Here is a 72089-nt window from a genome sequence, read left to right on the forward strand (position 1 = left end):
AGCCTCCAAACCAGATTGTTGATCTTTCAACTCCGTCGTCTTAGTTTGGAGTTGTATTCTCGAGCTACTCTCCTTTTACATGATTTTTTATGAACCCTTGCGTCATTGTGGACTACCTCGCCCAGGTTCAACTCTACTGCTAAAGATTTTGAGTTGTAGGCCGTGTTGAATATGCTTCTCTAGAGTGAAGGTTCTCTTATCTCCACGAGTATCATAGCTTTGGCATCATAGGTTAACTTGAATGGAGTTTCTTGAGTGGTAGACTATGGAGTACAATGGTACCCCCATAGAACGCTTGAGAGCTCATCCACCTATAGCCCCTTGGGGACTTTCGACAATCTTATGCATAGTTCAGCAAGGATGACCTTGTTCACAGCTTCTGCTTGCCTATTGGTCTAGGGATGCTCTATCGAGGATGTGAGATGCTTGATGTCAAACTGGTTGAGGAATTCTTCGTGGCCTTTTTCAATGAATTGTCTTCCATTGTCTACCACGTTGGCTTGAGGTAAGTCATACTTGCAAATGATGTTCTTCCATGTAAACCTTTAGACCTTTTGAGCCATGATTGTTGTGAGGAGTTTGTCTTCGATCCATTTAGTGAAGTAGTCCATGGTGACGAGGAGGAACTTGATTTGGTCTTTGGCTATGGGGAATGGTCCAAGGATGTCTATTCTGTACATGCCAAAAGGCCAAGGAGAAGTGATGTTGTGGAGCACCTCGGGTGCGTGCGTGGTGGGCATTGCTGAATTCCTGACATTCTTTGCTTTTTTGACATACTGGGCACAATCTGTCCTCTAGGGCAACCAATAGTAATCGACATAGATGACTCTGGTTGCCATGCTCCGACCTCCGGTGTGCATTCTGCATATTCCCTTGTGCACCTCATCCAAGACGTACTCCATGTGTACTTCATCAACGCGCTTCAGCAATGACCTCAAGATGGCTCTCCTGGACATTTCATTGTTTATAATAACACAGTACGAAGCTTGTAGTTTTACCTTTTTGGCCTCTGTTGCGTTCAGGGGCAAGGCCTTGGTGGCCAAGTAGGCCTATATAAGGGATATCCATCCCCTGGGTGCAGTCCGAGTTGAGTAGGACTTGGTAACGTTGGTGGTAGGGGGTGGTATGGGTCTCCTAGATGAATGTTTGGTGTTGATCTGGTCTTTTATTACCTGCTAGGCGGGCTAAAGCATCTGCTCGGTCGTTTTGTTCTCTATTGATGTGGACCAGTTCCTTTTACTTGGAATGCTCCAAGATTTGTTTGATTAAGTGGTAGTATTTCTGCATTTGTGTTTCCCTAGCTTGGAATACCTCATTAACTTGTTTGGTGACTAGCTTGGAGTCACTTCTGCACCTAAATTTCTTTATGCCAACCTTGATTGCTAGCTTTAGGCACACGATGAGAGCTTCATACTCTGCTTGGTTGTTTGAAGCCTTCCAATTGAATTTTACTGATTGCTTGATGAAGATGTTATCAAGTCCTTCAAGGATAACACCCACGTTGCTGCCCTTGCTATTGGAGGCTTCGTCTACATACAACGTTCAACACCCTCTGTTGTTGTCCTCGATAGAGGGGAGCTTGACCTGGAAATCAGCTAGGCACTACCCTTTGATGGGGTCTCGAGGTTTGAATTGTAAGCCGAGCTCGGAGAGCTCTATCGATCATGCTACCATTTGTCCAACAAGGTCCAGTTTTCTGAGTACTTGGTTAAGGGGGTGGTTGGTTTTCACTGTAACCTGCACAAGTGCCAAGGCGAGCTTCTCAATCGTTTGGTAGCATTTTACCATTTCTTAGAGTACTCAGCTGGTGTAGTAAATCAGCATCTACTTTCTTCCTTCTAATCTTTGAAAAGTGGACCAAAAACGTATATTGGTCAAGCTACCTCTGTCTATTAGGACTTCCCTGATGTCCCAATTAGCGATGCCAACTGTGATCACCATTGGGTCATCTTGCTTGGGATTGACTCCTACAAAGTCGGTGTCGGTGAACGTTATCAGTTGGATTGATTTCCTTGAGCTCGCAATGGAAATATGGTTCATGCTTTTGATGGGGCGCAAATGCCTCTTTTCTCTACTATGCCAAACGTACTTGGTTGCGGAAGGCGAATAACTCCTCCATCTGGATGTATCCCGCTGCCTTTGCTCGAAGCTCATTTAGATATTTGGGTTGCTTTCGACAAAGGCTATTAGTGAACGACCCTAGCTTAAGTGTCATGATCTTAGATGGTAGTGTGACACCAGGGTCGAGGTCTCTAATTCTAATGGAGATAGTGGCGTACCTCTCCATAAAAGACTACAATGACTCATCATTAGCTTGGCAGAGGTTGACCAGAGTGGTGAATGTGGTGTGGTGAGGGCGGCTAGTTGTATATTATGCGCCGAAGCATTGGGCTAAGGTGAAGAAAGAGTCAATGGATTGTGGGGGTAGACGTTTGTACCATGTTAGTGCCTGCCCTTTGAGGGAGGTAGGAAAGACCTTGCATATCACGGTGTCATCATTGAAATACAAGTTGACTTGCATGCTGAATGCATCAAGTGTTCAACGGGATCTGAGGTACCGTCATATCATTCAATGTTCAGGGGTTTCCAGGTGATGGGTAGAGGGGTATCCATGATGCCATCCATAAAAAGGTGCCACTGAACTGCATCATTATGGATGTTGAGTGATCTAAGTCGGGAGTGGATTGAAGGTTGCTTGTGGTGATTGCATGAGTAAAGTTGAGTGTGACTTTCCTAGGTATGTGTCTCGGCATAGGTGGGTGGTAGGGACAGGGACCGAGGTAGAGATAGTGGTGGTGGGGGTGGCGGAGGTGAGTGTTGGATTGTAAGTTGAGCTGTAAGGTTTGCGTTCTCCTCCCTTAATTGTCACATGTCCACCTCATGTTGCCTTAAGGCCTCCAAATCGACCTTCGTTTTCTTCTATAGTTGTTCCATTTGTTCTCGAATTTCTCGTATCGTTGATGTCTTGGCTCGTGTGGAGTGCGCAAACGAATTGGGATCGCCTCTCCTTGTTGCTATCATCTTGTGGCTGTAGGAAAAATTATCCCCGGTCCCAAGGCGGGCGCCAAATGTTCCTACTGAGTTCCAACGAGGTCCGACTAATCTGCTTGGTCCTCTTCTTTTGAGTGGAATCTTCGATCTCCGGCGATGAAATGGGGGTAGGTACTTACAAAAGGGACTCCGACAAGCAAGTCAGTGGTTCTTTGAGGTGTCTATATGTGGGATGAGTATAATGTATGGTTCTATAGATACACATTTGACGTTGAGGAGGTTGCATCATACTCAGAGTTTTGTTGTCCAACCGCTCCTCTATATGTCATGCTGGGTTTGTAAGAGATCATTGGGGTCCATCATGTGTCAAATACGTGTTGAGTTCATGATTGCACGATACATTAACTTACAAGAAATGATTGAGACCTATCGCGTGTCAAGTCTATGAGTGATACAATACAATATTTAATTTAATTTTAATTCAATTATGGTTATTGTCATTTTAGATTAGTGTAACTAAAGTAAATATATGAAACATCATATAATAACTGTTCTCATAGATTGCATTTAATAAAAATATATATAATCATAATTTATTATAATAAATAATTAATATACACTAAATTATAAAAATAATATAATAATTTTGAAAATTATTCTAACATAATTTAATATCTTTATATATATATATATAGATTGACCGGACAAACCGAGTGATGTGAGCACATACTCTCTAAGGTTAGAAGCGTCATTTACTGCATTTGCTAGACTCTTGACTCAGCGAGAACCTTCAGCACAAGGGTTGGAGGAGGACTCAAGAACAACACCACACACCATCTCAATCTTTGCCACGTGTGCATTCTTCCACGTGTCTTTGTTTCACTGGCTAAACCCTCCTTCACTCTGTCACACCTTCTTCTCCTCCGTAAAATACACTCGAAGGCTTCAAGAAAAGCAAAACGACACTCGTTTGGTTTCAGTCATTATTATTTAAAATATTTTTATTGTTGATTTCATTTGCTCTTATTAAACTCACCACCACCACCACCACCACCACCACCACCACGCTCTCTTCCATTTTCCCGCAAAACAAACACATTCACATACTTTTCCCTCACTTTCTCGGCGGCCAAACGCCATAAAAATGGCGTCGAAGGTGGCGCTGATGGCGCTGTTCTCCGTCGCGCTCCTGTTCTCTCCGTCGCAATCCGCGGTCTTCAGCGTAGATCTAGGCTCCGAATCGGTGAAGGTGGCGGTGGTGAACCTCAAGCCCGGCCAATCCCCGATCTCCGTCGCGATCAACGAGATGTCCAAACGCAAATCGCCGGCGCTGGTCTCCTTCCATGACGGCGACCGCCTCCTCGGAGAGGAGGCCGCCGGCCTCGCCGCGCGCTACCCGCAGAAGGTCTATTCCCAAATGCGCGACCTCATCGCCAAACCCTACGCCTCCGCGCAGAGGATTCTCGACTCAATGTACTTGCCATTCGATGCAAAGGAAGATTCACGAGGCGGCGTGAGTTTCCAAAGCGAAAACGACGACGCTGTTTATTCCCCCGAGGAGCTGGTTGCCATGGTGTTAGGTTACACGGTGAATTTGGCAGAGTTTCACGCAAAGATTCAGATAAAGGACGCGGTGATCGCGGTGCCGCCGTACATGGGGCAGGCGGAGCGGAGAGGGCTGCTTGCCGCGGCGCAGTTAGCGGGGATTAACGTTTTGTCTCTGATAAACGAGCATTCCGGCGCGGCGCTGCAGTACGGGATCGACAAGGACTTCTCCAACGAGTCTCGGCACGTGATCTTCTACGACATGGGCGCGAGCAGCACCCACGCGGCGCTCGTTTACTTCTCGGCGTACAAGGGGAAGGAGTACGGGAAGAGCGTGTCGGTGAATCAGTTTCAGGTGAAGGACGTGCGCTGGGATCCGGAGCTCGGTGGCCAGCACATGGAGCTGCGGTTGGTGGAGTATTTTGCGGATCAGTTCAATGCGCAGGTTGGAGGTGGAATCGATGTCAGGAAGTTCCCCAAGGCTATGGCTAAGTTGAAGAAACAGGTTAAAAGGACTAAAGAGATACTTAGTGCTAACACAGCAGCTCCTATTTCAGTTGAATCGCTTCATGATGACGTCGACTTCAGGTACGTGGATTTTAAAATTGTATTTCTCATCAGCTTCTTCAGCATTCCTGATTTTTATGAATTTGTATGTTATTTCTCTATTGGACTGAACAAAAGTTGGTAGTTTGTAATGTGTAGATCATGGTGCAACCTTATTGTACAGTGTGTACTTTACCATCCTCTTTAGCTTATTAATACTTTATTAATATTATGAACAAGAACGGCAAGGAAAACAACAACCAATTTTTATCGCATATTATCATGGCAGACTAATATGGGAAATATTTAATCTAAAAGAATTTTGCACTTTTTCTTTTTTTGAAAAAGCCAATTCAACTGATAATTTTTCTAGGAGCACATTTTTTGTATTGGGGGGAGGGATGTTTTGTCTTTTCAAAATGATTTTTGATGGGAGTGAATTAGCATTTAGTCTCCTCATTTAGTAGCATACTAAACCACTCAGTAATAAAACTTACTGTTTTTGTATGGGCTAAGTTTTATGTCAGTGATAAGATTATTGGGTATGTATCTAATAAGTACGGGTGTTGGAAACATATCCAGTATGGGTATTGGAATTGTATAGGAATACCCATGCATCATAGTTTCCCTGTAAAATAATTACAGCAGCAAAGGAAGGTAGCAAGAAGACTGTTGCCTTTGCTTGAACCGACTGCCTGAGAGTTGGTTAAGTGGCATCAGTCTTGAGAAATTGTGATATGACCTGCTCCAACCCTTTAGTAAAAACATGTCCTAGAATTTTCATTGGGTAAAAAATAGTTGGGAGAATTATAGAAAAAGGAATTGTTGATAACTGTATTTTCCATTAAAAAAAAATAGTTTAGCTTTCATATGTCAAACTAGTAGTTTCTTAAGTGGTTAGTTGTTTGCAATTAATTAACAAGAAGGAGCCTTAGGTTTTACTGGCTGGCTGAGAGTTGAGAAAGGGGCATCAGTCTTAGGAGTTGAGTTACATATAACCTAAAAGACAGCGCTGCATATTGGTTAATAGATAGGATTGGCTAGCATCTTAAATCTTATGGTAGAGATCAATCTGAAGGAAGTTGCTGTTTTCAAATGATGAAGAAATCTGAACAGGGGAAGTCAAGAAATACATCTAAAGAATGAAATTCCCTTATATGCTCAATCTTGTCAAGTGAAATGCATTGACTAATCTAAATAAAAATGACAAGGAAAATAAAATTTTACTTGATTATCAAGTTATGATTACTGCATATAATGCTTAAGATTCCTTCACACAAGGCTCCTTTTCTTACAGGAGCACAATAACCCGTGAGAAATTTGAAGAGCTTTGTGAAGACATTTGGGAAAAATCGCTCTTACCTGTGAAAGAGGTGCTTGAGAATTCTGGCCTGTCATTGGAACAAATATATGCAGTGGAGTTGATTGGAGGTGCCACCAGAGTGCCAAAATTACAGGTTTGAATAATCTATTTTCCTTCTTTGACAATTCTTTTGACAATGTGCACTTTGGGAAGTGTGGGATTTGATCTGCAGATATTTGTAAAATATTGAACTCCATGCTTGAGAGTCAGCAACATATGTTTACTGTATATATCATCTGTTATGTACATGATAAGCCTAGTTTCGAAAAATTAATGTTTCTTATTTCAGTATACAACTGTATCTGTATCTGGTAGTTTTATGCTGTCTGTATACTGCAGTTGCTCTGCTAGTATATTGTTAGCTGTTAAATGCAGCTTGTGCACATTCATCTGTTATTTAACAGAAGTATCTAACTGATCAATTCCACTGTTCAGTTAGATATTGGTCAAAATGTTTTGTTACAACTCTGTTCAACTGAACTGATTCAGTTGCAACTGTTTCCTGTACATTTAGAGTTGCACTCAGCATACAAGACTTTGTTTTTTTGCACCAGAAATACAGCTATACTGAGAGCATTTCAGACTGTCTCAGTTTTCTGTCCTTTTTCTCTCATTTTCCGTTCACTTGAACTTCAACAATTCTATAATGTATACTGTCAATCTAAGTTATTCATGCTGTCCAAGCTTGACTTTATTTTATATGAAGTTATGCACATATGTTTGCTACCTTTTTTTTATAATATTGATTTGAATAATGAAGAAAAAGGAAGAGCTCAACTGATTGCTCTAATGTTAGCGTAAAGATTTCAACGAAGAGATTGGCAGCATGAATATAATTAAGTTTCATAACCTCTTTATTTCAAATCTGAATATAACTAAGTTTGAATATCAAGAATCCATGACATAGTTATCAACTTATATTTGGTATCTATTTATTGTTAAATGAAATTGCAGCACTATATTTTGTCTAAGAATTGTTTGATATAGTGTTTGAGCTTTACTTTCACAGATGTATTTTACTCAGCATTAATGTATAGAGGTCTGTTTATTGATACTCTGTTCATATTATTACAGGCTAAGCTTCAAGAATTCCTCAGGAGAAAAGAACTTGATAGGCATCTTGATGCTGATGAAGCAATAGTTCTTGGCGCAGCTCTGCATGCTGCAAATTTAAGTGATGGAATCAAATTGAACCGCAAACTAGGAATGATTGATGGTTCCTTATATGGATTTGTGGTTGAGTTGAATGGTCCTGATCTTTTAAAAGATGAAAGCTCTAGGCAGCTACTTGTGCCACGAATGAAGAAGGTCCCGAGTAAGGTAAATCAATTGATGATTCAATGCTGAATGTGACTACATATTATATGAAGAATGAATTTATCAATTCTATTATGAATTTATCAATTTTATTCTCCAATTTTATTAATCTGTTGTAGCATTGTTTACTCACCAGATGTTTAGATCCATTAATCATAACAAGGATTTTGAAGTTTCACTTGCTTATGAAAGTGAGAATCATTTGCCTCCTGGTGTTACCTCTCCTGAAATTGCTCGATACCAGATATCTGGTTTGACAGATGCAAGTGAGAAGTAAGGATAAAAAACTTGCTGAAGTTTTGTGGGCATATTGCTTCCTTAAGCCCCTTGAAGAATTGCTTTTCATGTAAAATTTAGAAACTCTAATGCCCTCTTATTTATGTTTCTCCTCTGTTATTCTAGATACTCATCTCGGAATCTGTCATCCCCCATCAAGACAAACATACATTTTTCTCTTAGTAGAAGTGGAATTCTTTCACTGGATCGGGCTGATGCTGTTATTGAAATAACAGAGTGGGTGGAAGTTCCTAGAAAGAATTTGACCATAGAGAATTCAACCGTTTCATCAAATGTTTCAGCTGAATCTGCTGCGGGTAATAGTTCTGAAGAAAACAACGAAAGCGTGCAAACTGATAGTGGGATTAATAAGACATCCAACATTAGTTCAGAGGAGCAAGCTGCTGCTGAGCCTGCTACAGAGAAAAAGCTGAAAAAGCGGACCTTTAGGGTACCATTAAAGGTGAAAGCTAACTGGCCACCTTTATTTTGTGACTATTTAAACTGGCTGGTGATTTTTGGGAATGAAACAAGTTCTTCTAATATAATTTTCTTGCTTCTTTGCTGTTTTTGCCTTTTGCTGGTGACAGATTGTAGAGAAGATAACTGGATTTGGAATGTCTCTATCACAAGATTTTCTTGCTGAAGCCAAAAGAAAACTACAAGTACTAGATAAAAAAGATGCAGACAGAAAAAGAACAGCTGAGTTAAAAAATAATTTAGAAGGATATATATATACAACTAAGGAAAAGGTTGGTAGAAAAACTATATGTTTTATGATTTTTGTTATGTTAACAGCCTTAATCTATTATGTGATGGGTAAATATTTATCCTTTAAATATTTCCAATTTTCTTTCAGAGATTCATTTAAAAGATTGACCTTTAATTAGTTGACTATGTCTAACTTTATACTGAGGGATTTTAACTCTTGGTCTTGATTATTGTTTTTGAGAGAAAAATCTATCAGAAGAGAATTAAGAAATGAAAGAATGGGGATGAGCATTTTTTTAAACCCAAAGTTTCCTAGCCTCCTGCCAAATTAACTTGAGATAATAATGCCCCATCCATTGATCTTCCTTTTTATTCTTGTCCTTGCATATAGCTTCATCTGAATTTGGTTGGAGTGTTTTTCTGATTGCCATGTATTTGTATTGGGATTTGGGAGAGTGGGATTTAGGAATGATGCTTCTAAAACTATTTTATAGGTTAACTGGCTGTATAAACATTATGCCTGTTGTTTTTCATTTTGGAATGTTTAAAATGGACTAATTTAACTATTTGTTTTTCTAATTGTTAATATGGCTATTTTATTCAATTTGTTATTTATGCTTCTCATCTTTTTATCAGATTGAAACTCTTGAGGAGTTTGAAAAAGTTTCTACAAGTGAGGAACGCCAGTCCTTCATTGAGAAGCTTGATCAGGTTAACCCTTTTGTTTGGGCAACTGAAAAGAAATGTTATTGATAAGAATATTGACTTAAGCTTTTGCATTCTGTCAGGTGCAAGATTGGTTGTATACAGATGGTGAAGATGCCAATGCCACAGAGTTTCAAGAGCGTCTAGATCAGTTAAAAGCTGTTGGAGATCCAATTTTCTTCAGGTATGTTATATTCAGTATAACTATTAATTTCTTTCTGCATGCATTTTTGTGGTAAAGTTTGTTCTGAATTGGTTAACATTTGTTTCAGGTTAAAAGAGCTTACAGCTCGGCCAGCAGCAGTTGAGCATGCTAATAAATACATTGATGAGTTGAAACAGGTATCATCAACAATCATTACATGTAAAGTGGTGCTTTAGTGTTTTTTATTTTCTTAATGTTCTTTTTGAAGCCGAAAATTGGTTTTTGGTAGGGTTGAATTATGTCGATTGATCCTTGTAGCTAATCACTCCTAGGTTGTGTTTGGATGAAGACTTTTAAGATTTCAAGGAATTTGAGAAATGCCTTAAATTTGAATTGCTTTTATTAAAATTTCCTTGTTTTGTAAATGCTTTGCTTGGATAAAGCAATACATATTTTTTAAATTTCTAATTCTTAGTTTAGATAGGGTAACTCAATTTCCATCATATGCAAAATTTCATTTCAACAAGCAAGGAGGGGGGGGGGGGGGGGGAGATAGATAGAGGAGATAGAGATGGGAAACGGGGAGAAGAGAGGGGAGGAGGGGAGAAGAGATAGATAGAAAGAGAAAGTGAGAATGTATTCAAATTCTTACTTTTTTGGTTGAATTTGAAATTCTATAATTTTATATAAAGAAAATATTTTCACGTTACTAAAATTTTAAATACACTATGCAAGGAATATATTTTAATGCAAAAAAATTTAAATTCTCACTTAAATTGGATTACTAACTTAAATTTCTCTATCTAAACACATTACTAGTGAAATTAGGTTTTGGTGGACATAGTTGTTTTTGCTAATCCCTTTGATAGATGGGTAGTTTATTGTTGTAAACATAAGTTGGATCAATAGGAACTGTAATATGATAACAATACTGTCTCTTTATTATTTCTCGTACATTAATTCAACTTCTTTCATTTGAAAGAATGTAGAGATTGGTCATCTGTTGCCCTTGTTGAGAACTAGAGATATTAGGTATCGACTAGGACAAGGTTCAAATCTGATACAACAGGCAACTTTCATTCAAGTGGTTATCTGTTGTTTATCCTGTTTTCATCATGTCAGCACTCATGTGCCCATTCATAGAAAAACATATGGACACATTCACACCACTTCATGAAATCATATAATCCAAAAACAATGAAAAGGCATTAGTTAGGTGAACCAAACATGTACCACGAGCAATTGATTTGCTGAAAGATGTCTGAAGCAGTATATTGTATATTGTGATTTATAAAATTATCTATTCATCTTCAGCCAGTTATTTTCTAATGTGAAACATTTATGACATTTGCAGATTGTTGAGGAGTGGAAAGCAAAGAAGTCTTGGCTTCCACAAGAACGAGTAGACGAGGTACTTGGTTTAATTTGATTTCAATAGCTTTGAATCTATTAAAGCTGATGTGTTACCTTCAGAAAATTCATTGTCTTTTGGTACCTAACTTGCAAGGTCATAAAAAGTTCTGAAAAATTGAAGAATTGGTTGGATGAGAAAGAAGCTGAGCAAACAAAGTAAGTTCTTATCATAGTAATTTAGTTGTTATTGAAGTTTTTTTTCACCTTGTCTTTTCAATATTGTGTGGACTTTGCTAGAGTCAAAAAAAGTATCTTCATGAGCGGCTGCCTGTATAAACATTTACCTCTATTTTTCTTTAATTGGGTATGATATTCCTTGAAAAGTGCAATCTTAATGGTTATGAATCTAAGTTATCTTTGAAAATGGTTTCCTTTCATCTGCTACTGTTAGCTTGTATAGCACAAAATATGATCAATGACAATGAACTACATAATGGAATATTAGTCTGCATATGAACGTCACTTCTGCCAACAGGACGTGTATGTGATGCACAGCGGATTGTGCTACCCAAGAATCTGTGGAATTCTTGAATAATAAAACCAGTCTATTAAAATATTAAGATAGCCTAGATTCCACTTGTTTTGAGCTTTAATGATTGTTCCCTGCAAGGTTTCATTGTCTAATATATTCATTTTCTAGATAAAAAATTCCTTAAGATGTTTTTTTGAGGGTGAGCCTCCCTGCCTCCCTTTGCTCTCTGTAAGGACTGTGTAAATGATTTCAGGATGACCAATGGATCTGAAGCATAACGTTGATGGCTTCAAAGTTTTAGATTATTTCCCTTTTTTGAGATCATATTTCATTTATGCACTCGTGAATATTTAGAAAATGGACCGTCTAGCTTTGTAAAGTATCACTTTTCCACTCTGCTGACTGCCAACTTGAGTTTGATCACTGAGGAAATTGCTATGTGCATACAACAGTTTTAATGTAACTGCCTAACTGGTTATTAATTTCTTATTCTGTACTTGTTTTGAAGGACTTCTGGATTCAGTAAGCCAGCATTTACATCTGAAGAAGTATATCTGAAGGTGCTTGATCTGCAAACCAAGGTACCCGTCTCTTCTACTTGTCTAATTCAAAAGACTCTGTAATCGCATGTGATTTTACAGGTCTAAGAAAACAGTGCCATTTCTTGTTGACTGTACATTTACAGGTTGCCAGTATTAATAGAATTCCCAAGCCCAAACCTAAGGTTCAGAAGCCCGTAAAAAATGAAACCGAAAGCAGTGAGCAGAATACAGAGAATTCTGATTCTAACTCAGCTGATAGTTCCTCTTCAAGTGATTCATCCGTTAACAGTTCAGAAGGCACAAGCGAAGAGACGGTAACTGAGCAAACTGAAGGTCATGATGAGCTATGATTAACCTGGCATACATGTTAGGCCGGTTTGAATCATCTACCTGCAACGTTTTTATAGTCAGAGATGTAGACTGGTAATGGTAGAATTAATAGGTGAAAAGGAGGCAGTGTCGGTTCTCGGCGAGCAGGAGAATAGAGTTGAGGCAACATTTGCTGGTTGAGTTCTAAAATTTTGAGGTTAGATGGCTACTACTGTAGTAGATGATTTATTACCCTTTTATATTTAAGGGGGCAACTTGTAATTTGCAGTCATATGAAAGCTTGTATTTGCCGAAACACAATGTGATAGGGGAAGAAAAAAAAAGAAAAACTCACGAGATTTGATTTGCTCAGAACATATAGGAATTTTGCTTGAGTGACTCGTAACGATTTTTGTTTTTAATTAATTTAGCAGATACATCTTATCTTATTTTTAATTTTCAAGTTTTCTCATTCTGTCAAAAAAAAAAAATTAAGTTTTCTCATAGTGTTAAGCAGTGCATGATTTTATTTATAACTAGATTAGCACCGAGTATAGTCATGGCCACTTGCAGTACTTGCATACTCGTCTGAGTCAGAACCTGGTCGAACCATCGGCTCTGATACCAGACCTGTAACATTCCAATTTTTCGTAAATAAATTTAAAAAGCTTTTTAGTAATAAATAAATAAATAAATAAATAAATAAATATAGAGCAAATAATAGGCTGAGTACCCTAGGTATAAATAGTTATGTTAAGTCAGCTGTCTCCTTTTGGTCTTATTTTCGTTTTTCCCCTTCTCTCAAAACCCTTTCTTTTTCCCGTAGCCCACCAAACCAGTCTCAGAAAAACGACGATCTCGAACCCGTTCACCGTTGGATCGTCGTGAAATTTGAGTATCATGTTCGCAACACAATTTCAAGCATTCTCACCGTTGGGAATTTCGATATCATGTCTAAACTGAGAGAAAAACCCTTCGCATTGTAGCCTTTTTCTTTCCCGCAGAAACCCAGAGCTGTCTTGGTAAAACTACGATCCCGGTTTCGTTAACCGTTGGATTATTGTGAAATTTGGATATTTTGTTCGAAATTCAATACCGCACGCTTCCACCGTTGGGATTTGCGAGATAATATTCGTGGAGGGAGAAAAAGGAATCGTATGAAGACAGTACAAGTGGAGGTTTCAATCTCTTCTCCGTCTCTCTGACGTTTGGGAATTCTATCCGAGCAGTCGGATGAATAATTGAAAGAATTTCCGGGAACCGCTAGAGATGTTGCTATCGCTGGCTGAAGACACGTGAGCCCGCTTAGAGGTAAGGAATGAGTTATTCACAGTTGGGGATTAGTGAGAACATGTGTAGGGATCCTTAGAGGATTAAATTGGGATTTTATTTTGAGATGTTTGTTAAATTGCAATTTTTCCTTTATGATTATAAATAAAATATTGATGTCCTGATGAAAATTGCTTAATAAATTGTGCTCTTGATATTGTATATTTGGACCTATGATTTGGATATGATTGTGTAATATTATTTGAGGGGTTTTAGTCCTCATGTTGTGATAGTCTTTTATATAAATTGTTATATTGAGGACATGAAATGATAATTCAAATTGTGAGTATGTGATGAATTGTAGAATAACATGTTGCTTTGAGATTATAATATTGTTATTGAGATTGAGTATAAGTGTAAAGTTGAACATGTGTTAATTTGTGAGATACGTGTAAACATGTGATGGTGGATTGTGACACTATGAGATGTGAAATTGTGAATGAGTTCTAGTTGTGGATAAGTGTGTAGTTAACACTTGATGTGAAATTACTTGTGTTGTAAGCTATGAATTGTACAATACCCGACCAGCGTTATCTTGAGAAAAGCGTTGATGCGCAGTGTTAAAGAGAAAAAGTAGGTTTCCTATTTAGGAACCAGTGTTAAATCGTAGCGCAATTGTGTTGAACGTGTTTAAAACACGAGTGTAAGGTCGTGGGTATTGTATAATTCATGAGCAGTGTCTGCATGTAAAAAAAAAATTATTTTAGGGGTTGGACCTGAATCAGGAGGGAGAGGCCCTGACGGACTCTTCGGAGTGTAGGCCTTGGGGGTCACCGGGTTTGAGTGCTCCTTTAAGCCTATGCTGATCTCATATGGTTGGAGCGTTCTCGCAAAACATCGTGACCCTGACTGGTCTCCCTATGATCTTACTTAGTGAGAGTGACCTGACAAACCCATTGTGTGGTGTGTCTTGTTATGTACTCCTAAGCGCCCCAGGGTGGTTTTTCACTGACATGGTACCACATTGCATATAGAATTGAGTCTTAGCATAATTATTGCATATGCTTGCTAATTGATGTGTTATTATATCTTGATCGAAGTGTGGGATTCTTGTGTAATGTGATTGATAATTGAAAAGTGAATTTTGAATGACGAAGTGGTGAAGTTACGTGAGCTATGTTTAAGCAAGTGGTATCTCATTTATATAATATGTATATTTAATTGTCTTGTTTCTCTATTAGCTAGGAATGTGATAACTCACTCCCTGTGTGTTGTTGTGTTTGGATCCTGTGATGATCTTGAACTTGTGTTCGGGGGAGCAGATGAATAGGTGGATGACTATGAAAAACCTCATGCTAGAGGACACGGGAACACCACGCTCTGATAGGATGTGACATTAGGATATAGGTTCTATATAAATTGTATGAGACTTATATGACTTTCTTTGAGTCGAGATGACTTTATTATTTATTTGGACAAGTTTGAATATGATGTAGAAGAAAGTGAATGTGAGCCTTTTACCCATTTGAAAAGCTTGTATTTAAAAATGTTTTAAAAATAGTTTTAATTAATATTTGAATTTTTATTCCTTTATTAATATATATGTGAGGGGTAGAGGGTGTCACAAGACCTGACATCACACTCTAATCCAAAACCTTAAGGTTCAAGTTTATGGGTTTTCTTCTCACTTATATGGTGTTCAATCTTTCTACTTCTACCTGATGTCGGACTTCACCTCACACTTGTAACCTAACACAAGACAATGTAAAATATAATTAATATATGATATATTATATATAAAAAATTGATTTTCATATTTTTTTAAAGATTGTATGATTTGTTCTATGATTTACTACACTGATTTTATTTTATCATTTTTCCTTTTCACCTGATAAGTAAATACAATTTGGAATAATGTGATGAAACTTGGGACTAACAAAGCCTAAATCCTATTTTAAGGTTTGGACATTGGAGAGTTCTACACTTAATCATGTAGTTATTAAGTGATAAGTTATCAAAAAGTAAATATATATTGTTGATATAGGTAATGCTAATGAATTCTTTTAAATTATTTTCAACCGTACAATATTATATTTGCATTTTCTAGATCATTTTCATTCTGGTGTAATTCGATTGGGGTATTAAATGTGTAACGTTTTTCATTACAGTAACAATCCATAGTAAACTATACTAAAAAGAATATGAAAACCCAAAATTATAATAGTTTGAAAATATCTCATGTATAATCAAATAAATGAGTCTTTACATAAAAAAAAATATTATCATCAAAATATAGGCATCTAAACTAAATGAATGCTAAAAATATAACGAAAGTAATCATATTTGGCATCAAGTACTAACCTAACTAAATAAATGTAACTATGGAAAACTATGCCTTCAAGTCTGCTCGATTTCGATAGCTTCTTCCTCGTTCTCTGAAAACAACACTTATAATGAGATGATAATCTCAGTTAATAAACTAATTTCTAAAAGGAGTTCGTAAATAGTGTTGTTATCAGTTGGCATGGTAATTTGAAAAACCAACTATGGTGGTATCCACAGTAAATTTAAAACAAGATATTATATATATATATATATATATATATATATATATATATATATATATATATATATATATATTATGAAGGTTCAATTAATCTAATTAGAGGTAATTCAATCGAATTCATCCTTAATTACATTGAGATCACAAATCAGATTGAAGTATCATCCAATTAATCTGTAATTAGGATTCAAATTAGAAAATAAATCAATTACCTAATTCATTTTCAATCCTAAATGTCTTTAGGATTGGAGAAGAAGATGAACATTTACAACATAATTCGAAATACTTAACCAAAACTCAAATCCATCATTGCTTGAACTGGATTCTTGGATTGATTAGTTGTTTAGTCTTCATCAATGGAAGATTGAACAAGAGAAGAAATGAACAGAGTTGAAGAGATGAAGAAATATGAAGAACAAGTGAGAGAGAAGAGTTTGATCAAAACTTGCATTAGAAGTTTCTAAAAGTGTGTTTTGTGCCAAATGATTCTAACTAACTCTGAAAATACACTAAGTAAACTAATATATACTCTAACTAGTCAGAAGTAATGGATGGCCTCTGATTAGGTCCAACTAATCTCTCTAATAAGTTAATTACATAATGCAAAAGCCCAAAATTTGCAGCCCAAAATCCAAGTACAGAGGCTCTGATTTTCAAACCCAAAATGACCCTCAAAACAGAAAAATTGGCCCATCTCTGACAAATTTGTAGCTTTTTCCCTTGGCTTTCTAGGGACTACTCATATTCTCCATTTTGAGTTATGTAGCATCCTATAGGTTTTGCATAAGACAGATAGGTAAATTAAGCACAAAGTCTGAAAATAAGCAATAATTACCAATTAAGTCTAATTATTTTCCTAAGACCAAAACTGAGCTAATGCGAGAAAATAAGAGTCAAAGAAAAGTCAAATAAGCTCAGAAGAATAGAAAAATAATAAACTAAAAATGCTCTATCAAATTCCCTCACATTTATCTTTTGCACTCCAGGGAAAAACTAAAAGAAAGACTAAGAAATATCAAGCAAAAGTAAAACCACAAACTAAAAGAAAGGTACGAACAAGGCGCACATATTTTTCAATGGATCCTAACAATGCACAATGTAACACCCTAAGATATTACTAATTATAAATTGATGTTTAATTGTATTTATTGTGTTATTTGACTACATGGTTAACTTGAATGAGTTGAGGTATGACTTGAATTAGTCATGTGTGAATTTCTTGATGTGGATGTTGAGTTATGTGGAGTTTTGTTGAACTAAGTTGAAATTATGAGATTTTAAATTTTACCTAAACCTATTTTAGTAAAATCATCATCCTGGATTCGTTAACCGTTGAATAATTTTCAAATTTTGTCTAGAGGTTTCTAAGACAATTCTCCACATTCAGACCGTTGGGATTTGTAATATAACATCCTTAGTATGAGACATGATTTTTTTACCGAAGCAGAAAATTTAAGCTATGGATCAGCTAGCCCAGGCGAGCCAAACTCGTTTGGGCGAGTGTTGCAGGCTACAAATACGTCCAATAGTGTAAAACAACAATCTTCTTCCTCCTTCTCTTCCCCTAAACCCTCCCCCAACACCCCCAAGCTCCTCCTCCACCACCACTGACCACCTGTGACCGCCACGAGCCGCCTTTACTTGTCGTCAGATCACCGCATGGAGAAGAACAGTTTGGTCAGAGCGGAATCTTTAAAACTCAACTCGAGGATTCGGTAGAGAACGAAGCCTCCAATCCTTCCTTCACGGTTTCTTCGAGGTAACCATGATTCTAAGCCTTCTCCTTGTTAGTTTTTACACTTCCTTTGAAAAACTCTTGAAAATGAGACATTGTAAAAGTTATCTTTTTATAAGATTGATGTTATTTTTGTGACCTTCACTAAATCTTGGTCACATTGGTGTGATCGAAAATTTAAAATGATGTCTCCTTTTAGTAGAATCCAAAACACCCCTCAGTCCTTTATGTTTTGACAGAGGTATTTGACCCCGAATGTTGTCATTAACCCTTGTTTCTGAAATCTATACTAAATTTCATTCAATTTGGTATATAGAACCTTGCATTTAGACTGACGAACGTAAATGAGAGAGGTCTCTGGGTGACGCAAAAAGAAACTGACGTAGAGCTCATGATAGGTGAAGGGAATTTATTGTTTGTTTACAACTTTTGATACCATAGTTGGGGCCAGGGAACCCAATTATGGGGATGTATGCTTGTCCCTGTGGATGCTGATTTTCAAGAAAAACTGTGTTTTTAACTAATGGGATGTGATATATTTGTTATTGATGTGCATCCTGGTTTTCAAGAAAAATTGTGTTTTTAACTAATGGGATGTGATATATTTGTTATTGATGTGCATGCTGGTTTTCAAGAAAAACTGTGTTTTTAATTAATGGGATGTGATAGGTTTGTTACTGATATAGAAATCGTCAATGATGTTGTTGTTGTATTGATTGGAATTTTTGGGAAAAGTCTTAAATATAGAGGAGACTCTGTCCAAAATTTTATATTTGTTCTTCTATTTACTTCTTTATTAAATTTTAAATGGGCATAAGAGTTTGTTTTGAATACTATAGTTTTTCTCATTAATTTAGAATTTTCCTTAAAAAAAGTATATGAGTCTCGTGGTATTATAGATTGTTATTGTTATTGTATGAGGTTTATGTTGCCTGAAGGCCTGGGAAATGTGAATCCCGGACATGAATTTATATGTATGTATGTATGTGGAATGTGATTGCTTGTGATGTTGAGATGAGATGATGTTGATGTTGATGATGTTATTGTGATGATGTATGTTGTGTATGTACATGGGGGGTGTGGTGACCATGTTGGATATCCCTAGAGGAGGAGATAATGTTTTAAAGAGTTTTAAGAATTCCTGGAGAGAGAAGCGGATGGCTTAGAATCTTTAATTATCCATAGTCAGTGCATTGATGATGCTCATGTTTCATACTTCATATTGAATGGAAATAGTACAAACTTTGTCAGTAAGTACTCGTAGTTTTTCATGAGGAAAAATATTTGTACTTAGGGGCATGCCACTCGGTTTGGAACTCCCTTGAGACTCAGGCTAATCACCATGGGAGGGGAGTTGCTTGTGCATGACAGGGTGACCTCGACACTTACTGCCTAGTTTTCCTAAGTGAGAGTGTTGTGTGGACATGCTTAGGCTATTTCCTTGGGGATGGTACCATATTGCATTTGAAAGTTGAGGTCAGGTGCATGTAACATACTGAGCATGATTGATTGGAACTATAGACGGATGATGACTACTTGTTGAGTGTATGTTGGACTAATGGATGTTTATGGTATTTGATAATGTTTTCTTACTAATTGTGGTTATTTGATTTTTTTTGTATTAATTTCTTTTATAATGAACTCACCCCTCACAATTTTGTACCGTGTGGTTGGTACCTGTGATGATCGCGAACCTTTGTTCATAAGAGCAGAATGACAACACTAGAGTATGAGAAGTGAGATTCTTTTGTGGAGCCGCCGAGCCGACGTGATGACGTTGGGATTATTTTGGGAGAGAGTTGTGTTTTGTTAATCAACTCCTCCATAGCTGATTCCATAATTCTTTTTGTTGAATTGAGGATGTAAATCACAAACTTAATTATATGTATGAACAAATTTACTTTCCATTATGTGAATGATGTGTACTAAGTTATTATATATATATATATATATATATATATATATATATATATATATATATATATATATATATATATATATATATATATATATATATATATATGTATTCATTTAAGTAATGGTGCGTTATTTGGGAATGTATATTGTGAAAAAATTTTACTTTAATTTTTCATAAGCAAATTAACGGTGTTTTCATTTAAAAATTGAAATTCTCGCGGTTTAGAGTGATGATATCGTAGCGACAAGGCGGGTCGTTACACACAAAAGTGATAAAGATGAAAAATGGAGGAATGGTATCAAGGTAACAAGCAATTCATGAACACATGATCACAAAATGGAAAGCAGAAAAGTGTGACACCCTCTACCCCGACATATATATAAATAAATAAAATATATAAAAATATCGGTAACCAAATTCACACGGGTAAAAGATTCACATTCACTTCACTATTATCAATTAAAACTTATTAAAATATATTCGGTTCAAAATAAGGCCATCAAAATTTATAAAAATATTTTGTTAAATCAGTGAGATAAAATAAAATAGACTAACATCATGCAATTAATATAAAACTTATGCCCCACTGTCACATCCTATCAGAGCATTGTGTCCCGACATCCTTCAGCACAAGGTTCCTTAAAGCACTTCACCTAGCCATCTGCTCCCCCAAACACAAGGTTCAAGATCATCACAGGATCCAAACACAAACAACACATAGGGAGTGAGTTATCACATTCCTAACTAATAGAGAAAAATAAAACAACCTATAGATATAAATATTATATAAAAAAATACAATTTACTTGAGCATAACTCACGTTATTTCACCACACATCTCATTCCTTTTTACAACATTCGCATACTCAATAATCAAAACACAATATCATCAAATCAATCAATATAAAACAATACACAAGCGTTATGTAGCAGATACACTAAGACTCAATCCTATATGCAATGTGGTACCATGTAAGTGAAAAACCTCTTCGGGTGCCTAGGAGTACATGACAAGACAAACTACACACTAGCAAGTCAAGTCACTCTCACTAGGTAATATCATAGGGAGACTAGTCAGGGTCATAGTGTTTTGCGAGAATGCTCCAACCATGTGGGATCGGCACAGGATTAAAGGAACACTCAAATCGGGTGACCCCCAAGGCCTACACTCCGAAGAGTCCGTCAGGGCCCCTCCCTCTTGATTCAGGTCCAACCCAGAAAATATTTTAGCACACAGACTTTATCTATGAACTGTACAAAACACACGACTCCTCAATTGTTCTCAAATATTTTTAACTCGTCACCCCTTAAGGGTCTTAGCATTAACTTGTCTCCCTTAAAGGGTCTTAGCATTAACTCGTCGCCCTTAAAGGAACTTAACATTAACTCGTCGCCTTTAAATGGTCTTATAGTCGTGTGATTGTACAATCCACAGTTTACAACTCAATGCACACAATATCTCAATCACCTGCATACTCAATTTATCACATATAGTCGATTTCAATCACAATGTTATAATCTCAAAATAACATATTATCACACCTCATGAATCATACACACTTTACCTATGAACTATGCAATACACACAACTACTCAATTATTTTCAAAATCATTTTAACTCGTCGGGTTCTCACAATATACGTGTATTCCGTCATTCATCACATGTTCAATCCACCACATACTCACAATTTGAATCATCATTTCATATCCTCAATATAACAATTTATACAAAAGACTATCACAACAACCTGGGAACTAAAACCCATCAAATAATATTACACAATTATATGAAAATCATAGGTCAAAATATACAAATATCAAGAGCACAATTTATCAAGCAATTCTCATCAAAACATCAATATTTTATTTATAATCATAAAGGAAAATTTGCAATTTAATAAATATCCCAAAATAAAACCCCAATTTAATCCTCTAAGGATCCCTACACATGTTCTCACTAACCCCCAATTGTGAATAACTCATCCTTTACCTCTAAGTGGGCTCACGTGTCTTCCGACAACGATAAAGAAATCTCTAACAAGTTCCTAAGATTCCTCTGGTTGCTCTGATAGGGTTCCCAAATGTTAGAGAGAATGAGAAGGGATTGAAGTCTCCATTCGTATTATATTCATGTGATTTCTTTTTCTCCCACTGCGAATATTATCTCACAAATCCCAACGGCGAAAGTGTTCGAAATATCATTTTGAACAACATATCCAAATTTCATGAAAATTCAACGGTTAACAAAACCGGGATCGTAGGTTTACTGAGACTGTTACGAGTTTCTGCGGGAAAAGAGAAAGCTAAGGTACGAAGGGTATTTCTCTCATCTCTGACATGATATGGAAATTCCCAACGGTGAAAATGCTAAGAATTGGGTTGCAAACCTGGTGCTTAAATTTCACGATGATCCAATGGTGAATGAGTCCAAGATCATCATTTTTCTGAGACATATTTGGTGGTCTATGGGAAAAAGAGAGGGTTTTGAGGGGAGAAAAGAGAAAAATGAAAATGAGGCAAAAAGAAAACACCTGACTTAACATATCAATTTGTTCCTAGGGTACTCAACCCATTATTTGCTCTATATTTATTTATTTATTTATTTATTTTTACTAAAAATCTTTTTAGATTTATTTACGAAAAAATGGGATGTTACAAAAAGCAATTAAGTCAAATTTAAGAATGCGCCAAGGTGATAGAAATCTCTCAAAGAACAACATTCAACCTCACCAAATGTGTATGGGTTTGTGTTTACACTCAAGCACCACATGCACTGGCACACCCAAATTTTGACATGACTTTAATCCATTCAACTTGAACAACACATGCATCAAAAGATCAAAAGGGCTTTTATGGGACTGTAATGTATGACTTAGGTGAGGGTGAATATGAGAAGGATATTTAGGCTAAAACTAAGAGAAAAAAAGGGCAATGAGGAGTAAGCAAACATGCAAAAAGAGGGGTAGAAATAAAGAAAACAAAGTGGAGAACAAAAAAATGAAAATATAAAGAACTCACAAGAATGAAAAAGAATCACAACAAACTTTATTGCATTTTTTCTTTCTTCTTCTTTGTTTAGTACACTTTCTTTCTTTCTTTTCTTTTTGTTTTTTCTTTTTCTCATTCTTTTTTTTTTTTTGCTTTTTATTTTTCTTTTTCTCTTTGCTTTTGTTTTTTTCAACAAATCAAAAGAAAATGAAATGACAAAAATAAAGGAACATACATGAAAAATAAATTAAAAATCCCCCACACTTGTTTGAAACCCACTCCCAAAACAATTCCAAAGCCCTTTTTCTCCATAAAGTTTAGGACAACATGGTTTTCCACTTTTTGGCTTGAAATGAGCTACAAAATGAAAGAAGGTGTTAAAGGCTCAAAGAGGATGATAATGGATATCAATGCAAGGCAGGTTTATTTGGCTAGTATCTAAAAGAAAGAAGACCTAAATAATCTCAATCAATGCATGTAAAACAAGGAATAACAAGAAAAACAAGGCAAAACCTAGAGTAATCTAGCACAAGGGTAAAATCACACATCAAAGAACATGAATGAAATTGGGCAACCCATCTGCAAAGGCCCAAAAACTCACAAGGCATAATTCTATCAGACATGATCCACTTAAATTTTATTTTCCAAGCCTACTTATCACTTCAACAATTGCAACAATGGTTCACATCAAACATGAAACCTTTCAACTAAAAATGGTGCATCTCGCACAATTTATACAACTTAGAAATCCTATGAGAAACATGAAAAAGTGCCTAAATTCATCAAAAACATCGGAATACTAAAAACTGCTAAATCTTCATTTTTATTTCTATTTTTTATTTTATGTAAGAACAATACATAATAGTAAAACAAAACAAATACAACAAAACATAAGATAGAAACAACAACAAAAACAAAAATAAACATTGAAAATAGGCAACAATAGGAAATAGATAAGAAAACAACAAATAGATACAGTAAACAAAAACTAATACAGAAACAGAAAACAACAAACAGAGAAAACAAAAAACAATTTTTTTTCCTTTTCTAAACCCTTCCCCCCACACTTGAAGTGCACATTGTCCTCAATGTAAGCATGCAATGAAATGCAAACAAAGATACAACATATAAAAGAAGGGAGAAAAAAACTCCTCAAGTTCCATTCAAGGCACATCATCACATAAAATTGGCAAGACCAAACAGAGGTTTGCCACAAACTCCTCTTCCACTTGAGTCTCATGAAAAAGCTTGAGCTGATGATCATTCACTTTTAAGACTTTGTTGATAGCTTATTTTTAATCTCAACTGCACCATAGGGAAAAACATTAGACAAGGACCTAAGAGTGAGTGAGCTTTTGCTAGAAAATGAGAGAGCATGGGATCATGGAAAACTATTTTTTTTTTCAAAAGCCACAATGTTGACCATCTGTTCAATACCGATGAGTCTATAGAATAATGAGGACTAATGGTACTGGAAATACAATGCAAATGGAGTGTGTTTGGTCAAATCAGGTGACAAATAACATATACAACCCAACTGAGTCCTCATCTATACACAACGGGGAGTTGATTTAGAAACATGTTTGGAAAGGCAATGCTCTCTGAAGTGCAAGAATTTTATTTGGAGATCTTGTCAGAATATTCTCTTAGTTTGCTCAAACTTGATAAAGAAGATTGATTTGGAACCCAAGTGTCCAATGTGTGGTGTGGAAGTGGAGGATGTAGCCCATGCCCTTATGAAATGTACTGGAGTGCAAAAAATTTGGTTTGTCTCTCCCCTTGGCCTTAGGATTGACGTAGACCAAGTTGTGATGGCTAACAATTTGTTGCTTTAACAACATTAGTAGGAAAAAGAGCTTCTGGGTAGGTCCATCTTCCATGGGATTGTTGAAGATTGCATAGAGCTTTTGAGATTTCCTCTTATTTTTCCTAAGAGAATGGGATATAATGTTGCTCATTGTATGACTTCTTTAGTCTTTTCTTTTCATGATAGTTGCTGGATAGAGGAGGTCCCTGCCTAATGGACCAAACCATTACTAGGGATGCAGTATTTGCTTTAGACATTGCAATAAAACCCATATCCATGGGTACCAGTCCGAATCTATCCTGACTTTGACGGATAATACCCGAGTTGACCAGGTACGGATTCGAGTTCAGTTTTTCCTCGATAATCAAAAGCAGGGACGGGTACGGGTATGAGATTACTAATATTCGCCTTGACCTCAACCCTGAACCCACCCTTCCACTTAAGAAATAATATAAAAAACCCTATATATAATGGCTAATTCCTAAAACCTAAAAGTTGTCTACTATGTTGCGTTGTGCTTCCTCACTCGTCTCTCTACCTCTCTCACTTAGTCACTCTCTACCTCTGTGTTTCGACCGTCATTACCACCACCAACAAATTCAAGCTTCATAAGAATGTATGTTTTCTTATTAGTTTTTGTTAGTTGGGATTGGAACCTGCAACCTCTCCTCCCTCCCCTTTTTCTCTTTACCACTAGATAAACTTTATATCTCCCATTATTATTTTTAATTAATGGACCTTTTTCTCACGTTTATGATTTTGTTGCCTTCTCTTTCTCTCTTTTCAATGATTTCACAGTTTTTGAACTCTATTCCACGGAAGCTACGTTCAGGTGCGTGCCTTTCAAATTCCAAATCCAAGCGTTTAAATGTTGTTATGCATAATATGCACTTTCCTTTGTATTTTCTCTTTTGATGTTGATTTTGAATTAGAGTTGAAGTAATCCTTTTTTTCCCCTCCTTTTCTTTATTTGTTGTAATCGTTGGACTATGGATTCGGTTTTGGTGTTTTTTTTTAATTATTGCAATATATTTTACTTTCACTTAAATATTAATTTACTATAATCTTGTGCTATAGAATATCCTAATTTAGTCCTTTATTATTTGATTTAAATTGATGATATTATGCTCAATTGTGATAGAGTAATCCTATGCTGCAAACTAGTTGGTGATTGTTGTGAATTCCTAAAGTTGCTTTAATTCTTAATTTTTATTCTTATATTTCAAGAAATAAGTACATGAGAGAATATAACATGCATTTCCCTATAATGAGACCTCTTTCAAAGATATTGTTGAAACAATGAGGTTCTTTTTCCTTCATGGTAAATGTATGTGCTAATGACTGCAAAACTTTTTAAGCATTTTATTTTTGCCTTGTGTAAAAGGATCTTAATGGGATTGTAGTGATTTTTTTGTTATGTTGTAAAGTATGATTTCTTGTTTGTTTCTATGTTCTCCCTTTTTTAACCTTTATACTCTTTCTTAAACTTAGTTTTTGTTGCTCAGAACTGGCTTTGAGGAGGACAAGAATTTCCATGTTGTTTTAAATTTTGTAATAGCTGGAAGGTATCATGTTACTGAGTATTTGGGATTTGTTGCATTTAGCAAAGCTATACAAGCTCATGACCTACATACAGGCATGGATGTTTGTGTTAAAAGCTATGCAAGCTCACACAGGGGTAACAATCTTATATAAAGATTGAATTTCTATATATATCATAGGTCTTAGTGGCATTCAACGATTTCACTCATGATTTTTTGTTTTTGGATTAAATTTTCTGAAATCTTTATTATGAGAGGTAGTTACACATATCCAAAAGATGTGTTTTTTGCATGTAAATTTGTAATGGCACATTTAATTTCTTGAGTTGTAAAATTATTTACTCCGACAATGTTTAGCATGATAAAATTCACATTTTAATCTATATTAATTGCTTTGGTTTTTAAAATAATAGATTGTTGTTGAAGTACAAATGATTGCATGATTGAAAAAATTAAGGATAAATTGCAATTAGGCACTTTAATTAAGGAGAGTTTCTTCACATGCGTTGTTGTGCACATATCTTAAATTTGATAGTAAAAGATGGTTTAGGAGTTGTGAAGGATGGAGTGGAAAAAATTTGAGATAGTGTAGCATATATTGGATTGCAACACCTAAAAGGTTGGAAAAATTTCAAGAAACTGCTAAACAATTGTGAATCCCTTGCACCAAAAAGTTGAGTTTAGATTGTCCAACTAGATGGAATTCAACTTACAAGATGCTTGATGTTGCAATATCATATAAAGATGTGTTTTCCAGATTAAAGCAGCGTGAAACTCAATACTCTTGTTTTCCAAGTGATTCACAATGGGAATTTGCAAAGAAAGTGTGTAAGAGGTTGACCATATTTAATGATAATACAAAAATGATTTCTGGCACAAAATATCCAATTGCTAACATTTATTTTCCTCAAATTTGTGAGATCAAGATGGTTTTATCTGAACGGGTCAATTCCCCAAATGAAGTGATTCAAAAAATGGCAGAAAAGATGTTAGAAAAATTTGATTCTTATTGGAGTGTTATTCATGTGATCATGGGAGTTGCTACTGTTTTAGATCCAAGATACAAAACCGAGTTACTTGAGTTTTACTTTGAATCAAATTATCCCATGGATTTTTTTCCACAAGTTAATAGGATCCGAAACTTGTGTTATGATTTGGTTTCAGAATATCAAACCAAAAAGCATGAAGATTTTACTAGTTCTTTTCAATCGCTAGATGTGGTTAGTGATGGAAAGAGTAAATTGTGTGATTATGATAGATACATTGAAAGAAAGAAAAAGGCAAGAACTTCAACTATGAAAACAAAGTTGGATCACTACTTAGAGGAGGAAGTTTTACCAAGAAGTTCATATTTTGATATCTTAATGTGATGAAAATTGAATGAGCTAAAGTATCCAACACTACAAACAATTGCAAGGGATGTGTTAGCTATTTTGATCTCCACGGTAGCTTTTGAATCAACATTTAGTATTGGAGGTCAGATATTAACTCCTCATCGTGGTCGACTTCATTATACTACTTTAGAAGCTTTGATGTGTTCTAAAAGTTAGTTATGAAATTCAAAGAATGCAAGTGAAATTCTAAATGCTTATGTGATACTTTATGAATTGCTTATATTTTAAAACTTATAACTTGTTATTTATTATTTTATAATTATTATTTATAGATTCTAGAGCAATTGAAGAATCAACTTTTACTTATGAGATCAAATATGATAATGAAGGTATATTCACTTTTAGTTGTTCTAAAAAAACTTTAATATCATTATTCATATATAAATTTTCAAAATTTTTAATGATAAGATTTTCAATATATTTTTTACAAAAAAATTATTTTTCTAATTCGATACCCAACCTGTATGAGACAATATCCATTCTCGTTCCATTGTCATGTCTAATTTTCTTTTCCTTTGCATTAATAATATTCAGCATTCACACATAAAAGAAAAGAAAAATCAAAACCTCAGCATTTCATTCAATAATTAATACTAAAAATCGAAAAATCATGTTTCTTATCTATCTCTCTCTCTCTCTCTCTCTCTCTCTATATATATATATATATATATATGCATTTCAACTTGACCCTCGTTGCTTTTACCACATCATAAAAAAAAACTACATGATTCGATCAGACAATGAAGGCAACCTTCTGAAGAAGTTCAGCGCCGGCGAGGGCAGGCGATCACGGAAGATAGGGTGCCTGAGATAGTAAAACCCGAAAGCCATCGCCACCATCTTTGAAGGCACAAGATACAGCATGAACGCCACAGTCAAGCACAAGAACACAAATATTCCCGTGGCGCGTGGGTCCCGCCACGTCACCAGCGCCTGGACGCGCTCCCCTTGCGTCGCCAAATCCCCCAGCACCGTCTGCACGCGCGCCCCCAGCGCCCTCAACCTGTCATACCGCACTCGCACCACCTCACTCGCTTTGTTACTGGGCACAGTGTCAAACTCCTCATCAAGCTCCTCCCTATCCACAACCTCTGCCAAAGATATCTTGGGGTCGAAATGCGGAAGTGGGTCACGCGCCCTAAACCTGTAGTTCCACGCACCTACAGCAAAAACGTAGAAACAGAACGTGGGAATGATTAAATCAGGGAACCACACCAACATCACTAACAGCGCGTGCACCAATATGGTTGCGGTTGGATTCCTCCATCCCCGCGTGTGCTCTATCCACCGTACAATATCTACCACGGCCGCGATGACGTTTATGATCCTATACCAGTTGGCGCGCACTTTCCTCATGCTGAAGTTGTGTGAGTCCGCGTCCAGCATGTAGAACACCACCTCCTTCCTCAGCGGCGGTTCTGCCCTGGACAGGTGTCCCGCCACCATCCTCACCGTGGTGTTCCGCAGCGCCTCCTGCTGCACCACCCCCAGCGGCTTGACATGGTGCATCAACGGCAGCATCGGCTGCGAGTACACGTGGAGGAAATCTAGCCGTTGAGTCGTCCGAACGAACCTTATCGCTATCTCAATCTCCCCCATTTTCTTCAGCCCCGAAACCGGACTCAGCACCAACAACGGGTAAGTGTTTTTATACACTCTCCCTGTATGCAGCGTGGAGATACGCACGCGTACTTTTCCTATGAGGGTATTTTTGTCATTATCCATGTCGAGGAGGGAGCTGTCGAATACTCCGATGGTGAGAACGGTGGAAGGATCGTAAACCTTCCACGTGTACTGTTCATTCCACTTGGGTTCCATGTTATCCGAAACGGTTCTCGTGCGAACCCACTTGCTACCGTACTTGGCCACGCAGTACGCGTCCATGGAGCTCTTACCGTTCACCGTCTTCATCGGTAGCAGGTTCTTGCAGCCAATGATGCCGAGCTCGACCGTGCCAACCGGTGGCTTCCAGAGCTGCCTTGCCGTGGGGCGGTAGTCGCTGCAAACGTGAGCCGCCTCGTCCATCACGTGATACCCGCCGTCGAAGCATAACCGCAGGTGCACCCTGGGCCTGCTGCTTGCTTTGTCGTCGCTCTCGTTATCGAAGGTGAACCACCGCGACGCCACGCTCCGGTCATCGACCCTTCTCTCAATAGCGAGTAAAGGTATTCTGAGGACTCCAATTGTCACCGGCGCGTCAGGTTGTCGGTTTTCTAAAGTGAACATGAGGTGGTCGCTCACGGGCTCTGCCACCACAAAAATGAAGTCTTCGTTGTTCCATGAAACGGTGCCGTTACGAGTAACCACCGTTTTGGATTTCAGCACCTGGAATCCGAGTTTGGCCTTTACTTGAAAACACGATTCCTTGGATGAGGTTAATGGCAGAAGAAAAACGTCTTGAGCTTCGAGAAGAGTGGCTCTCAGGTACCACAGTTTCGGTGACTGGTAAACTTTGGCTCTGGAGTTCACATGAGCAAACGTGTCACTCTTCCACGCGTCGGGAAATGATTCGTCGGCTTGCGTTCCCATCCACGTGGCGATCATGAGGTCGCCGTGGAGGGCCCCTCCGCCTTCCAATCTGTACCACTGTGGGGCCAGAGGGCTGTCCGGTGGGTCCCGCACGGGAATCTCGTTGACGTCAAAGCACACACCACCGAGCAGAGCCTCGGAAGCTTGGGGGTCCCACGCAGAGACCTCCAGCACGGAGGAGGAATCAGGTGCGTCGCGTGCGAATGCGAAGGTCTGATTCCATTCGAATAACACGGTGGACTTGCGCGCGGGCATGGACGTGACGTGGTGCTGCCCCGAAACGGCGATTTTGACGACGGGGTTTCCGTTGGTGGGTAAGTAGCGGGCTTTGACGACGTGGACGAAGAGGTAGTGCATCTTCTCCACAAGATCAAACGACGACCGTTCCATCATCGTCATCATGCTGCTAGTTTCACTCGACGCCTCTGATGCTGCAAAACTCGCCGTTGATGCAGACCTTCTCATTGGTTGAGGAGGTGCAGGACCGTTATTGGTTCCGTTGAATCTTATTTCCGAATTCGACCTCGACACAGACGCTGCCTTCACATCTAACAACGGATCCAACGGTTGATAATCCTGTTCAGCTTCAGGTGGTGGTTTTTCAGTTGCAGCAGCAGGAGCTGGAGGAAGAGGAGGTTCAGCGTTTTCTTTCTCTTTTTCCTTCATTTCTTCTTCTTTAGGTTTCTCACCTTCTGGTGGTTGTGGTGGCGGTGTTTCTTCCACTTTCTCCGGTTCAGTAGTCTCTGCTTCCTTCTGCGGTGGTGGTGGGGGCGGCGGTGCTTCCTCTATTTTAAGAACCTTGTCCTCGTCGACGTAGTAGATTTTCAAACCGATTTCACCTTGGATCATGCTGAGAAGGTACTTCTTCTCCAGGACGTAGTACACCAAAGCCTCCTCGCCTTTGTTGACGAACTGGGCGGAGCTGAGGCGGATTCGGCCGAGGGAGTTGTGTCTGCGGGTGGAGCCGTAGGACTTGTCGTGGTAAACGTCGAGCTCGAGCGTGTCGCCGAAGATTTGAGACGACTGGGAGTTAACATTGTCTACATTAAACGACAGCGTTTCTTTCCAGACCGGGTTCAAGTCACGGACCGCGGTCCGCGTCTTCCTCCGCTGGCCGTGGAAGTCGACCACCACGTAGGGGCTGGAGGTTCCGTGGCCGTCCTTAGGGACGAGGTTGTGAGCGTCCACTACCTCCACGATCAGTTTTCGAACACTGCCCATTTTTTTTTTCCAACTAGCGCAGCTAGCGATGAGTTAGCTTCAAAACGGTTCGTTTAGGCTGCTGTATGTGTGTATTTATCTCATGTCGCTTTAATTTGTCTCTGGTGGGAGGTTGAGATCAGGGCTTGGAAACGATGGAGAAAGAAGGATGCATTCAGTTTAGAGAAGCTACTTATATAGGAAAAATGAGAATAACGTAGAAAAGGAGGTTCTTTTTTATTACGAAACCATGCATATATATATATTTATATTATTTATAACAACTTTATTTTATTTATCTCCCCTCCCCTTTGGTTTAGCAACTTATCCTGAGGTCTCCTCACCAAGAGCTCCCCGGCGACGTCAGAGGAAGCAACCCGCCTGCTGTGGCGGGGCAGCTTTTTTTTTTTCACAATACAAATTTATTCAATAAAAGTCTTTTGTTTATATATATATATTTATGAAATTTAAGTTTTTGAAATAGTTTTTATTTTTCGTCTCTTAGAAATTATGTGAGGCATTTAACTATTTCATCTTAGTGATTATTCTGATTTATCATGTACTGTAAATAATTAAATGCATAAAAACACTTTTCAAAATGTTAAAATACATAAAAATTAATATAAACTAAAACAAGTTTTTTTTTTTTTTACTGGATCAATAAAAACAAGTTTAGAAAGTGACAGTGTGTGATTCTTAGTAATTAAATATATTGGAATTCTTAGTTGTATGGTTAGAATATGTAAGTGTGGAGTGGAAGCCAGAGGATGGTAAGAAAATGGTATTAAAGAGGGTGCCTATCTTGATCAATCTGCAAGAACCTTTAGACATTTGAAGCTTTTGGGATCTTTTTGTCTGTCACTCTAATTTTATTATTGTTTTCTTTTTGCTTTCCATGTTAGGGATTTGAAGAAATTATATTCGTATACTTTTTAATACATCGAAAGGAGACATAGAAACTTGTAAAATAAGATGATTAAAGTTATGAGAAGTGATAAAAAAAAAAAACATTATAATATAATATAATTTTAATTTATTGCAAGCATAATTTTTTTACATGGTCAATTAATTTTAAATCTTCATAACTTTTAAATTATTTATTAAAAAATTTCATATTTTTATTCATATAATAATTTGTAATTAGATTACGGCACCAATTTTTGTATAAAGATATAACAATAGAAATATAATCTTGCTTTCACTTTTTGTGGTTTTTCTTAGTAGAGAAGATTCTTTGTCAAACTTAGCCTTTGCTTTTTGGCCGACCCTTGAACTAATAAAATGACGCGGGAATGTTGTGACCAACAAATTAGAGATGGGAAACAAACACTTTTTTGGTTCTCCTCATCACTGGATACAGCTTTAGTATAATTATTTGCAATTTTTGACGAAGACATGACACTACCTGCACCTTTTCTCACACAACCCTAGGGAGTAGGGATCCTGAATTCTTGGTCTCATCAATTGCACCAACTGTGGCTGTGTGTTTTCTACATGCTAGTGGGTTGTAAAGGACACGCTTTCTATGTTAAGTTCGATAAAATTGATATATCAAACTATAATTTACTACCACATCTTATTCTTTCTTGATCATACTTGCTCCCTCTCCAACACAACCGACCGTAAGATTGGTTTCTTAAGAATTTTTTGGAATAAAATCATCCCCAAAGTATGATAAGTAAAAACCTAAAAGATACATACATACATGTTGTCAACAATTAAAAGTTTAATAAATGATTTGATGGACCTATTGAAATATAGAATCATAGAGTATCAAAAGCAAAAATTCACGGGGTTGAATAATCCAAACACTAGATGAGTTTAACCAGGCCAGCCAATTACAAGTAACAAAAATGGAGCTCCTTCAAGGTACCACCAAATTGATAAAAATATATCAATAGAATTGCTACTTCGTGAATGACTAAAGCTAGAAGTGATTTTTTGGCAATTTTGCATTCACTTTTTGTGGTTTTTCTTAGTATGGAAGATTCTGTCAAACTAATACGTCATTCTATACACATCCCTCATAAACAACTTATTTCACACCATCACCCTAGATGGTGCTATGAAGTGGTTCCTCTGTTTCAGATGATCACAAATTTAATTTTATCAAATGATTAAATTCAGCTCCACTGTCTAAGTTTTTGGGTAATGCTAAAGAGGTTAACAGCACCGTGGCATCAGTAAAAAATTCATGATCCTGGCGTCTCATTTTGTGAAAGGAAATGGATCCCTTATCTTTCCTTGCGGCATTAAACCCCAAATGTCAAGCATTGTAGCCAAAGAAACTTTTAGAAGGTCCAAAAAGAGTGTGTTTCAGAAACAAGACTGAAACATTAAGTTAAGGAAACATGGATGAAATGCTTTTTGCTTCGATGGTTTATTTAACAAAAACAGATAAAATCTCATTTGATTCTCATAGTCTTCTTGCATATTGAGCTTACTTTGTTATTTTGCCTTTCATTCCTTAAAAAATCATAACCACTTAATACATATTCCACTGTAACAGCTTCCTGGCTTCTTCCACAAATATCAAACTTTGCTTCTAACCTTGCCAAATGAATTTCCAATATGAAAACCTTCTGTTTTAAGAAATTCAAAGAAAACTACAAAAGAATAAAAATCACAAGTGCATCTTTGACATAATAATGCTCCTGCTTGTGTCACAGCAAGGGACTGTTCAACCTTCAACCCACACTCAAGTTTTCTCGTACAGTATCCAATAATGCATATACTATCTGGCAAGCATATGATTATCAAAAACATTCATGATATGCATATACTATTTGGCAAGCATATGATTATCAAAAACATTCATGATATGCAATTGTTAACCAAAAGCAAATTAACTTCCCAATGTTGGAAAAATTGTCAGGATTTCATGAATTAAGGAAAGTTCCTCACTCCAACAAGGAAAAGTACAAGGCATGACCAAGTAAAAGAGAGCTAATTTGTACTTTATATCACAATAATTGAATCAGCTATTCTCAGGGCACTTGCTGCTGCACTGCAGCAGATTTTTTTCTCATTGTCCAAAATGCAGCAAAGTAACGATTCTGCAAAGAGGATAACAACCATTTTAGCAAATTCAACAAAAGCTTTCAGTAGATTCAGTTTTAATGATTTGCTATGAATCACATATAAAGCATTAGTACATTGAATAACCAAATATAAATCAGTAGCTATATTTGTATAAAGCAGTTTGGAATTTCTGAATTGAAACAACCGACTATAAACTTATGGCACAGGTATGCTAGGGATTTAAGAACCGCTAGACTGTAGATGAATGTTGAAAGAAAGGAAAAAACAGGGTGCAAGTAGATGAGCACTTGCGTACAGTTGGGAGCTTACTTGCATCATTGATCTAGAATTTGCGGTGTAAGTTGTCTCAATAGTTCTTTCATTCTGCAACCCATGACCAGATAATGCAAATATGATTAGTCACTTGCATAAGTAAAATGGGACATTGTCCAAAAAGAGATTACCTCAAATTCAAATCCATAATGAAATGCAACCCTCTTAACATCTTCCAAACTCAATTCAATGGACATTTCCTACAGACAATGACCAGAGTAAGATAGTACCCACCAAACATGTGATGTGATATAGTATGTGAAAAGAAAAGGAGTCATACATCATCCTGTCCATACATATCTGCAAAGTGATAAAGTAGAGGTCCCAAATTTATCCAAACCTGTCATAATATCAATGTCACCCACTATGAACTACAAAAGTTAAATGGAAATGGCAACAAGCAAATGGAACAGACTACAACAGGAAAGAAAGTATATACATGGTATCTATCTGAAGGTTTGGATTCAAGAACTTACTCCCCCATCTTTCAAAATTTTTGAAATTATTTCAATGTACTCAACAATATTATGAGCAGTATCGATAAAGAAACAAGTTACAACTGCATCCCAAGCACCTGCATGGCCATTTTAAGTCTCGTTAGAGATTACTATACTAGAGATAGCGTGTTATATATCAGATTTAGTATAGATAATTAGATATAGATGGCAGAGTAGGAATTATAATGTCAAGCTCAGTTTGTGCAAGATCAATTAACTTTTTAATAGTATCTCCAGACAGCGTAGGGGTGATCCATGTGTCATGCTCCCTGAGCCTGTTGCATTTAAAAACTTACCAACAATTGACTAGAGAACTATGCGGCAGTCATCCTCTGTTCAAACCCTAACTGTCAGGGTTTAAATTTTAACTATTTTAGAGGACAATTATTAATTAGGTTCTGAATCAGCAACATGTTAGTTTAAAGCAGTAGAGGTTACTCCAGCTGCATACACTAAAAAGTGGCCATATCACATTATATGTATTACGATTAATGTATAGATTGAAAATTCAAAATATATCATTCAATTTCATCAACTCAATGACCCTATACAAGTTCAAGCATTTGAAGCAGCTCATTTTCCAATCACTGTAGCATCGTAACATTCCATATTCATAGTTTGTATTGTATGTGTTGCTTAATTTAACATGATGAATCAACAAAGCACAAAGCAGACACATAATGAATAGAACCATAACACTCTTGATACTTTAAGTTTACTCTTTAAGAGCTACTGACATAATATCGTTGATTAAAATATATATATATATATATATATATATATATATATGTATGTATGTATGTATATATATAGCTGTAGATAGTTTCTCCTACCAATTTGGCTGGAATCACTGTAAACTTCAACAAAGTCACCTCCACACATGGAAAAACCTTCAGTAATTCCTGCACTGCTCCAGTCCAAGAATATTATGATTATAAGATTATCATACCATAAGATCTACTGATACTTTAGTATTTCTACAAGTTACTAATGTTCTCTGTTCACTGTATTGGATAACAAGAACATATTTGACCAGGTCTTACTTTTTGAGCCTAGTAGAACAAGATAATCCAATACTTTAACAGCAATTTTTGTTTCATTGTAACTAATTATATCAAAATCTTAAGATGTTAGGTGAATAAACATAAATGATTTTTTATTACATCTCTAACACAGCCCCTCATGTATGAGACTTTCAGGCTTGAAGCCTAGAAGAGTAGATAATGCACAAGCCCACCTACCATGTGTTGAAATTCAACCTTTTATTAAAGGAATGGAGCTGCAAGGATCAAACACCGGACCACTTGGTCAGAGGTTCTGATACTATATCATGAACCACCTACCCCAAAAGCTTAAGTTGTTAGATGAAGACACATGAATGATTTTATATACATCTCTAACAATTATTATGGTTCCCTTTTGCAACCCTTTTTTATACTAACTAATAAATTTTCTTTTATTAAAAAAATCAATGTATATACCTGGCTGGATGAATATCTGGTATTGAAACAGGACGAAGTTGATCACTGTCTGATAATGAATTGCAATTGCTGTGAATCCAAGGATAAATTGTCCACTCACCAGCAGTTTGGGAACTTAAATGTTCCATCAAGCCAATTGATTGAGAACAAAAAGCAAAAAGACCAAAAAATCAGAACAGCAATCAACACTTTGTGACTTCAAAACAAACAAGTAATCATTGTAACACTAACAAGATCAACATGAAAGAGATAACCCTTATTCTTACTGGTTAAGAATAAAGCTTGAGCATATCATCATGTAGTATGAAAATTCATTTCCCTGACTGATAAATCCTGCATCATAATATGATGTATCAGTTATAATAGAAGTATACTATACATAATAGCTATGTAAGCCTGTTAATTTATAAGCACCTAAACATGAAATCTCCAGGGCAAGCCGACCAAGTCCAGCACCAGGAACTAAACATGCAGGTGGACTGTTTAAGAAATTCCATGCTTTTAGTGAAAAACAAATTGTGCATACAATCTTCAAACCAAGTAAGAAATTTCTGCCAGTATCAAGACATTAAGTTCTACCTCTCTTTACTGCGATTAGGGAATAGCATATTAAGCTCTTCAAGTATAGGATTGTAGCACTGATCACGTTCTTTTTTACCCTAATAAGACACATTTGCAAAAGCGAAAAAGTGGGTAAACAATCAAGTTTTTCATGATGAACAAAATGAAAGTTCGTATTAAAAAACAAAGCAATAAATTAACAGGCAGTACCTCGGCTGCCCAGTCCCTAACTATGTTCCTTATTATACATCGCACCTGAGGTAAAAGCAATAACAAAATAAATATAAGCAAAAAAACCACATAAAAGCCCCACTTCACAAGAATTCTTTTACTAAGAGAAAAATGAAAAATACAGAGCATAATACAAGGTTAAGTTATACAACACTAATGCTTTCTCTTGATAGAAGATAAGAAGACAAATTTGTGAATTATTGCAGCAAGCTACTCTCCTACTCTGATGGAACCAAACCATAGTGTCAAGTGGAAGTTTATTTTCTTTCTCATCTGCCCTATTTCTTTAACTTTGTTTACTGCCCATTAAAACCCAAACCTTTCCATAATCCTGCATTGGAACAATTAACAACTGAAAAGAATGATGCTGAAAACATAAATATACCTTATCTGCATCAACTAAAGGAACATTCAATTTTAAAGATGGAGCCAACCATTGTTGCTGTGATGAGGTGTCTGGTACCTGAAATAAAGATATTAAAAAGGGCTCTAGATAAGTATGGTTGCATATAGAGTAAAACTAATACTGCAAAACACAATTATTAGTATATACCAAAGATTAATTCTGTTAGAAAAGACAGTTTACATATCTAAAGATTGCTATGAAGTTTGAAATTGACATAGAATTGACACATTAAAAGATACTATGGAAGAGTTATTTCTTTACAACTCAAATGTCCAACCAGAATAGTACATTGTATTTCAACTTTCCATAAAGTTCAAGTAAATGACAGATGACTCAAATGAGATTTGAAAGCTAGTTATTACTGTTTCCAGGCAATGTCTCAGTTGTCATTGACTTAATTGTTATGAATACACTTTGATTGTTTGCAAGGACATTTGAGATATTGAGGATGGGAGGATGAAAGAGAAGTCCCAACATATCAGGACATGCTTTAATGAACCTAACAGATATTATATTTAAAAACGTCTCATGGTGCTAAAGTGCAGGAAGACATCACCAGCAGTAAAGTGAAGTTTTGACTTTATCCAATTACTTTGAAGTGTATCAACATTATTTACTTTTTTCAAGAAATATCAAAGCATTAACATCAACTAACCACAAGGAATTTGCACAACTTACAACCAACTTAAATAGTGATTCTAAAATATGAAAAGATTTACAATATTAAAACAGTCAAGGAATTACATTGCCCTTGGAATCAGCAATAGGACTTCCACAATATTCCCTAGTTTCTTTAGTATGTATCAACCTTGGAGAATGGTTCCCAGTATTTGACTGATGGCAACTCTCAATGCCCACCTCCTGTTGTTATCTACAGAGTCAAATTTCTAAATGAAAAAAACAATGATAGAACCAATGAAACATCATAATTCTTATCTACTAAATCAAAAAGGACATGGAGTCACAGTGCTGCAAAAACCTCATTGGAATGCATTTGTGCTTGTGATCTGCATGTATGATTGCTACCTTCCACACAACAATGTTGATCGGATACAGAACATGTTATTCTCACAGGGGCTGACTCACATGAACAAGCACTAATCCCTTCAGAAACTAAATGATCTTTTTGGGCAGATTCGGGATGAGGATCTTCACTAAAATCTGCATCCTGGCTCATGTCAAGTGGAGGTTCAAATGCCTAAAATGTTCATTATATCAAATATCAAATATGACCGTAAAACAGAAAACAAATAAGCCACAGAAAGAGTTGATTCTGACTTGAAGCATGCTGAATATGAAATGAGTATTCATTGAGATACACCTGCACCAATGGAAAGCAGAACAAACCACAATATCCATTATTAACTGCTAGAACATGCTATGACACCCATATGCATTCATTTCATGTCCAATTAATCATTTTATAGCAAGTAAAATCACTAAGAACATGAAAATGAGAGCAAAAAAAAAAAAGACCTTTCTAATTTTCCCCTCCACTTTGAATTGTGCTTGTTAAAATTATAATTTTCCTCTGAACATGAACATTTTTTCATTCCAATTGAGCTCTTTATTAAGAAGGTAAACTGGTAAGTGATTTTAAGAAAACTCCCACATTTGCCAAAAAATATACCAGGGATATCAAAGATTATCATGGTAAAAGAATCCTAAGTTTAAGCAATGCATAAGATAACCAATCATGAGAAAGCACAGACAACACATCCACCAAAACCACTATATGCCTCATTAAAAGGTTAGAACATCTTTGTTTAGCCCAAGATTCTGTTCTTCTAGAAGAAAGCATGCTTTGTTTTAACAAGTAAACAGAGTCCAAGGAAAAATTATTCAATTATCACAATGTCATATTTTTTTGTATATTGTTCAGAAAGAGAGAAGAGAAGCATATACAGAAAACTGTTGTGTTATAACTATAACTATATATATAAAAAAAGACTAAAATGACTTTCTTTTCTAATTTGATGCCAAAAACTAAAATTATTTAATCCTCCCAAAGTGCTTTTTCTGTTAGGGAACAAAAATTATCTATGAAAGTAGTAATGCAGGAAGAAGTTCAAATCAACCAAATTCAGAAATCTCAACATTTTTTCTTTCTTTATAAGATTATAAAAAGTGAGAGAAATTATAAAGCAAAGAAAAAAAAAGCAAGTATAATGTACCAGCGTAATCTTTGAAACTTTTGAGGATACTGGGATAACAAAGCCTACAAACACACAAAAAAAGGGCTCAGTAAACAAGGCAATATAAAATGAACAGAAAGTGCTAGAAGAAATTACAAGACAGCAACTAAAGAACTGAGGAAACTATGTACATTAGAATGTTAGACACTGATAGATTGGAGTTAATAATTTCTGCAATAAATCCTGCACAAAGAAAAAAATATATGCAGTTTTAGATTGATAATTCACACAATTCCATCAATCTGTCCATATTATCTCTATTTGCATATGACAAGAAAGCAGGTTTCAACCCATCTCTTTATCACTGTGTCAATAACCACATATATTGAAATTTGGACAGCACCAAAACCAAGTGGCAACCCATCAAAGAGATCCATTAGGTGTTTGTCATTTTGCTTCTCTTTAGCATTATTAACAGTGACTGACAAACAAAACCTCAAGAATCTCAATCCATACGGTCTGAATTGGCCAAAGAGTATCCATCTTGCTCAAGCTTAGGAAGACACAAGCCAGAAATAACTGCCATACCAAGGAAATATCATTATTCTATGGGACAAAACTTAGATGCATTTCTTTAGATGCTTTTAGCACTATTCTCCAATCAAAAGTGGAGTTTCACCTCACTCAATAATTTGTGTAATAAAGGTTGGCATAAAGATTAGCATAGGTTACTGAGGAGAAACTCTAATTCAGATTGAAGAACAACACCAAAATCACCTAAAAAACTGCATCCAAGTTTTGTCCTATTCAAGGTTATAAGAAACAGTCTGCGACCGCAATTTCAGCTGCAACATCAAGGTTTTAGGACTCTCCATGACCACAATTGCAGCCACATTTGTCCTCAATTTCCCACATTATCAAGGATAGTGATAAAACCACGACCATAACCATGGCAGCAATTTAAAGCCTTGGTCCTATTCCGAGGCCCTAGACTTGTGCCACAGTTCATAACAAGTCAGATAGTGTCAGAAAAAGGAAACTGAACAACCAAACATCAACATTGTGCCTAGCAGAATATCAAGCAAAAGCAGAGAACAAAAATACCTTATGGGAAGGTGGAAGCTTCCTATAAGACCTCTCATTTCTTCTAACATCCTCTTCTGCGGCATCAGGATAACTGGATCAGAACAAGTCAATGAAAGATTACACTTAAGTTTTACTAGGGTTATCATTTTGTTAAAAATATTATGAAAGAAACAAAAAACAAAGAAACATGTATTACCACACTAAAATATAATAAACGAACAACATATAACAATCATTACCAATACAGCTAAAGAATTCAACAGTGTTCTGGCGGCTTTACACACTAATGGCTGAATGTGCATTGGAAATTTAGACTTTTAAAAGTAAAATTGAAAAATAAAAGCATTATTTCCACCAGACATCTCAAACCAGAGAATTGAACAACGATTCATCACTCCCTCTTCTGTATAATCCATAAAATTAAATAACTTTTCCACACAAATTTAAAAAAAAAAAAAAAAAAACTATATTTTTATATGATCAGAGTCAAGTATATGTTTATTTTCTCTCAACACAAGAAAATAAAATAAAATAAAAACAGGAGTAAAAACAAAACTAAAAAATTAAAACTCCTCCACTTTTTTTTTATATATATCTGGGCATCCTGAATTGAATAAAAATAAAAACAAGACTTCATCTTGGCTTAGATTGTTGAATGGTGATTTCCATAGTACAAAGAATTGAAGAGAAACAGAAAAAGAGAAGGAACAATTACTTGAGGTAAGCACTAATGATGCGCCTGAGGGATTGGATTTCAAGGGCCTCTTCAAGCTTCAAACGACGACGCTGATCCTCCTCTGCCTCTTCCATCACTCCTTAATCTATGAACACTTCGACCCCTGCCAGGAACGAGAATAAATAAATAAATATATAAGTAATAAAATACACTTCGACCCAATCATTTAAGGTCCTAAGGGTGGGCATGGATTGGATTTTTTAAAATAAATACTTTTTTGGCAAGGAACATTTCACTTTGTCGTTTCAATCTTATTGAGAGTTCATGAATTCTTCCCTGTTCTGTTGTCTTTTGAGGCTTTGAGTGCCTGTAGCACTACCATTTGTATTGAAGTTATGGATAAACTTTATGTTTGTACATATTTCTGCTATAGTTGCAGAGATTTTCATTGTACAATCGATATGAACCAAAAAAAAATTATTGTAGATAAATTCTGTGATATATGTTCAGCCAATATAGGAATGAAGAAAAAATTATCAAATATCAAACTATCATTACCTTAGATTCAGCTATTTAGAGGGCATGTGACGGCGACGGCGACGAACAGCGCAAGTTAAGACACGACAGCTTGCCTCCGCCTCCGTAGACGGCGTGCGACGGCGAGGTTCAGCCGTTCACGTCTAGGGTTCGCTGCTGCTGTGAGTTGAACGAATGTGAAGGCACAACAGTCTCAGTCGCAGAAGTGTAAAACACAAAAATGCACCGTTTCAAGCTTTTTGGAGGTCGTTTTGATTTTTTTTCTAAAAACAAAAAACATGCTCAACCCGACCCGGGTCGCTGGTGTTTAGAAACAACCGGCTGAATTGTACTGGTTTAATTAGAGGTGCAAAAAACCGTCCTTCGGTTTTCTGTTTTATAGCAAAAAAGTTAACTTTGTAGGAAAAATATCAAATATATTTAATAATAATTGTGAACATAATTAAAATTATATATTAATATAACTATAATTTAATCATATATAATATTTATTCTAATATTCAAAAAATTATATATAATATATATAATAATTGTGACACGTAAATTTAAATTGTATTATTAACTAAAATATAAAAAAATAGTTAATTAATATTCAAATATTTTAAAAATAAAAATATTTGAGTAATGATTATAAGTTTAAAATCCTATATAATTTTTTATTTAGTTTTAAGAAAAAATAATTACATAAATAAAAATACCATTCTGTATAATTTAGTTTAAATTATAATTTCATAATTTATAAAATAAAATATAATTTAATTCTTTACTACTTCCCAAACTAGTATGATACTCATGTGATGCAAGGTCATTAGCTGATATGTTTGAAACACATATGTTTATAAAATTAAATATTTTTATTGAGATAAACATAATTAGGTAATTAAGTTCTTCAAACTATCACAAAGATTGAAAGAGTATTCAAAAAGAGAAAACATATTTAGTTATAGGCTCATATATTTTTAATTTCATTTAAATATACATAAAATTGTATGCAAAATTTATTATGTAAAAAATATAAAATAGTTTAACTTTTGTTAGATTTAAATATTTTTTAAATTTATAAAATAAATGGTAAAATAATTCAATTATCTTACAGCTATATTGTAAAAAAAACATATTCATTTTATAACATTATAGTTTATAAACAATATTTTGAACAATTTCAAATGTAAAATATAATTAAATTAGATGCAAATAGAATATTTAATAAGAAAAGACAATTTAGTTGTATTACACTTAATTGTTTTTTTAGAAAAAATCATTGAACGAAAATATTTTTCATATATTTATTATATTTGTGATTTTTATCATTAAAAAAGTAAAACTTATTTAATTTATAATATTATTAACGAAGTAATTTAAAAGTATAATAAAAATATATTTAAAAAATAATTTTAATACATTTTGTTTTAGGTTCATGTAAAAAGAATTAACATTATCATACAAATATAAATCAACAAATAAGTATATAGAGTTATTAAACATAGAATCCAAATAGTATTTTATAATAAATATATTGACTAATTAGATTTAATTAATGTTTATTTAGAAATTTTAACTTCATAATATAACTATACCGGATAGGTATTCGACAAGGTCAATATCGCTTGTTCGACCCCACCAAATACACACTCAGCACGAGAAAATCCTTACCATCCCACGAACAAGGTAGTTAAACATTTGATAAAGTAGGACGGTTTAATTAAGGAAAATGAAAGGTTTTGACCGCCTAACCCCAACTTAGGGACATGAAGGCCCACAAAGGTTTGGATAAAAAGGGGGAAACTCCAAGTAAAAACATTGTTCAATTCATAGGAACTGCATACTTATTTGACTATTCGTACAAATTGCTCTCAACTGAACCCTGACTTGAACATCAGAGTGTCTTTTGTAGGTACCTCCATCTTGGCTACCCCATTTAGAACAAATAGAAGAAAAATACTAACGTGAATAGGAGAGATATTATTCGGTCATTGTTGGACAGAAACATTTTAGCTCCTACTGTGAGGTCAAGTAAGATAGTCCCCAGCCCCAAGAGTTATGACAATCATGCATACGGGAACCAACATAATGACAAATTTTACCGGAAAACGATCAGCATGAAGAGGCCCTATGTCGAGGATCAAACAGATCTATCCTCCATGGTCTGGACTTTGCCATTAAGCACATGTTGACAATTTCTTCATCACTTGAAGAACTGGAAGTTGTTGATGCACTATATTCCCATGCTATGTAGGCTTTCTTTTGTTTTCTATCCTTCTTTCCTTTCTTTTCATCATGTTTTCTAAGGTAGATAGGACACTCAGATTTAATATGGCATTGCTTACCACATTCAAAGCATGTGGTTGAACAAGTGGCATCAATAACTTAAGAGGGGGGGTGAATTAAGTCTTAATTATTTCTGACTAACAAGTTTTAATCCCCTTTTTAAATGATTTATAATAGATTCAAAATCTAGAAGAAGAAGAAGAAGCAATCAATTTAATAATGTTCTTTTAAATGTGCAAGACAAAGTAAATTGTAATTAAATAAATAAGATAAGGGAAGGGAGAATTGCAAACTCGATTTATACTGGTTCGGTCACTTCCCGTGCCTACGTCTAGTCCTCAAGTAACCCACTTGAGATTTTTTCACTATCCTTGTAAATCCTTTACAATCTTTGAACACACCTTGGGATCCCTCACCCTTGTGTTCAAGTTTCTCACACGTCAAGAGACAAACAATCTCTTGATTACAACTTAGTTTTATAAGATGAACAAATTGATTTCTCTTTTTTAGAGCAGATGATACAATTTGAAAATCCTAGTAGAATTCTCAATAATTTTGCAAGTGTTTGGCCAAGTTGTTTAGAGAGATTTTGACAATTAAGTTCTCTGAGAATTCTCTCTCTTTTTCGAAGTAAAGACACACACACACACACACACACATATATAGGCCCATTGTGCTTGTTCAAAAACAACTAGAAGAGATGTGTCTTTTCAAAAGGTTTTTCTAAAATTTTTTCACTGGTAATCAATTACATGATTCTGGAAATCGATTACACAGTTATATTTTGAAGAGTTGTGACTTTTCAACAATTTTTCTAAAATCTCTTTGCTGGTAATCAATTACACCACTATAGTAATTGATTACACAAATCAAAATTCAAATTATTTTGTGTCGTTGGTTCATCAATTCAAAATTTTCGATATGCCACTTTACAAACCCTATGGTAATTGATTACATGAACCTGGTAATCGATTACCAATTCAAAAAAATATTCTTGAGATTCAAAAAAATAAACTGATTAAATCTTAGATCTACACTTGTTCAAAATAAGTCTTAAGCTCTCTTGAATTGTGTTATTCAAGACAATTGAGCATAAGCAAACACAAATTGTAGCTATCCAAGCCTTAAGCAACATAAACACTACTCTTGATTTCTAGGTTGAAATTCTGGTTGCTATTAATTTTGGCACATTGTCTTCTTAACTCCACCATGGCTTGAATACTTTGAGTTTTGAGCTAAAATTTTAACTGGATAAAATAAACATCTAGACGAAAATAATGGAAAAATAATGAACAAAAACAAAAAAGAAATGAGCAAAAAAAGGTGATAAAGATTAACATTAAAATGCACGTCCAAAACAAGAACAAAAAAATTTTAAAAAAATGTGTATGCTTTATTTGCTTGAAAATTGTTCATTATTTTGAGTTATATTACAAGCCTATTTGACTCCTTGGAGTTGTTCATCTTTTAGATGTGTTGCTAAATTGACATAACTAGAATTTTGCTTTGAGTCTTGTTTTTAATTTGTCAATTTAATCTAGTGCCATTCTAGGACTTCCTTTGTGTTCCACCTTGGCTTGTGGTGTTGTCCTTTTGCTTTATTTTTTCTTGAATCTCATTGAATTAATGTCACGTTAAATTTCCTTTTGGTTTAGCTTTCATTTCATCTTTTGGTTTCTTGCTTGTCTTTTTTTTTTTTGTGTTTAAGTGTTGCCTACAATAAGGATTGTAAGAGGAAATTGGTGTGTTGATTGAAGGAATATTTTTTAGTCTTGGAGATTAACCATCCTAGGAACACCATTGGATTTGAAGAAACCAAAGCCTCACCAAATTTTGAGTGAAACACTTGAGAAAACAAACAAGCATTGAAGACAAATTTGAAGACCTTATTTGCTTTGTTAAATTTGTTGTAATAGAATAATTGAGTGCTGATTTTTTTTTTCTATTGCAATTCCTTGTATTTGGACATTCTTCAGGGGTGTATTGGGAGCCTCCAAGAGACCACCCAAAAATCTATTTGTGTGTAATAGCTTAGTGTAAATCGTGTAGGCTAAGTGAAGAGCTAGTTGGGACCTCCAAAGGGTCATCCAAGCCTTTACATAGGAAACCGTCTAGCTTGCTTTAAATTTCCTTTACCTTCCATTGTCAAACCGCCTAGATAGCTTGCTTTTTACCAATTAATATTTACCTTATCTTTCACACCTCTTTTAGTGTTTATTTTGGCTAGTTTCAACTATAGTTTCTTTTACCTTTTGTTTTCAAACCCCCAACAAGAAAGAACCACAACTTAGGAACCAACATGAGTCTTCATTCTTCATCTAGTGTTAATGGTGAGGGTTTTACTCCTAAGGACCCCTTGTATAAGATATTAGATGAAATGAGATCACTTAAATTATGGAAAGAAAAACAAGAGAGAAAAGAAAAAGGAAAAAAAAGAGTGGAAGAAATAAGTCAAGATGAAAGAGAGGAAGAAAGAAGAAAAATAATGAAAGAAATGAAAAGAGAAAAACATGCCTCCTATAGTAGTCATGACTCTTACAAGAGTTTAAGTAAAAAACTTAGCGACTATTATAGAGGGTGATGTGTCATTATTTTTTCCTATTTCTTAACCCTTTTTGTCACCATTTTAATTACTGATTAGTCTTAATTGTCAAATTAATTATGCAGTTTTATCATTTGGGCCTACTTGACTAATTTTGTGTTTTTAATTTAATTTCAGGAGAATTATAAGCAATTGAGCTTGAATCCGGAATTGGGCTTGGACTTGAAGAGAATAGACAATTTTATTTTATCAAATCTTATCTTATCCAGATTTTATTTCATCCAATCTAATCTTATCTTATCCATATTTTATTTCATCCAATGTTATCTTATCTTGTCTAGATTTTATTTTATTTATGGGCTTGGACTTAAAACAGATTTGTAAGCTTTGGGGCTAAAGACCTATATAACAGCACCAGGGTTTTAGTTTAGAGAGTTTTTCGGAGAGGAGAATAATTCTAAGATTTGAGAATTCCAGTTTTTACTGTTCATGCACATTGTTCATTCCGCATGAGTAGGATTGAGCGTGCGTCTGAGTACTCACCCATTCGGGATGATTTTCCGGATGACCATTTGTACATTCTGTATAAGATTTCTGATTCCTTCCTCACTCCTTGGTTTGCTAATATTGTGAATTATTTGGTTGCTTTTATTTTTCCTCCCTTAGCATCTAAAGCTCAAAATGATAAAATTAAGAGTGATGCTAAGCATTATATATGGGATGACCCCTATTTGTGAAAGTTGTGCAGTGACTAGGTTATTAGGAGATCCATTCTAGACCATGAGATTAACTCAGTCCTGTAATTCTGTCATTCTTCCGCACCAGGTGACCATCTTGGCATACAGAGGATAGCTCGCAAGGTGCTTAACTACGGTTTCTATTGGCCCACCATCTTCAGGGATGCGTGGAGAATCTGTAGCACTTGTGAGCCTTGTCAGAGAGCAGGTGGCTCACTTTCATGGAGACAGCAAATGTCTCAACAACCCATGTTATTTTGTGAGGTGTTTGATGTTTGGGGTATAGATTTTAAGGGGCCTTTCCCTGTCTCTTTTGGTTTTGTTTATATTCTCCTTGCTGTTGATTATGTTTCAAAATGGGTGGAAGCCAGACCCACCAGAACTAACAATGCTAAGGTTGTTGTGGATTTTGTTAGATCTAATTTGTTTTGCAGGTTTGGAGTCCCTAGAGCCATTGTTAGTGATCAAGGCACCCATTTTTGTAGCAGATCCATGTATGCCTTACTAAAAAAGTATGGGGTCGTGCACAAAATTTCCACACCTTACCACCCCCAAACTAATGGGTAGTCTGAGATTTCAAACAGGGAGATAAAAAGGATCTTGGAGAAGATTGTGCAGCCAAACAGAAAAGACCTGCAACTTCTCTATTGATCAGGCTGGAGAGGAAAGGAAGTTGCAACTAAGTGAGCTAGATGAGATCCATTTAGAAGCCTATGAGAATTCCAAATTCTACAAGGAGAAGACCAAGAAGTTCCATGACAGCTTGATAGCTAAGAAAGACTTCATGGTTGGACTGAAAGTTTTATTGTATAACTCTAGGCTCGGACTCATGAGTTGTAAGTTGAGGTCAAAGTGGATTGGTCCTTTTGTGGTGACTAATGTTTTTTCTTATGGTACAACTGAGATCAAAAGTGAATCCACAGATAAGAGCTTCAAGGTCAACGGACACTGGCTGAAACCATTCCTCACAAATCCCTCCTTAGTGGATGTAGTGGTGGAGGAGACCTCCTTACTTCACCCTACTTCTCTTCCTCCATGACTTAGGGAGTTTTATTTTTCTATCTCCTTCTTTACTTTTATTGCACTTGTCCAATTTTATTGATTGTTTTGATTGCTCTTGATCTTGTGATTGTGCTACATTGAGGACAATGTGTTGTTTAAGTGTGTGTGTGTGTGTGGGGGGGGGGGGGGAGATTGTTCTTTAATTTTGTTGATTTTGTTGGATTTTCTAGTTTATTTTTTTTAGGTTTTCTAGGTTAATTTTATTATTTTGGTTTTATGTTTTATGTACAACATTGCATGTTTCCCTTTGAATTATAGGTTATGTACAAGTAATGGGTAATTGTTTTTGAAATAGGAGTTTCTTGGCATTTTGTGAATTGAAATCCTTGTTTTTCTCTGTATGTAAAGTTAGTTTTGAAAGTTCAAATTGGAAGTGATAGATTTACCCTTGGTGAGAATTTGAGCCATCATCATCTATTTTATTCGGTGTGTTTTGCCCTATTGATTGCTTGCACAATAGCCTTGGCTTGACTCTTGTTGATACTTCTTGCTTCACATGTATGTTGGGAGATGATTTAGGCACTTTGTTCTTATAAGCCTCAAGCCAAATGGGCCTACCTTGAATTAATTCCTTTGATAGCCCCTTTGAGCCTATGTTCCCCTTTCTTTGTTTTGAAGCTCATTACAAGCCTTAAGTGAAAAACCATGATCTCACCCTACCCTTAAGGAATTTTGGAGCTTTGGAATTGTTTTGGGAATAAGTGTGGGGGGGTATGTTTCATTGGATGATATGTTTTTGTTGGCCATGCTTGATGATGTATTTTGGTCATGCTTGATGTATATACATATATTGCCTAATTGTTGCTTTATTTTTTCAAATGCTTTCAAATGCTACTGTTCACGTTAAAAAAAAAACAAAAAAACAAAAAACAAAAATAAAATGAAAAAAAGAGAATGAAGTTGAATAAATGAAGTCTTGGTTTGAAGACTTGGATTGGTTTGAGGACTTGGTTTAAAGACTTGGATTGGTTTAAGGACTTGGTTGATTTTGTTTTGAGTTACTTTTTATGCTTAATTTTTAATTTTGGTTTTGGGGTTTACTACTTTTACTTAGTTTCCACTTATTCCCCATTGCTCCTATATTCCTTTGGGTTTTAGCTACTTGTCCCATACTTTCCTCTACCTTGTCCTTGGCCCCATTACAACCTTAAAAGACCTTTTGATCCTTATGTGTATGTGTTTGGCGAGTTTGGTTGTCGATTTTAGAGTTTTGCCAAGTCTATGTGGTGTTTGTTTTCATGGGTGCTCTGACAGTAAACAGTAGCCTAGACACTTGAGAGATAAAGTGCATATCTTATGAGGCTTTATCACTTTTCATTCTTGAGCTGATTGACTATCTTGCCATGTTTGAGATGTTTGGATGATTTTCATGACTGTCTTGATTCTTTAACTCTCTACGTGTTGGATGTTGCCCATTCCTTTCATTCCTTGAGATTCATTGAGAAATATGTAATTGTTTTTGTGTTTGTTTGTTTCTCTTTAATGTCTCTAGATTTATTCCTTGCTTTTTTTTTTTTAATTTTTCCCAGGAGTGCAAAAGGCTAAGTGTGGGGGGATTTGATGTGTCATTGTTTTCTCCTATTTCTTAACCCTTTTTGTCACCATTTTAATTACTGATTAGCCTTAATTGTCAAATTAATTATGCACTTTTTTATCATTTGGGTGTTTTTAATTTAATTTTAGGAGAATTATAAGCAATTGGGCTTGGACTTGAAGAGAGCAAACAATTTTATTTTATCAAATCTTATCTTATCCAGATTTTATTTCATCCAATCTAATCTTATCTTATCCAGATTTTATTTCATCCAATCTTATCTTGTCCAGATTTTATTTTATTTATGGGCTTGGACTTAAAACAGATTTGTAAGCTTTGGGGCTGAGGACCTATATAACAGCACCAGGGTTTTAGTTTAGAGTTTTTTTTGGGAGGAGAATAATTTTAGGGTTTGCAATTCCAGTTTTTACTGTTCATGTGCACTGTTCACGTAGCAATAAAATTCGTTTTCTGCAATTTCGTTTTTTGCTTCAATCTGCAATTTCGTTTTCTGCTGATTAATGGAAGGCTAAGTCTCCAGTGTTGTTTTCTCTTGAGGATCAAACACAACTCTCTTTGAGTTTTTGTTATTACTATTAAATTCTGATCAGTTTTTCCTCTTCACCAATTAATTTGTATTTGTTGCTATTAATCCATGCATGCTTAGTGCTTGATTAATTGTCTCTGCGCTTAATTTACGTTCATGCTTAATGATCAATTTCGTTCATGATTAATTGGTGTATGTGTTGCTTAATCACATAATGACAGCCTTATGTTAATTTTCGCTTAGTAATTTAATTTAGGGTTGGATTAAGTGGTTGAACTGATTAAGGATAAATTCTCGTAACCTAGGATAAGAGACTTGCTTGTGAATCAAGGGGAAACAACATGTTCTAATTCTGTTATTTTCTAATTCAAATTTGCTTGCTGTTTAATTTACAAAAACAGACAACCCCCCCCCGAATTCGTTACTGTTTTATTACTATCTGTTATGAACATTTGGTTGACCATTGCTCGTTGGGAGACGACCTAGGATCACTTCCTAGATACTGCATTTTTAATATTTATTTGATTCGGGTACGACCTCGATCAGTGATAAAATTGACTGAGTTTAATTATTGGGCTTCAACAATTTGATGTATGATATGAATTGTTTTAAAAGCTTAGAGCCAACTGATAAGTGCCAAATTTCAGTTATTTTTGGGATTAAATTGTTAGCACTTATCCTTTAATTGTAATAGTTTTCTTATAAACTACCCTTAAAACTAGTTGTAACTATATATTGACATTTACTAATATTGTTGTTTAAATATGAAAGATTCATCCGTGATTTTGTAGGTTTTGATGGTTGTTTGTTTGTTAGATCCAGAAACAAAGCTAAAAGGAAGGGCAAAATGGTCTTTTCGTGAAGATTTCTGATCCTAAATTCGCCAAGGCTAGCATCTAGCTCGCCTGGGCTAAGAGAAAACTTTAGCCCTAAGCAAGCCATTCGCCTGGGCAAGCTTCAGCCCTAAGCAAGCAGCTTGCTTGAGCGAGTTTTCCTTGCACTAAATGGCTTTTTCTATAAATAGCCATGCAGGGAAAGAGGAAAACAGATCCAACAGCCTGAAACCAGAGAGAAAAATGCAGAAGAAGAAGAAGAAGAGGAAAAGTGGAGTCGGATAAATTTAGAGGATGAGGCTAAACCAGTAAGACAACCACAGAGAAGACTCAACCCGGTGATTCTTGATGTAGTGAAGAAGGAGGTAACCAAGCTTCTGCAAGTTGGAATCATTTATCGTATCTCCGATAGCCAATGGGTGAGTCTCGTCCCGGTAGTCCCGAAGAAAACCGGCCTTACCTTCATAAAAAATGAGAAGGAGGAGTTGATTCCTACTTGGGTGCAGAACAGTTAGAGAGTCTGCATCGATTATAGGAGGCTGAACTAGGTTACCAAAAAGGACCATTTTCCCTTGCCATTCATTGACCATATGCTTGAACGCCTGGCAGGTAAATCTCACTATTGTTTCCTTGATGGTTTTTCTGGTTATATGCAAATCACTATTGCTCCTGAGGATCAGGAAAAGACCACATTCACCTGCCCCTTTGGCACTTTTGCCTATACTGTGCAATGCCCCTGGTACCTTCCAGAGATGCATGATCAGTATTTTTAGTGATTTTTTAGAAAATTGCATAGAGGTGTTTATGGATGATTTCATTGTATATGGATCCTCTTTTGATATTTGTTTGGATAGTCTAGAAAAGGTTTTGCATAGATGCACTGAAACTAACCTTGTTCTAAATTTTGAAAAATGTCATTTTATGGTTGAGCAAGGTATAGTTTTAAGCCACATTATTTCCAATAAGGGCATTGAAGTAGATCCTGCAAAAGTTTCTGTTATTTCACAATTGCCTTACCCCTATTGCGTGCGAGAGGTGCGATCTTTTCTTGGTCATGCAGGATTCTACTGGCGCTTTATAAGAGATTTTAGCAAAGTAGCCCTTCCACTATCCAACTTGTTGCAAAAGGAGGTGGAGTTTGACTTTAATGATAAATGCAAAGATGCTTTTGATTGCCTCAAAAGAGCACTGACTACCACCCCCATCATCCAGGCATCCGACTGGACAACCCCTTTTGAGCTTATGTGTGATGCATCAAATTATGCATTGGGGGCTGTCCTTGCTCAGAAAATTGATAAATTGCCTAGGGTGATATATTATGCTTCTAGGACTTTAGATGCTGCCCAAGCGAATTATACTACTACTGAGAAAGAGCTACTAGCCATAGTTTTTGCTCTTGAAAAATTTCGTTCTTATTTGCTTGGTACTCGCATTATTGTTTATACTGACCATGCAGCTCTAAAGTACTTGTTGAAGAAGGCTGATTCAAACCATAGATTGATCTGATGGATGCTCTGGCTCCAAGAGTTTGACTTGGAGATCCGTGATAGGAGCACAAAATTTAGTTGCTAATCATTTGAGGCGGATCGAATGTGTGTCTGATGAAGATTCACCCATTTGGGATGATTTCTCGGATGATCATTTGTATATATTGTATAGTATTTCTGATTCTCTTTCTACTCCATGGTTTGCTAACATTGTCAATTATTTAGTTGCTTCTGTTTTTCCTCCCCTAGCATCTAAAGCTCAAAAAGATAAAATTAAAAGTGATGCTAAGCATTTTATCTAGGATGACCCCTACTTGTGGAAATTGTGCAGTGATCAGGTCATTAGACGATGCATTCCAGATCATGAGACTGACTCAGTCCTGCGATTCTGTCATTCTTCCGCACCAGGAGGTCATCTGGGTGTTCAAAGGACAGCTCGAAAAGTGCTTGACTGTGGCTTTTATTGGCCCACCATCTTTAAAGATGCGTGGAAGATTTGTAGCACTTGTGAGCAGTGTCAGAGAGTAGGAAGTGCACTTACATGGCGACAACAAATGCCTCAGCAACCTATGCTATTTTGTGAGGTGTTTGATGTTTGGGGCATAGATTTCATGGGCCCTTTTCCTGTCTCTTTTGGTTATGTTTACATTCTCCTTGTAGTTGATTATGTTTCAAAATGGGTGGAAGTCAAGCCCACTAGAACTAATGATGCTAAGGTTGTTGCAGATTTTGTCAGATCTAATCTGTTTTGCAGGTTTGGAGTACCTAAAGCAATCGTTAGTGATAAAGGAACCCATTTTTGCAACAAATCAATGCATGCCTTGCTTAAAAAGTACGGTGTTGTACACATGGTATCCACACCATACCACCCCCAAACCAATGGACAGGCAGAAATTTCTAATAGGGAGATCAAGAGAATTTTAGAGAAGATTGTGCAGCCAAGCAGGAAAGATTGGAGTACCAGGCTTGATGATGCTCTTTGGGCACATCGGACTGCCTACAAAGCACCCATAGGAATGTCTCCTTATCGGGTTTTGGAAAGGCATGTCATCTTCCAGTGGAGATTGAGCACAAAGCATACTGGGCAGTGAAGACCTGCAACTTTTCTATGGATCAAGCTGGTGAGGAAAGAAAGTTGCAACTGAGTGAGTTAGATGAGACCCGCCTAGAAGCGTATGAGAATGCCAAGTTCTACAAAGAAAAGACCAAGAAGTTCCATGATAGCATGATAATTTAGAAGGACTTCATGGTTGGGCAAAAAGTGTTATTGTATAATTCTAGGCTTGGACTCATGAGTGGTAAGTTGAGGTCTAAGTGGATTGGTCCTTTTGTTGTTACTAATGTTTTTCCTTATGGTATAGTTGAGATCAAAAGCGACTCCACAAACAAGAGCTTCAAGGTCAATGGACACCGACTTAAACCATTCCTCACAAACCCTTCTTTAGTGGACGTAGTGGTGGAAGAGACTTCCTTACTCCACCCTACTCTTCCTCCACCATGACTTAGGGAGTTTTTCTTTTCCTATCTCCTTATTTACTTTTATTACATTTGTCCGATTCTATTTGATGGTTTACTTGCTTTTAATCTTTTAATTGTGCTACATTGAGAACAATGTGTTGTTTAAGTATGGGGGGAGTGTTCTTTGGTTTTGCTAGTTTTGTTGGTTTTGTTAATTTTGTTAGTTGTGTTGGGTTCCTAGTTTAATATTTTAGGTCAATTCTGTTTGCATGTACAACTTTGCATGTTTTTCTTTGAATTATAGGATATGTTCAAGAAATGGGTAATTGTTTTGAAAATAAAAGTCTCTTGACATTTTGTGATTTGAAGTCCTTGTTTTTCCTCTACATGTCATGATAGTTTTGAAAGCTCAATTTGGAAGTGATAAGTTTACCTTTGTGAGAATTTGAGTCATCCATCATCATAATCATTTGGTGTGTTTTGCCCCATTGATTGCTTGCACAATAGCCTTGGCTTGATTATTGTTGATGCTTCCTAATTCACATGCATATTTGGAAATGATTGAGGCAATTTTATTTATTTTGCTTTTGTCATCCCGTCGTGAAGTAGGTTGCGACACTAGGAATAGAGCATAACGTGTTTGATTGTAAAAAGCACGAGAATATAATTGTAATGTTGGGATATTTACTGCATATGCGAGGGATTGATATTTAGTAAATATTCTTAGGTTCCAAGTGCGAGGAATCGACTTAGGATAACTATGTATGCATCAGTAATGTTAGAAAATGATTTATACATGTTAATCTTATTAGAATACTAAGGGTATGAATGATGAAATTCAATCCTATGTTTTCTTAAATTAATTTAAAGTCACTATTATTATTTCCATAATTTACGTATTTTTGACGCACTAAATTTCGTTATTTCTATATTTATGTTATTTTCCTAAATCTGTTATTCTTACTTTTCTTTTAGTTTAAGTTGTCTTTAGTTAATCAAACCAAAACCAATGACATTCAATTAAATTTGTACATAACTATTAAACTGATTATCTTTATCCGAATGAATTAAGTAAACTCAAGTCTCTGTGGAGACGAACTCTTTTATAAATATGAAACCTACCATGACAATTGATACACTTGCAGAAAGTCCTAACACCAACCAATATTAATTGTGCCTTACTCAGCATATTAGTCCAAAACTAAAAGCATTTTTTTATCACACCTTTTTAGTATATCTTTTTATTGATTAAAATTTATGAAAAATTATAAAATTTTGTGGATCTCACATTAATCTAGTGATATTTTCTTAATTTTATAGATTGCAATAAATTTCAATTAATAATGACATATGTGTTAGAAAAAAATATATTAGCCACTCTCCTGTTGGAGAGAAATATACAATCATTGTGATATGATATGACTAATATATTTTTTATTTGCCTAGGGACCAAGAGTTACATGGTATGTTAAAGAATTGTATTTTATTGCAATCCGGGTACTATGCAATGCAAACATCTCTGGGCATTTCAATCCCAAGAAGATGCATCATTTCCTGAAATCAACTTGGTAACAGGGGAGACAACAGATTTTATTGGTGGGTACACCCCATGGAACCGAACAATTTTGGCTTTCTTTGCAGGACAAAAAAGTAATTTACTTGTTTTGACGGTTATGAAGTTGAAAAATGGTGTTTAAATATTATTATTATTATTATTATTATTATTATTATTATTATTATTATTATTATTATTATTATTATAATATATGGATTAATCATTGTTTGAATTAATAGTGCAATAAAACTATTTTACAAAAAGTATCACTCAGTATATAAAATTTCCATTATATATATATATATATTACAATTAAATAATAATATAATTATAGATATAATAGTTATTATAATATTCGACATATGATATGACATATATAATATAAAAAGAGAGGGAGAGAGAGTTTGTTATATTTTCTAAATGTTAGAAAAACTTGATATTCGTTGCATTTTTGGAACTAATTAAAAAGTACATAATAGAAATAAAACGGAAAAAATTGATTCGAAATTACTATTAACCATTACAATTGTGAAAAGTTACCGTTCTTGATTCTTCTAAGCTTCCACTCACATGGTGTATTAAATTTTTTGAGTATGAAACTTAGGGACCAACAACGGTTGCTTATAGGTATTTTATAGGTATTCTACCATCAATAATATATTTAATATGTATTTAATAGTCATTACAATGATAATCATTGAAAGTCTAGCCTTACAAATTAAAAACATTTGAATCATTAAATAGAATTAAAACATGGTATTGATAATAATAAAATTGTAACACATAACTTTCATTTACTTTTAGCATTTCTAATTAAAGCCAATTAAAGCCTATTTTTTTTTCTTTCATTTACTTACCAAAAATATATTTCAACAACTATTCCTACCTACTTCTTTTATATATATAAAGATAAAGATTATCTTAAAAGTCATAGGAATAATGATTTTTGATTAATTGATTAATAATGTAAAAATTTTTACTCCCTTCAAACCAAAACTTTTATATTGAATTCTTGTTCTTGTTCAGAAACTATTAATGTTTTACACCAAGTCTCATTAATTCTTTTCTTTCACATTTATCCTAATTAAATATGACATAGATAATTATGATTTATTTCACAACTATTCTCGACATAGATATTAAATGAGAATATTTTATATTAATTATGTAGTTTGTGAGTAATATTAAATACTTCCTCTGATTATTAATAGTTAGTATTATTTTATTGGTATTTGACAAAAAAAGATTTATTAACTCTTTTGTTAAACTCTTGTAGTCTCTTTATTCTTATTTATAAGACTTAATTAATTTATTAGGATTAAGAAAATTGATTGATTTAGTTAATATCAATAAATTAATCTTAATTTTTTTTTAATATTTTTTCAAAACTATACATGTCATTAATATTCTTCTTTCTTTCTTCTTTTTTTTTGGTATGGACTCTCTCTCTTTTAATTAATTTTTTTAATACAATTAATTAGGGGTATTTTAGTTTAAAAATAACTAATGTAAAGGACAATATGGATTGAATCTTATAACAGAAAATAAACATCACTTTAATTTGAATTTTATCAATAAAACAGAGGAAGTATTTATTAATTTTTTTTACCAAGAGTATTTATTAACTTAATAGCCATTAAACTCTTATTTGAATTGTCAAAAAATTAGGTCAACACTTTAATCTAGCACAAATAAAACTCAACCCGCATTAACATAGACATATTGCTTTTCTTACTGAATTTGAATCAAAACCCAAAGTTCTAAGTATTTTGTAATTTATTTTTGTTGCAAATACTAATCATTGTTCTAAGACCACTAATTAAGGAAGTAAAAATAATTTTTTTTATTGAGATGTGTAATGACCCCATATTCCATTACCTGAAACATTAAAACTTTAACATGGAAAAATTAATTTTTAGTTCCTTTAAAACTCTTGAATTAGTTTAATTAATGAAAATACGAGTAAAATTTTCATGAATACAAGCATCTCATATAAACTTTACCCATAAAAGGATCCTCAAGTCTTAAATTATAAAGGTACGTGTGCCCCAAGGCACTACATCATCAAAACATCATAAACGAATCTCAAAGGTCTCATTAAGGGAATAAATACAATATAGATCCATGAATATATATAAATCTTAAGTCGGTCCCCACTAAGACAAAACATAAATAAAAGGCCAAGGGTTGGATCTCGTCCTTAGGTCCACCACCAAGTCCATATAAACCACAAGTGACATACTCCTTAGAAGTTACATCATAATCTGCTCCCATATCAAATGACACAATCATCATAGTTCAAAAAAATTCAAGGGTAAGCTTACCAAAATAAGCCCACTAACAAGGTGACGTAGCTCCATGTGGAGCTTGTAGGCCTTGGATCTTCTTCATTAATGGAATCCTTTGCTTATTGAAGATCAATGGCAGCGGAATGGAGATGGAAGAAAAATTATGGGAGACGCCACTTCTAGGAGAAGATGAATCAAGAAGAATCTCACCACCATAGGAAGCCATGGATAAGAGCTTGAAGGTAGGAGAAGATGAGTGGAGGAAGAGGGAGAGAATGAGTACGAAATTTTATGTCTCAAATGATGTCTGAACTTTGAAGTGTAATTCTCAAATGATCAAAATTGAAAAAATGCACACACATGACCTCTATTTATAGCCTAAGTGTCACACAATATTGGAGGGAAATTTGAATTTCTATTCAAATTTCACATGAATTTGAAATTGAATTTGTGGAGCCATATTTTGGAGCCAAAATTCCACTAATTATGATTAGTGAGTTTTAGCTATGGTTCAGCCCACTAACCCAAGATCAAGTCCAAGATTCTCCACTAAGTGTGCTTAGGTGTCATGAGACATGTAAAGCATGAAGGACATGCACAAAGTGTGACTATATGATGTGGCAATGGGGTGTAGCAAGTAAATGCTCACCTCCCCCTTAAGATGGTCCAAAATTTAATCGGATTGGGTTTCTCCCAATTCAATTAAGTTTATCTCCCAACACACACATCAAATAGTGCACTTAATGCTTTTGAAATTACAAAACTACCCCTAATACAAAAACTAGTCTAGGTGCGCTAAAATGCAAGGGCTGAAAAATCCTACATTACTAGGGTACCCTCCCTACACTATGGAGCCCTAAATACAAGGCCCAAAAATAATGAAACCTTAATCTAATATGTACAAAGATAAGTGGACTCATACTTAGCCCATGGGCCCAAAATCTACCCTAAGGCTCATGAGAACCCTAGGGCCTTCTCTTGCATCTCTGGCCCAATCTTCTTGGAGTCTTCTATCCAATGCCTTTAGGGGGTAGGATTGCATCATTCCCCCCCCCCCTTGAAAAGGATTTGACCTTAAATCCAGCGGTTCTTGAAGCTCTAGGCTTCTTCCCTCAACACCTGTAAAAAGAATAAAAACATATATATTAGTGGTATTTGGTATGTTAGAGTAGGGTAAGGTCTGAAAATCCCTTTCCTGGGAATCTTCCCATGAGGGAACATGGTTCCTCACCAACTCAATGAGCTGTGCTACAAGTATAGAAAAATATGGGACAAACCTTTTGTAAAAGTTTGTTAAGTCATGGAAGTCCTAAATTTTCCTTATACTTGGTGGAGTAGGCCACTCAGGAATGACCTTTATTCTCCTAGGGTCCATGAGAACCCCTTGATCTTTATTTAAAAAATTAAGGAAAGTAATGCAATAAAAAATACATTTTTCTGTATTTTCATATTGATTATTCCTACCAAAAAGTACAACAAACCTAAGGTGTCCCATATGAGCACCTAAGTTTGTATTGAAACTAAAAATAAGAACAAACCTACCTAATGAGTCCCTATGTATGTGAATCATGAAGATGTTGGATGCATTGGTGATTTTACAAAAGAGGGTTGCACCACTCAACACATTCATCATACCACCTATCATAGGGATTTGGTGCCTCATAATACCTATTTTGGGCACCAACAAAGCACAAGGATTTAAGCTCTTATGAACCAAACCCTCATTCAACAACTCCTTTACTTGTGGAATAACCTTAAGCTCAAGAGGTATGGCAATGCTAAGGGATGTTTCCCTTGACAAGAAAAGGTAGAAGGATTGTTTAAGAAGAAGTGCTCTTTTGATATCACCTTTTGTTGCAAAATGGTTTTCCTTCTTAACAATATTCTTGGAGGAATCCTTTCCTCTTTTTCCTTCCCCTTGGCCTTTGAAGACAAGGCCTTACTATCCTTCTTTTTCTTTTGTTTTTCTAGTTTTTCTTCCTCATCCCTCATATCTTTCATAGTTAGTTGATCTTTGGCCACCTGTGAAGGTGTTTGAGGATGCAACACAAACTTTGTTCCAAGGTGGGTGAGGGTTATCTCATTAGTTAGGCCATTATAGATGGTTTTCCTATCATATTGCCATGGCCAACCTAAGAGAAGGTTTCACCTCATTATAAATGGTTATCTCATTAGTTAGGCCATTATAGATGGTTTTCCTATCATATTGCCATCATCATCATCAATCTATCAATAATCAAATAGCACAATATTTCCATGACTCATCAAGTAACACATCATTCTCAAGTCACAATTATCAATGCACATGTCTATCTATTATGTTATGCCAAGCTAACTCTTTACTCCTGGAAGATTTCACCTCTCGAGTAGTTAACCCAAGCACATCCCTTAACATAGTCGTACTCTATGATCTGACCATTTGGGGAGACTGGAATTAACCTTGCGAAGGAAGTGTGATTTTATCAAAAATTGATGAGCGTGAGTAGTGGCTTACTTCGATAAAGCTTTCAAAGACCTTAATCTATCTAGAGATTCACCCTTCCATTCATTCTATAGGCCCATTCGGCGTTAGCCGCCACAATAACCTCCAACACTAGTTGAAGGCCTTCTTAGCACCTTTAACTTACGTGCTTACTTACATGCAATGTCATTCATCAATTCATGCATGTTATGATCATTCAAATCAATATCATACATCATCAAAAATTCATTCACCAATCTCAACACCATAAGAGGTTATAATATCATAGATTCACCATTCATATGTTCATCACACTTATGAATCCACTGTTACAACTAGACGATCCATTCACTCCATTTGTTTTTTATGAATAAAAAAGATAAAAATTTATGATTACTAATGATTTACATGCAAAAGTACAAGACACGTCATATGGAAACATTATGGTAATAACGTTTTATACTTCGGCTATGTTTATGATTATCGTCCACTCTACAATTCTATACCCGTTTCTTAAAAGTAATATCTAGCGTCCAATGCATTGCTACTAGAACAAACAATAAAAAATAGTGGATCATCCAATATGCTTTTACCACACGTCCAAAAGGACTCTTAAATACTTACATAAATATTTCTATTTTTTATTAGTGTAGTACAATAACGAGTGGATTCGTTCATACTATAATCTGTCTGTTTTAGATTGTTCTTTATTACTTGATTTAAACTAACATTTTGAATCTAGCATGATTGAGATAGATTTAGAAAGGATCTATTCAAAATCAATCCATTGTTGGAATCGTGAAGATCTTGCCTTATTTAGTAAGATTTGCATCACCAGTTGTCAATACGCCATAAAGACTAACAACAAACAAATATTGTATGCGTTGATCCTAGTAATGTTATTTGTCACTGGACAATAGTCCTAGTAAACTGTTTTGTTTATAAACCACTTCCATTACATTATTCAAACCCTCCTTCTAGTGTGATTTATTATATTTCACCCACATATAGTTCAATAAGCATAGCAAAACATTCCAATATTTTGAATTCTTGCAAACAACTAACAAAAAACTCATATAAATGTGAATCTAATGATTTCAACATAAAGTCAACTCTAATCATAAAACAACATCATCTCAACTGTTGGATCGAGTGGCCTCAGAATAATTAAGAAGGGGGGGGGGTTGAATTAATTATTCCTAAACCTTTACCAATTAAAAAATTACTCTTTTAAGGCTTTTACTAAATTGTTAAGAGAATGAGGAGTAGAAAATAAACTTAACAGAAAGTAAAAGCGGAAATTAAATGCACAGCGGAAAGTAAAAGAGTAGGGAAGAAGGAAACAAACACATAAGAGTTTTATACTGGTTCGGCAACAACCCGTGCCTACATCCAGTCCCCAAGCGACCTGCGGTCCTTGAGATTTCTTTCAACCTTGTAAAAATCCTTTTACAAGCAAAGATCCACAAGGAATGTACCCCCCCTTGTTCTCTTTGAACCTAGTGGATGTACCCTCCACTAGAACTGATCCATAAGAGATGTACCCTCTCTTGTTCTCAGTCAAACCCAAGTAGATGTACCCTCTACTTGTACCACAAAGGATATACCCTCCAATGTGTTGAGACAAAGATCTCAGGCTGTTAAACCTTTGATACTTTGTGAATGGGGATACAAAAGAATTCTCAGGCGGTTAATCCTTTGAACACTTTTGTATTAGGGAAAGGGAAGAATCAAAAGAATTCTCAGACTATGTCGTTTTGAATTATTTGACAAGGGAGAAGGGAGACACAAAAGAATTCAGGTGGTTAGTCCTTTGTTCTTTTGGAAAAGGGAGAAGAGAGACACAAAAAGAATTCAGGCGGTTAGTCCTTGGCGAATTCTTTTTGGCAAAGGGAGAAGAGAATGAAAAGATGAATAGCACAAGTTTTCAAGGTTTGGAAAACCAGAAAACTTCATAAAGCTTTTGGTACAAAGAAGAAGAAGTTCTAAGAGATTCAAGGCTTGTAAAGGATTGATTGGAAAAGCAAAAAGTATCTTGAAAAGCAAATCAAAGCCTTGCTTTTATAGACTCTTCATGTCTGGTCAAGAAGACCATTTTGAAGAGTTATAACTTTTAGAAAAACTTAAAACAAATTTGAAAAAGTCAAAAACCTTTTGAAGAGTTACATCTTTTGATTTTTTCACAAATAGTCTCTGGTAATCGATTACCAAATTAGTTTAATCGATTACACAAAGCTTTTAAGTGAAAGGATGTGACTCTTCACCTTTGAATTTGAATTTCAACGTTCAAGGGCACTGGTAATCGATTACCAAAACATTGTAATCGATTACAGCTTTTTGAAAATAATTGGAACGTTGTAAATTCAGTTTGAAAACTTTTTCAAACTCATTTTGCTAATGGTAATTGATTACAACAATATGGTAATCGATTACCAGAGAGTAAAAACTCTTTGGTAAAAGGTTTTGTCAAAAATTCATGTGTTATTCAAAGTTTTGAGAAAAAAAAATTTCATACTTATCTTGATTGAACCTTCTCTTGATTCTTAAATCTTGAGTCTTGAATCTTGATCTTGATTCTTGAGATCTTGAACCTTGAATCTTGATTCTTGATTCTAGGCTTTCTTCTTGAGTCTTGAATTCTTCTTGATTCTTGAACTCTTGAATTGTTCTTGATTCACTTGAGTTGTTCTTTGATTGATCTTTGAGCTTTTTGTCATCACCTTTGTCATCATCATTGTTATCATCAAAACACCTTTGAATCACCTTTGATTCACCATGAAGCTTTGCTTCTACATCAACTACATCTTCTCATATTATCATAAATTTGCCTCTCATTGCTTCCAAATCATCCCAAAACAAACCCAAACCCTTTTCTATCAATTCCAATACATAAACAACATCATAACTCTTTACAAATAAGAACTTTGCATCTATATTCATCAAATAATCAAGAATCCCAATTTCAAACTTGAAACCTTAAATGCTCAAATTTCCATTTTTAAACATGTTTCATTCTCAAGCAACATTTAAACCAATCCAAAGCAACCTAAGCATAGAAAAAGGATAAAGTTTCCCTTACCTCTATAAAAGCAAAATAGAGCTTTGTGAAGATGAAGGATAAAAGGAAGAACTTTGGGTCCAAGGGAGAAGCTTTCCTCCACTTCAACAACAAGTTCATCTTAGCAACATCACCCCAAACCCAAAAACAACCACAAACAAAATGAAAACCCCAAAAACCAAGCTTTTTCATGGACTCCCATGGATTCTCTATTAGAATACGAAAAAGGAAGAAAGGGAGGAAAAAGAGAAGTCCTTACCACACTAGGAACAACGCAAAGAACAAGGAGAGGAGAAATGAGGTTCCTTTTGCACAAGGAGGACCAAAACTCAAGCTGCCAAGATAAGGGTTCTCTTGGAGAAAAGGAAAATAGTAGAGAATGATATTTTATTTTATGTTTCATATTTACAAGGGTTTTGTGAAGAGTTTATGACTTTCTCACTTCTTTCTCTTCATTACCCACACTTCACTAAACTCACCCACCATTTTCTCATGACTTAAGGTCCATCCAATTAGGTCAAAACACTTTAAAACTCATCAAAACACACATACATCACATATACCTAACATAGACATAAATATAACAACCCATCATCTCATAATTAATTAATTACGATACTGAAATAAAATATAATTACCCTTGCAATCTAATTAAAACACTTTATTAGACATTATGAAAAACATAATGTTACAATACTCCCCAACAAGAAAAATTTCGTCCTCGAAATTGGATTGTTAAGGGAATATTGTAAGTTTTGTTCAAGCACACAACTCCTTCGCTTATTGGAGGTCTTGATCTTTGTCTACGATCTCTCTCTAGTCTAGTCACCCCCTTTTCATCGTGTGATTCACCCGAATTCCCTAACCTTAATCCTCCCATATAGAATGTCTCTAACCAACTTTACATCTTTCTAGTATTGTGTAACTTTTTGCATAAAACCATTATCTTTATCACAAATCTCTTTCTTTTTCCAAAAACATGAATCAAATAACTTCATGAAGATGAAATCTCATATTGCCATAAAGCATGCAAATCCATTTTTCAAAAGAAAGCCTTCAAAACTCAAAAAGGTTGAACTTAAACTTTCAACTAGGTTAAAAACATAAACCACATCTTGATCCATTTTCCAAAGAGTTTTCAAATCACATGAAAACATAGATAAATCAAAACTTTCAACATGATAAAAAAAATCAAAGCTCTTCTACACTAGACACCCATATGATGTTTAACAAACAACTCAAAATGTTTTTCTCAAAAACATAGGAAAGTGTAGGTCACTACTAGGATATAACAGAGTTTCCTCTGAGGTTCATAACTCTACTTACACTTAATCGGACATTACCAAAAAAAATGTTACAAGATGCATAAAAAAGCACCTCCTGTGATTTTTAAATCTTCTCCAATATATTTTCCAATAAAAACTTTTATTTTTAATGTCTTAACCATTACCCTCAAGACATTGATTAACAAGACCTGCATTTTGGGGTGGGGATGGTGTTGGGGCTTTTTCACTTGCTAATTCAAAAGCTAACTCTCAATGCAATTGTAAAATGGGTCAGGTTTGCAAATAGTGTTTTCCTTAGTTTGCGTGGTAATAAATAAAAAATCATCCATAGTATCTGTGGAAAATTAAGATAAAAGACTATCCATTCAAATTAGAACAATCACAAATTATTCACACAATAAAACAAATATTCCAAAAATAAACATCAACACATCAACACATTCAAACATACCAACCATGCACTTTATCCTTCATAGAATCAATTACACAAATACAACTCGATGATTCTCAGAATCACTTGATTTGACTCTTTGTTTTCTAAAACTAGTGTGGATCCCAAATCCACTGTGAATTCCATTTTCACTTAGGTCTATGAGCTTATATTGGTGTCCTACTCTCTTCCCCTTTATCAAATGGAGGTATCTAATATCCCATCCTAGATGTTAATATTTTCAATGATTTGATATCCCATCCTAGATTGTGATATCTTTCATTGTCTTCCCCCATTCTAGAGGGAGATATGTTTAACTGTCTTCTGCATCCCAAATGGAGGTATCTCGAATCTCATCTCCATCCCAAATAGAGGTATATCATATACTCATCTCTATCCCAGATAAAGGTATATATCATAAGTCTCATCCCCATCCTAGATGGAGGTATCTATCAAAAATATCATCTTCATCCTAGATAGAGTTATCTATCATAAATCTCATCCACATCTCAGGTGGAGGTATCTATCACCCAATTCTCAAAATATGATATATACCGTCATTCCTCCTAAAAAAGGTAATGGTTGACTCTCAAATAATAAAGAAACATGTTATCTTTTATGACTATCCATTTAATTCTCAAAGAAATATACCATGAAGGGTTTAAGAAAAGATGTTTTACTCACCTCTTAAAGGAGAGTAGTTGGTGCTTTTCGTTTATTTTTCTTCTTCTCTGAATGTGTTAATTCATTCCCTCTATTTCTTCCTTATTCTTAATCCTTATGCAACCTACAAAATTACTATTTATCAAGAGACAATGTGTGTAATTCTAGGAAAGGAAATTGTATATCCTTATATGAGTGAAGGTGTATGTGATTTAAGAATAGGACTCACGAGATTTGTTTCAATATATTTGGCTTGCCAAATATTTCTTTATCTTTTTCTACATTATTATCTAAGTTTATCTCATTATTAACATTATCTACTATTTTCTTTTTTTTTACAAGATATATTAAGATAAAACATGATAAATTTTAAATCATTCTCAAAAGACACCAATACAAAATATAACAATATTTTGTCTAAACCATATATATAATATTACATTATTACTATATTAATTATCTTCACGATAGTAATAATCTTCTAATCCTTTTAACTAGTAGTGTAGGATATGCCAAGCTTTCTCCTTTTCTTTTTCTAACTAATAAATCTTTTTTTTTTAACAACTTTCCATTTTAATTTCATAACACTTAATCTTTTCCTTTCTAAATAATTATATTATTATTGTTATTAAAATTTTAAAGATGAGGCACAAACAAAGAAGAAGTTGAGTAAAGTGTTGTAGAGTGTGAGCTGCTAAGACATATGCTTTTAGGATCATTACAAATGGTATCAAAGGCCTCTCTCAATACATTGTGGTTCAAGGGCAGATCATGCAAAAACTGGTGGGCACGTAACATCCAAGGCATTGACAAGAGCGGGGAGTGGTCGTCAGGGCAAAAGAGATGAGACACAGGCAAGGAGCAACTCCTAGTAGGCTTCCAAAAGGAGAGAGATATATGAATGAATCAGATACACATCAGAATGAGAAGGATCTAGAGGTTGTATAGGTGTGAGACTGTAAAGTTGAGGACGCGTTAAAGGAATAAATTAGTACTACCCATAACAACAAGATATATCTATTTTTCGGTAACCCATCACTTAAGAACTTCGTAGCTAAGCATGCTTGACGTGAAGCAATTTCAGGATAAATTTCCTAGGAAGTTTCTCAGCAAGTGTGTGAGTGATGTCAAAATACATTGAAAAGTCTTGTGTTAGCTTTTCAATGTAGGAAGTTTCTCAGCAAGTGTGTGAGTGATGTCAAAATAAATTTATACCCCTAATAACTACTTTTGTGCTCCTTCATTTCCAACAAATAAGGTTCTCCCAAGAGTAATTTTGTCAAAAGAAAGTAAAAGCAAAAAAATTGAGAGGTTTAAATAGTATATTAATGTAAAATATTACAACTAACTCTCAAAATAATTATTGACCAACCAAGAGAAAAAACTTTCTAATTATCTATTCCTAGCTCATAAAAAATTAACTGAATTTTTTAAGAATTATTCAACAACACAACATTTTTTAGGAGAAAAAGCATCCAAAAAAGCTAACTATTTTGCAAATTTTATCTTTATCTTTGACTAAATTATATTAACACCCATTAAAGTTTTTTTTTTTCGAATTACACATAATATCTTTTCTTGTTTAATGTTCACAACAAACTCACTTGTAAGAGTGTCAATGTAATATATAAGAGATATCATTGTAGTGTTTTTAAATAAAGAGGTTAGTGTAAATCTAAGATGTCAAGGATATTTTCAAACATAAAAGTGATTAGTGTAGAAATAGAAGAAAAAAAATGTTATATGTACTTTTTAAAAAAAATCTGAATATGAATGTAATTTACTCTTATCCTTTTAGTGTTCCAGTTTATTTATAAGGATATACTATAATTTTCGCCATGAGAGATGAGAGCGAAGAAAAGGGCATTCCAATCTTGATTATTTCTAGAAACAATTTTGGAGTTGAGGTGAAGATTTAGGTCTTATTTAAATAAGTTTTTCTGTAAATACTTATGAGAGAAAAAAGTAAGAAAAAAACAAAATAAACTTCTCTTATTAATTAAAAAAATAATTTGTATGTGTATTTCACATCATTAAAAATTACTATCACTAACATCATATATTTAGGAAATCTTTATTATATTTTAAACAAGAAAAAGATTTGTAAATAGTTTTTTTTATTTTGCAATAAAATTGAAACATGAGAAGATTTATGTATTAATTCAAATTGAATCAAAATAATTATCTTATTTTATTGACTCCAAAAACAAGAGTTTAATAATATCTACTTATTTCTCAGTAAAGAAATACCCTATTTTTATTTAAAAATCCATTAAATATTAATATATACTTGACTTTTTTTTTTTTCCTGTTACAGAGTGCGGGGCATATAGCACAATTTTAAATTTAATTGTTAAAGAAGAGTGATTATTCCGGAATAAAAATAGCATAAAGCAACCCTCAAAATAAAAGCAACAATGTACAAAAATAATTACCAGCTTCACTAAATTAAGCTTTTAATATACATACAGATAGCTCAAAAAAAATTTCTTCCGTTGGTGTTTGATTCCTGATTAAACTTTGCACCTGGTAGCATGGTAATCACACCCTTCATATACCTCTAAGCCAGGTTGGTCCAACTGAGAATCTTCAAAGCATGCACAACGCTTACTCATCTTCCCTGTCAAAGCAATCTCTAGTGGCCTCTGAACCAATCTAGGGTAACCAACATCACACCATACCTGATCAAAAGAGCCAAATCTGTGTCAAAATAACTTGTAAGCAATCTGCATCAATGTGGCTATAATGAAGTGACAATTAGAAAACATGCTTTCAGACAATTTCAGTTGCAACAAATAAATTTGTGTTTCCCCCACAGTGGGAAAGTCAGTTTGGATAAACTTATCACTAAGCATTTGCAGAAAAAGAAAAGAAAGTAAAATTAATTAAACTTCCCTTTATAAACTTAAAATTAGATTATGCACTAGTTAAAATAAACTTTTGGAGAAACTAAACGAGAGTTTCTACAGAAGAAACTTTTTCATTTTGCTTTCTTGAGAATTATCCAAACAGAGCCTTAATCCCAGTTGTCAAACAGCATCCGGACAATTGTCAAAGGAGTAGTCGTGTCTGCACATTGCAACAATTTATTGAATCCACGAGGAGGTAATTTACAAAGAATTTAGAATGAATATTAGCATATTTATCATGAGAAGAAAAAATAAAGTTAAACAAAGTTAAGAGATGGGTAGAAAGGTCAAAAAGATATGATAGAATACAATTCAGGCATACTTATAAGATTAGCTTCACAACAAAACATGACCATGTGATAACACTGGCAACTCACGGATAAAGAAAATAGAAGAAAACAAAGCCAAACACCAAGAACAGAGAGTAAATCACTAAGAATCTTTATTGCTTATAAAAGAAGAACTCAGAACAGAGAATTACAACTGAAAAAGGTTCAACTGAATCCCAATTCACTTGAACTTCTCTAACCAACTCTAACTAAATCCCAATTCAGTTAGTCCCAAATCCCAATATGCCAAAAAACACCCCTTTACAACCAGTTAAAGCTCTTATTTATAGTACTCTTTAACTAACAGAATTCTGTTAGTTATTCCTAACAGAATTCGGTTAGTTATTCCTATTACTGCCAGGCTGGCGCCTAACATACACTTTGGTAACAAGAGGTTTAGGCATTCTCTTAACCCTATCACCATGAAAGTATCGAACCATTTGGTTACTAGTCTTAGAATATAAAAGCATAACACTAACTAGTCAAAGTATATCAAATCAAGCAAGGATTTAGGTTCCTAGTTATCCATTGGCATTTCATTGTAGCTTGAACAGATTAGTAGTTGCACTTCGTTGGGATCATCCAGGGTGTTAATAGATTTAGCAAGGGTAGAGTCCAGTGCTCCACACCAGGAAGAATTTTTCCAGTACCTGCTGAAGTGATCACATTGGACTCTGCCCTTGTTGAATCTATTAGCATGGATGATCCCAGGGGATCACAAATCTTAATCTTGATGTACTTTGAGTAATGAATGTTATGCCTTTATCTTTTAAGACCTGTAATCAACTGTTTGATATTATCATGGTTGTTAGGATATAAGGAGAAGGGAAAGTTAGTTAACACAGTTAGACTATTGATTAGTTAGTTACTACAGTTAGGATATTGATTGGTTAGTTAAGGGGTTAGTTAGTTAGTTAGATAGAGGGGTTTATTAGATATAAATAGGAGAAGAAGGATAGGAGAGAGGGAGATCTTATCATTTGTAGATTGAGCATTAGCTCTTCGTGAAAGGAGAAATCTTTTGTGAAGAGTTTTCTCTCCTATTTTCTGTTCTTTTCTTACTGGTCAATAAAATCCTTTCTTTTCTTTCTCATTTTAATTCTTGGTTCCTAACAATGGTCATGTGTTGTTGATACATTAATGTTAAAAATATGCATGAATTTTATCCTTTCTATCATACCTTTGGTCTTTGCATCATTTTCTTAACTCAGTTTTACTTCCTTTTTTCCTATAATAAATTTTCCAATGTTCCTTCTACTTTTTTTCGTATATTACCACCTAGTGGAGTTGCCAAATTGTCACAGCAAACCAGGAACGCAAGGAGACTCCATTTATTTTTATGTTTTAATACATTTTTAAGTCACATCTTGAGATTCTTGACTCAGCAAACTATGGCACATTGCGATGGACATCTTTTGCAAGTCACATGCAGCGAATAAGGACATATTTCTTTAAACTTTAATGTAGATATCAAACTAAATTTTGGCCAATTGCTTCATTAATCTTATGCTAATACAATCAAAGCTGATCAAATTAATTTCTGCACAAACTTTCATCCTATTCCATGTAGTTTACTGTCATATTTCATTTGTTTTCCACTTTAAGTTTCGAATTCAAGTACTTTGGAAGCAAAAATGAGCAACATAAAATTAACAAGGTAACCTTATATCAAAGAATTGAAAAAATAATAAGAAAATCATGATTCCCTCCTAATCACTTGATATATCATGCTGGAGAAATAAAATCAGTTAATAAAATAAAGATAAACTGGTTACAAACAACAATAACATTGCATACCTCACCACCTTCATCTTGACTCCATCTCGAATTGCACGAAGGTAGTTTCGCCTCTTCAATCTTCTGCTTTTCTAGAAGCTGTGCACCTCTGGCAGCCTTCGCTTCAACTCCTTTTAAATATTTTGTAGGATTCCCTTGGCTATCATAGTATCGGCCAACTAGCTTGCCAACATACCTATAACAATAAGGATAAGAAAAATCTGGTAAGCATTAAAGTAACATGCTGTGTAAAACAAATAGGAGAGGCGCATATTAGGAAGGAGATTATAATTTATATTTCCAGTTCTGTGTCGTGTTTCTGATCTAAGTTCCTATCAGAGAATCACAGTAAAGGAGAATATTGGGAAAAAAACCCAAGTCCAACTTAGGCTAGAGATAGTGCCAAGATAGATTATATAAGTGGGGGACAACTCGCACCCTACGAGCTAGCTTTTAGGGTTGAGTTAGGACCAAATCCACATTCTAAGATGATACTAGAGCCTATCCTAGATTCACTAACAGGCCACCCACCATATTATCCATGCACCAAGCCTAATAGTGCTCTGGGCGTGAGGGGGTGTATTGAAAAAAAATCTAAGTCTCACATAGGTTAGAGATAGTACC

At 35.0% G+C, this 72089-nt stretch overlaps 4 protein-coding genes across 9 annotated transcripts in view; 1 reads left to right on the top strand and 3 right to left on the bottom strand.

The window, feature by feature from the left end:
* The first annotated feature begins 3965 nt into the window (after positions 1 to 3965).
* Positions 3966 to 12784, top strand: LOC114381068 (heat shock 70 kDa protein 17-like). The gene is made up of 13 exons (XM_028340246.1): positions 3966 to 5124; positions 6380 to 6539; positions 7520 to 7765; positions 7899 to 8035; positions 8165 to 8501; positions 8629 to 8790; positions 9386 to 9460; positions 9538 to 9638; positions 9727 to 9796; positions 10954 to 11010; positions 11107 to 11168; positions 11993 to 12065; positions 12170 to 12784. The coding sequence occupies exons 1-13, from the start codon at positions 4136 to 4138 to the stop codon at positions 12374 to 12376; spliced, it is 2676 nt and encodes an 891-aa protein (XP_028196047.1). The 5' UTR covers positions 3966 to 4135; the 3' UTR covers positions 12377 to 12784.
* Positions 12785 to 28104: 15320 nt separating this feature from the next.
* On the bottom strand, positions 28105 to 31534 carry LOC114382563 (protein QUIRKY). The gene has a single exon (XM_028342071.1). It carries the CDS (start codon positions 31297 to 31299, stop codon positions 28270 to 28272), a length of 3030 nt encoding a protein of 1009 aa, XP_028197872.1. The 5' UTR covers positions 31300 to 31534; the 3' UTR covers positions 28105 to 28269.
* A 2239-nt stretch (positions 31535 to 33773) lies between these two features.
* Positions 33774 to 42486, bottom strand: LOC114382638 (carnosine N-methyltransferase-like). 6 transcript variants are annotated; one of them, XM_028342194.1, is made up of 19 exons: positions 42264 to 42484; positions 41745 to 41868; positions 41048 to 41120; positions 39983 to 40026; positions 39087 to 39129; positions 38788 to 38976; positions 38553 to 38669; positions 37788 to 37865; positions 37382 to 37426; positions 37190 to 37269; positions 37025 to 37089; positions 36877 to 36943; positions 36611 to 36724; positions 35963 to 36036; positions 35109 to 35206; positions 34913 to 34972; positions 34764 to 34832; positions 34630 to 34683; positions 33774 to 34334 (listed from the first exon to the last, which is right to left on the bottom strand). In XM_028342194.1, the coding sequence occupies exons 2-19, from the start codon at positions 41837 to 41839 to the stop codon at positions 34266 to 34268; spliced, it is 1434 nt and encodes a 477-aa protein (XP_028197995.1). In that variant the 5' UTR covers positions 41840 to 41868; positions 42264 to 42484; the 3' UTR covers positions 33774 to 34265. The 6 variants fall into 6 exon arrangements, 5 of the variants coding, with proteins under 5 accessions (XP_028197995.1, XP_028197994.1, XP_028197999.1 ...); XM_028342193.1 differs by having other exon boundaries at positions 38788 to 39006; positions 42264 to 42483; XM_028342198.1 differs by lacking the exon at positions 42264 to 42484 and adding an exon at positions 40135 to 40186 and having other exon boundaries at positions 41048 to 41103.
* Positions 42487 to 68781: 26295 nt separating this feature from the next.
* Positions 68782 to 72089, bottom strand: part of LOC114380873 (membrane-associated progesterone-binding protein 4-like) — a 12197-nt gene continuing 8889 nt past the window's right edge. The window contains exons 7-8 of the mRNA XM_028339983.1: positions 71487 to 71661; positions 68782 to 69132 (exon numbers count right to left, since the gene is read on the bottom strand). Of these exons, the coding sequence (XP_028195784.1) occupies positions 68965 to 69132; positions 71487 to 71661 (343 nt within the window). The 3' untranslated portion in view covers positions 68782 to 68964. The remainder of the gene's footprint in view (positions 69133 to 71486; positions 71662 to 72089) is intronic.

The sequence above is a fragment of the Glycine soja genome, chromosome 13 (assembly GCF_004193775.1).
Source record: "Glycine soja cultivar W05 chromosome 13, ASM419377v2, whole genome shotgun sequence".
NCBI classification, from domain to species: Eukaryota; Viridiplantae; Streptophyta; class Magnoliopsida; order Fabales; family Fabaceae; genus Glycine; species Glycine soja.

Excerpts from the sequence above, each read along its gene's own strand:
- LOC114381068 (XM_028340246.1), top strand. The coding sequence starts at position 4,136 with ATGGCGTCGAAGGTGGCGCTGATGGCGCTGTTCTCCGTCGCGCTCCTG. Across the intron at positions 8,036-8,164 it reads TTGACAGATGCAAGTGAGAA|ATACTCATCTCGGAATCTGT; the intron begins GTAAGGATAAAA and ends CTGTTATTCTAG. Across the intron at positions 8,791-9,385 it reads TATATACAACTAAGGAAAAG|ATTGAAACTCTTGAGGAGTT; the intron begins GTTGGTAGAAAA and ends TCTTTTTATCAG.
- LOC114382563 (XM_028342071.1), bottom strand. The coding sequence starts at position 31,299 with ATGGGCAGTGTTCGAAAACTGATCGTGGAGGTAGTGGACGCTCACAAC.
- LOC114382638 (XM_028342193.1), bottom strand. The coding sequence starts at position 41,839 with ATGGAAGAGGCAGAGGAGGATCAGCGTCGTCGTTTGAAGCTTGAAGAG. Across the intron at positions 37,866-38,552 it reads TTGCTGATTCCAAGGGCAAT|GTACCAGACACCTCATCACA; the intron begins GTAATTCCTTGA and ends TCTTTATTTCAG. Across the intron at positions 36,944-37,024 it reads CCTGGAGATTTCATGTTTAG|GATTTATCAGTCAGGGAAAT; the intron begins GTGCTTATAAAT and ends ATTATGATGCAG.